At 36.3% G+C, this 72,089-nt stretch overlaps 4 protein-coding genes and 1 long non-coding RNA gene across 6 annotated transcripts in view; 3 read left to right on the top strand and 2 right to left on the bottom strand.

Moving 5' to 3' along the window:
* Positions 1-2,276, top strand: part of LOC113280406 — a 3,078-nt gene extending 802 nt beyond the window's left edge. Inside the window, exons 1-5 of the mRNA XM_026529032.1 lie at positions 1-71; positions 944-1,199; positions 1,254-1,738; positions 1,853-1,909; positions 2,028-2,276. The exon at positions 1-71 is cut by the window's left edge and continues 802 nt beyond it. Coding sequence (XP_026384817.1) covers positions 1-71; positions 944-1,199; positions 1,254-1,738; positions 1,853-1,909; positions 2,028-2,276 — 1,118 coding nt within the window. The remainder of the gene's footprint in view (positions 72-943; positions 1,200-1,253; positions 1,739-1,852; positions 1,910-2,027) is intronic.
* A 10,715-nt stretch (positions 2,277-12,991) lies between these two features.
* On the top strand, positions 12,992-16,922 carry LOC113284077. Of its 2 annotated transcripts, none has more exons than XM_026533480.1 (10): positions 12,992-13,380; positions 13,459-13,514; positions 13,613-13,648; positions 14,731-14,786; positions 14,868-15,121; positions 15,202-15,405; positions 15,490-15,582; positions 15,767-15,874; positions 15,969-16,619; positions 16,725-16,922. In XM_026533480.1, the coding sequence occupies exons 3-9, from the start codon at positions 13,632-13,634 to the stop codon at positions 16,599-16,601; spliced, it is 1,365 nt and encodes a 454-aa protein (XP_026389265.1). In that variant the 5' UTR covers positions 12,992-13,380; positions 13,459-13,514; positions 13,613-13,631; the 3' UTR covers positions 16,602-16,619; positions 16,725-16,922. The 2 variants fall into 2 exon arrangements, with proteins under 2 accessions (XP_026389265.1, XP_026389266.1); XM_026533481.1 differs by having other exon boundaries at positions 14,871-15,121.
* Positions 16,923-33,363: 16,441 nt separating this feature from the next.
* LOC113284076 (pentatricopeptide repeat-containing protein At1g63330-like) lies at positions 33,364-35,975 on the top strand. Its single transcript, XM_026533479.1, has one exon. The coding sequence runs from the start codon at positions 33,706-33,708 to the stop codon at positions 35,131-35,133; it is 1,428 nt and encodes a 475-aa protein (XP_026389264.1). The 5' UTR covers positions 33,364-33,705; the 3' UTR covers positions 35,134-35,975.
* A 500-nt stretch (positions 35,976-36,475) lies between these two features.
* LOC113284079 (chlorophyll a-b binding protein of LHCII type 1-like) lies at positions 36,476-37,527 on the bottom strand. The gene has a single exon (XM_026533482.1). The coding sequence runs from the start codon at positions 37,458-37,460 to the stop codon at positions 36,648-36,650; it is 813 nt and encodes a 270-aa protein (XP_026389267.1). The 5' UTR covers positions 37,461-37,527; the 3' UTR covers positions 36,476-36,647.
* A 20,309-nt stretch (positions 37,528-57,836) lies between these two features.
* LOC113280839 lies at positions 57,837-58,193 on the bottom strand. The gene is made up of 3 exons (XR_003325761.1): positions 58,175-58,193; positions 58,012-58,056; positions 57,837-57,899 (listed from the first exon to the last, which is right to left on the bottom strand). It is a non-coding gene; the product is annotated as an uncharacterized LOC113280839 (long non-coding RNA).
* Positions 58,194-72,089: the final 13,896 nt, after the last annotated feature.

Below are 72,089 nucleotides of genomic sequence, written 5' to 3' on the forward strand. Positions count from 1 at the left end.
CATTCAATTTTAATGTTTTTGAAAACAAGCATCCTATTGTTACACCCAAAATTAGGGCTGCACATGGGCGGGTATGGGCGGGTATAAGCTAAAACCAACCTCGCACCCACAGACTGCGGGTTTTTTTTTTCATAACCAACCCCGCACCCACAAACAGCGGGCGGGTTTTGTTACTCGCCCGCTACGGGTTGGGCGGGTATGGGTTTAAACGGGTTTAAACCCGCTTTATATTCAAGTATTTAGAGTAACTTCTATTCTCCTTGATTAAGTGAGAAAAAAAACCAAAATCCCCAAAATATTCATATCTAGGAAGTTCACAGATGAAGATTAAGTGTTGAATCTGTTGATTTTTCGATTGTTGTCGATTTCTGGTGAAGATTCGAAGTTATTGTTGTCGATTTCTGGTGAAGATTTCTGGTAATTGTCGTTCGTAGGTGAAGAAGAAGAACTGAGGAGGAAGAAGAGGAGAGGCCGAACAGAGAGAAGATTGTAGAAAGTGAATGAGGGTTATCAGTTATCCTATCTACTAGTATTAGGGTTTCATAATGGACGACTAGGATTAGTTTTATCTAATGATATATAATCTGCGGGTTTTTTGGGCGGGTATGGGCGGGTATTAGCTTAAACCAACCTCGCACCCACAGACAGCGGTTTTTTTTTTCATAACCAACCCCGCACCCACAACGGGCGGGTATGGATTAAAAACCCACGGATTTAGCGGGGACGGGTGGGTTTGGGTATCGTGGGCGGGTCTTGTGCAGCCCTACCCAAAATCCAAACCACAGATGGATCTGAAAAGCTTCTAGTCACATTGGTCAGGTTAAAGTCTCAAACAAAATACGTATATCTGATGTGTTACTTATTCCAAAGATCAAGATAATATATCAATTGGGGAACTATGAAATCATGGTTTTACTTCTTCTCCTTTGGCTATGTAATACAGGATCCCAGGACAGAGAAGCTTGTTGGGATAGGTCGTAGAGTCGGTAGACTATATCTCCTTGAAACTCTAATTGTTCCTAAACAATCAAAGAATGAACTTACCGTTGCAGCTTCAAATTCCCTTCCTTCTACTGTGTCTCCATTTATGTCTTGGCACTCTAAGCTAGGACATGTCTCTTTTTCACGTCTTACATATATGATCAATAAAGGATTACTAGGAACAACTCAAGTTGATAAAGAACCTTATAACATTTCATGTAAGTTGGGTAAATAACCTGCATTTCCTTTTAATAATAGTGTTACTCATTCAGTTGAACCTTTTGATCTTATTCATTATGATGTGTGGGGAAAGTCTCTCATTGCCTCTAAGGGAGGGGCTTTGTATTATATTATCTTGATTGATGATTTATCTCGTTTTACATGGATATATCTTTTCAGTTCTAGATCAGAATTCTTGAAAATATACACAGATTTCTCTAGAATGGTCAAAACTCAATTTAGAAAATCCATTAAAACCTTTCCTGCGGATCAAGGAGGTGAGTATATATCAACTCCCTTCAAAGAATTTCTTAAAACAGAAGGTAGTCTACTTCAGTTATCTTATACTGAAACTCCAGAGCAAAAAGGTATAGCAGAAAGAAAACATCGTCACATCATAGAGACAGCTAAAACACAACTTCTTTCAGCTTCAGTTCCCTCTAATTTTTGGGGTGAGTCAATTCTTACTGGTGTTTACACAATAAACCGCATTCCATCTATAGCCATAGGAGGATATCACCTTATGAACGTCTCTATGGTAAGAAACCAAACTATTCTGAGCTTCGTGTTTTTGGTTCCACGTGTTTTGTCCTTCTCACAGAACGAGAACGAAACAAACTTAGTAAAAACAATGATATCTGTGTGTTCCTAGGTTATGGTATTGAACAAAAAGGTTATCGTTGTTACGACCCAGAGAATCGTCGATTACGTATTTCTCGTTTTGGGAAAATATACCCTTTTGGTCTCTTCCTAGTAGCAAGTCTCCTACTCTAGAAAAGTTTACGTATCTAGATCCTTTTGAGGATGTTTCTCTATCTATCTCTCAGCCTAGAAATATTCCATCCAGCACCACAAAAGTTACTCCTCTTGAAAGTTTCGAAACTCCACATGACCACTCTATGGAAAATCCTAACATTGCTTCTCTAGAAAGGGATCTTGTACCTGAGGATGATGCTTTACCTCCACGTGCTCGTCGACCACCATCCAGGTTTGCAGATTATCATTGTTCTTTATCATCCATTTTGTCTATACATGAACCAAAATCATATAGGGAAGCATCTATAAGTCCAGTCTAGCAAACATTTATGGGAGAAGAACTAACAGCTCACAAGAACGCTGGTACATGGGATATGGTTGACTTGCTACCAGGGAAAACTGTTGTTGGAAGTAGATGGGTGTACAAGATCAAAAAAAACTCAACAGGTGAGATAGAACGCCACAAATATCGTTTGGTTTCTCAAGGATATACACAAGAATATGTTATAGACTAGGAAGAAACGTACGCTCCCGTTGCTCGTATGACTATTGTATGTACACTTCTTGCTGTTGCTGCTGCACGAAATTGGAATCTTCATCAAATGGATGTCAAGAACGCCTTTCTTAATGGAGAACTTCAAGAAGAAGTGTATATGATACCACCACCAGGAATGATTCATTCTCCAAATCAAGTATGTAAACTTCGTAAATCTTTGTATGGACTTAAACAAGCACCGCGTGCTTGGTTTGAGAAGTTTTCAAATGCTATCCTTCAGTACGGATTCAATCAGAGAGCATATGACTCAGCAATGTTTACTAGATCAACTAAGAAGGGTATGGTTATTCTCCTTTTATATGTTGATGATATGGTTATCACAAGTGATGATTTAGAAGGAATTACTGCTCTCAAACTTCATCTCAGTTCGTGTTTTGAAATGAAAGAATTAGGTCTCTTAAGGTATTTTCTTGGTATAGAGGTTGATAAATCAGTTGATGGTTATTTCATCTCACAAGTGAAGTATGCCTCCGACATTCTTCAGCGTGCTGGTTTAACAGATAGTAAGACTGCAGATACACCTCTTGAATTAATTGTGAAACTCAATCCTTTCGAAGGAAAAGCTTTAGCAAATCCTACATTATATCGTCACTTGTGGGAAGTCTTAATTATCTAACCATCACAAGACCAGATATCAGTCATGCAGTTCATGTAGTTAGCCAGTTTATGTCAGCTCCAAGGTCCACACATTATGCTACAGTACTTCGGATATTACGTTATATCAAAGGCACCCTGTATCAAGGTATAAAGTTCTCATCTACTTATGATCTCTGTCTTCATGCATATTCAGATTCAGATTGGGCTGGTGACGTTACAGATAGACGCTCAACCATAGGATACTGTGTATTTCTAGGAAATTCCTTGATCTCCTGGCGCAGTAAGAAACAAAGTGTAGTTTCTCGGTCTAGTGCAGAGGCTGAGTATCGCGCTCTTGCTCATACAACTTCTGAAATTGTTTGGTTTAGAAGTGTTTGAGGGTGAAAACGATTTCTGCTGATTTTGGTAATTTCGGGTGTGTGAGTGAGAAACGAGTTTAAACCCTAAACAATATACTGCAAGGAACTACTTTAGATTCGAGAGATCAATCTGTACAAATCCGGCTTAAACCAAGAAACGACCGTTCCAGACTTGCTTCGGTCACAAAGTGAAGGATAAGGGTTGGTTTTGGAGAGGGAAGCGAAGAGAGTGTTGAGACCAGATTAGTTGATTCTGGAAGAGTAATTTTTTCACGACTTGTATCAGAAAGTGGGAAGCTAACAGATGGAAATCTAGCAAATATTTTCTGAGTGTTTTATTCTCCTGACATGAACTTGTTGTTCGGTGGAAATAGGTAATGCCTATTTATACCAGTCGAAGTGAAACGTACTCTGGTATCATTAAGAAATGGAAAACGGGTGAGTAAATGGGAGGAGGTGGTAACCGGTAACGCCTGGAATTGATGTTCCATAAAAGAAAGCATTTCACCGTTACTCCCTGTATTTACTAACCGCCTCATCTTTATGAAACTGTCTTATAACGGGCGTAGTGTACGCCGCACGCTGTAAACCGCCAAACCAATACCCAATGATCATCCCCCAGTTTGTGACATGTGTTAATGTATCGAACGTTTTCATGGAAAACATGTAGCATGTTGTTGTTGTCTGGAAAGTTGAGCTTGGGAGACTTGCCGACTCGGTGGTGACCTTCGACGGTCGAGATTTTGCATCTTAAGAGGAAAGGTATCCGTTGATTATTATAACCCTTCGTTTGGTAGCCAGTGGCATGAAAGCATGATCAGTATGGCTTAAATATGGCCTAGTTTAGGTGCGGCCAAAAGTTAGGGTTTTGGCTTTGTTTAGGCGCGACCAAACTAGGTCCAAAGGTTGCCATGCGTTAGCTGGTAACCTTGGACGGCTAAGATCTGCATCTTAGATGAAAAAGTGGTCGTTGATTGTTGCATGCCTTCGTTTTGGTAGCCAGTGGCATGAAAGCATGATCAGTATGGCTTTAATACACCCTAGTTTAGGCGCGGCCAAAAGTTAGGGTTTTGACTTTGTTTAGGCGCGACCAAACTAGGGCCAAAGGTTTCCATGCGTTAGCTGGTAACCTTGGAAGGCTAAGATCTGCATCTTAGATGAAAAAGTGGCATTTGATTGTTGCAGGTCTTCGTTTTGGTAGCCGCATTGGGAAGTCCGGCATGGTATGGCGCGGCAAGGTGGTTGGCATGCCATTGGCACATGTGGCATGGCATGCCTTGGCGTGGCCAAAACTAGGGTTTTGGGCCAAAGGTTACCATGCGTTGTTTGGCGACCTTGGACGGATAAGATTTACATCTAAGATGGAAGGGTGGTAGTTGATGATCGCACGCCTTCGTTTTGGTAGCCGCATAGGGAGGACAGGCATGGTATAGCGCGTCAAGGTGGTTGTAGGATTAAAAATGTTCACTTTTTTTTCCCTTGTTTACACCTGGCCTGACCTAACTAATACACAAGAGTCTCAATTTTCTTTCTTTCTTCTTTTTCTTTTGCCTTCCTAAAACAAAGTTGCAGAGAGAACCGGAGATAACGAGGATAAATTTTGTGAGTATTTTCGCTTCATATTATTGAAAGTTTGTTAGAGGAAAAGGGGAATTAGGGGTTATTCATAGAAGAAATAGTATGAAATTTTTGGAAAGATTTCTGCATCGCCGTAGGATGAAAATCTGATGAAAACAAGAGTATTTTCACACGAAGCCATTAACCAAACCCCCATTACTTGACGGAGAAAACGAACAAAACCAGTGAAGTTCGAGTTGGTACAACTCTCTCTCGGAACAGAAGAACGGTGAACAGATTACAAGGGGTTCTTTGTTTACCTCAAATTGAGGTATGGATTTTTAATTTTGTGAAAAGTTCCATCATTCTAAATTCATATTGGGTATAAATTCGTAGATTTAGATTTTGGTTTGTTTCTTGTTAGGGAAGAGAGCTATTTTCATCCCCAAAATCCTTTTTTGTTTGTTTGTTAGTGTTTGATTTTTGATGTTTTTGAAATAATTGATCCTTAGGTTATCTTCCCAATCTTTTTTAACTTAAAATTGCATCTACTTGATCTTATTCTTATCCGAGCAGTAAAGAGAAGTCGTCGTTGCTTAATTGGCGACGTCGTTGCCCACCTTCTCCGGTAATATGGTAGCCTCTGCTTCTCTATTAGATTGCCTTGAGAAGTGCGGTGTTGCTTCACTGCAATGAGGACTGCCTGCCTCTTGAGTCCCTACACAAATCTTCTAACATTTTTAGATGGGACTATGATGGAGTCGCCTGCCTCCCATCAGAACTTTTGTTACTTGAATTTTGTTTATTTTATGTGTTTGCAATGTGAGAAGCTTGCAAGAGAGTGTGGTTGGGAAATTGAAAGGAGTCTATATGCAAACCATGTGATTCATGGTGTAATAAATTATTGATAAAATTCAGTTGCTTAAACCAATCATGGTACCCCTGTCATGTTGAGACTCAGTGATTTGAATCAAATGAAACTTCTAATTGCTTTCTCGCATTTGCTTCATGATGACTCAAACTCAATCCACGTCTGTACACCTCATGTACTAGCATCCAAACTAAGCCTATAAATATTCTCACCCTAAGTTTTTGTGGTTTCATCATAAACATTTTACTTTTTAAAAAAAAAAGATTGAAAGGAATATATTATTAAAAGCATCATAAACATATTTATCTTAACGTTGCAAGCTTCAGAGCCATCCCAGATTTCTTATAGTCCTTGTAGTATTGTACAACCGTGCAATCAATTATGTTAAACTTAGATGCATTTGATTCTGAGATTTAAGTAGGTTCAGAATTTACTTCAAGGCCTTGTAGTATTGTACAACTGTGTAAAAAGTATTTCTCCCTTCTTTTAAGTTTCAATGCGCCTTCATTAATAGGAATGTGGTACTGTAAACTCTAAGATTCGAGTAGGTTCAGAATTTACTTTTTTTCTTTTATCTGTATAGTATGTTGATTGCCATCCTCCTTCAAAGAACCTGCAAAAATCATGCGGAATACGACCATCTGGTTTCTCACTTATGGAAAATTTCAATAGTGCATTTGATATTTTATCGTAGCAAAATTGTGAAATTTTTTTAACCAACTTGACGTATCATATGACATAACTATTTCATTTTTCACATTGAATTAATGTTGGGAAATTTTTGGCAGGAGCTAGTTGTTTTGTCATTGTTAAGCTTAGATGGATAAAAGTTGGATGCAGAAGGGTAAGTGCCACCCTGACTATTTCCGTGGCTGCGATGAATTCATAAATTTTGCTTGGTCTCATCGTACTCCTGATTTAGTTGAGAGTATTTTTTTCCCCTGTTTGAGATGCAATAATGTGAACTACTTCGGTAGAGATGTGGTGCGAGAGCACATTCGAGAGAATGGAATAACACATAGTTACACTTGTTGGACAAAACATGGAGAACCTGAAGAGCTAGTTAATAATATTGGGGAAGAAGTCACAAATGTTATAGGTGAGGGTGATATGCATGGGATGTTACAAGCTGCGTTCCCTGGATCAAGGTTTTTCGCCGGGGATGGTGAATTTCCAGATCAAGCCAATACAAATGGATCAAGTCAGCATGATCGTGTTCCAGATGAGCCGCATGTGGAGGCCCAGAAATTTTACAAGTTGCTTAAAGATGCAGAAACACCGTTATTCCCTGGATGTACAACAAGTTCGAAATTATCTTTTCTTGTCTCGATGTTACACCATAAGTGTACTAATGGGTTGAGTAACAAAGCTTTTGATGAGTATTGTACTATATTACGGTCCACAAAAGCTTTTCCAGATAGCAATATCCCTAAGAATTACTATGAAGCAAAAAAACAAATTCGAGATCTTGGTATGGAATGTATTAAAATAGATGCATGCCCAAATCATTGTATGTTATATTGGAAGGATAATCGTGATAAGGAAAGGTGCGACGCCTGTGGTGAATCTAGATGGATATCAGGTACTTGTCAATCTGGAGAAAAAGAAGCAAGTTGAAAACAGAAAGTCAAGAGAAAAGATGTCAGGGTTTTGAGATGGTTTCCGTTAATACCACGGCTTCAAAGGTATTATATGGACCATAAAACCGCAGAGGATATGATATGGCATGATAAAGAGCGTACCAAAGATGGTGTTTTAAGGCATCCGGCAGACTCGCAATGTTGGAAAACCTTGGACAAAAAGCATCGGGTATTTGGTTCAGAACGTCGCAATGTTAGACTCGGGTTGGCAAGTGATGGGTTCAATCCTTTTGGTGTTATGGGTACTGGTCACAGTACATGGCCAGTCTTTGTTACTTCTTATAATTTGTCGCCAGAGAAGTGTATGAAGAAACCCTATTTTATCATGTGTCTGCTTATTCCTGGGCCTAAGGGTCCTGGGAATAATATTGATGTATACTTACATCCACTAATCGGAGAGCTAAAGGAATTGTGGGAAATGGGAATTGAGACGTATGATGCTTATTCCAAGAAGAACTTCCAAATGCGTGCAGCTCTCTTATAGACTATTAATGACTTTCCAGCATATGCCAACCTGTCAGGATGGAGTACTAAAGGCTATCTCGCTTGCCCATGTTGCCACAAGGATACAAGTTCAGTAAGATTTCGAAATGGGAGAAAAAATGTTTATTTAGGGCACCGGAGATTCGTACCTATTGGTCATCGGTTACGAAGCAACCTGAGCTCTTTTAATGGTCGCAGAGAACATGATAGTGCACCAAAACCTTTAAGCGGTGAGGATGTTCTTCGGCAATTCCGTGGTTATCATCAAATCACTTTTGGCAAGGAAGAACATGCTGTGTGTGGGGAGAAAAGAAGGAGGGATGACAATGAGCTGCCTTATAATTGGAAGAAAATAAGCATTTTCTTAGAACTACCTTACTGGAAAGATCTTCTCTTATGGCACAATATTGATGTTATGCATACCGAGAAGAACAACATCGAGAGTTGGATAGGGACACTGTTGAACATAGAAGGTAAGACAAAAGATAACTTGAAAGCTCGGGAAGATTTGAAAGTATTGGGTATACGTGGACCACTTCACCCTGAAGCTTTGGGGAACAACAAATTCTACCTTCCTCCAGCAAAGTATACCTTGTCTTTGGCGGAGAGGAGGAAGATTTGTCAATTCTTGCGTGACATAAAGGTACCCGATAGTTATTCATCGAATATTTCGCGGCACGTTCAGGTACAAGAATGCAAGATTCCCGGGCTAAAGAGTCATGACTGGCATGTTCTCATGCAATAACTTTTTCCTGTTGCGGTACGTGGTATCTTACACGATGACGTTACTAGAGTTTTAGTTGAGTTTTCTGATTTTTATACTCAATTATGCTCCAAGACATTGAGAATCAAAGATTTGGAGGCGCTTAAAAAAAATGTATCTCACTTTGTGCAAAATGGAGATGATATTCCCTCCTTCCTTTTTCGATATTATGACACACTTGCCTGTTCATCTAGCAGAAGAAGCTATAATTGCTGGACCTGTTCATTACCAGTGGATGTATCCAATCGAACGGTTAGTACGTCTTTTAAATAGTGAGTATAATATTATTATAGTGATGTTTTTCTACTGATGTCTGTCTGAATTTTTCCTGTATTTATCAGGTACTTGTACACCTTGAAAAAGTATGTGCGAAATAAAAGTCAACCTGAGGGATCGATTGCACAAGGGTATCTTGCTGATGAATGTCTGACATTTTGCTCCAGATGCTTGAGTGCTGAGATTAATACAAAGTTCAACCAGATAGGGAGAAATAGTGATGGTGATGGTGCGACGACATCTAGTCATGAATCGCCTATCTTTGAAGACGCAGGTCGTTCTTTAGGGAAACCAATTTTCCGAACTTTATCTGACAATGAGTGGGAGGAAGCCCGAATGTATGTGTTGAGTAATTGTGATGAAATTCTTCCGTTCATCGAGTAAGTCTACTTTCTGATGTTGAATAAAAATCATTATGAGTTGGTAGATGATTTAATGTATATATACTTACTAACCGAGTAAGTCTACTTTCTGTATCACCTTTCTGTATCATTTATGCAGTTAATGTATATAAACAAAAAACGAGTAAGTCTACTTTCTGTATAATTTATGCAGGAAACACAAGCAAAAAATTCGTGATAAATATGGAGGGAAAATTCGTGATAATGAGTTGGAGCATTGGCATGCCAAAATGTTCGGTGGTTGGTTCGAAAACCATGTAAGTGTTTGTATCTTATGAACTCAATTTACAGTAGTTGACATACTTGTCTCTTTGACATTATTACACGGCCAAAATACATCAGGATCAGAGCCACTTGCACACTTAAACAGCCTCATGACAGAACGATATATCAAGAACGCCACCTGAGTAAGAATAAAAGTTGTTAATACAGTCATACAAGTATACTACACAAGAATATTACCTTTTTAGCAGGCAATGATACCTATAACTTAAGGTTATCGTAGATAGTAGCATCAACTACTGTGGAACCTACGATACCATGATGAAACTGATAGTTGTCAATACAGTCATACAAGTATAAAAATGATCCATTTCGATTTATATCATGATGAAAAACAATTACATGAAACTTCTAATCTTAGAAGAACTTCTTTATACTTTGTACAGATACTCCACATATTTGCATTTAGCATCCCTATGTCAACTACTATGGAAGCTACTGATCCTGATGTTTGAAAACTATTATTCAATGTTGATTCAGAATCTTTTAAACATACCCATTTTCTTATTATTATTAGGTTTGTGAAATGAAGCGAGATGGTGAAATAGTGAAAAAGGATATTGAAATCCTATCCTATGGGCCTAAAAAATCAGTTAGTTGTTATAAAGGATAAATTGTGAATGGGTTTAGGTTTCACATAATTGATCATGAGAAGAACAGAAACACACAGAACAGTGGTGTTTGTGTTAATGTACAGACTTCAAATAAAGATAGTATTGAATCTATTGATTACTACGGTAGATTAGATGAAGTCGTGGCATTACAGTATCGCGAGGGGAACCAATTTGTTTTATTCAATTGTCATTGGTGGGATATCAACGAGACAAGAAAGAAGCAGCGAGATGCATTTGGGTTTACGTCGTTGAATTTTACAAGAACCATAGCCAAAAATCAACCTTTTATGCTTGCAAAGCAAGCACATCAAGTTTTTTATCTTCGGGACAATAAGGACAAGAATCGCCGAATTGTACTTAAAATGCAGGCAAGGGATCACTATAGTTTGGGGTCACCAGAAGTTGAGCTCATCCAAGAAGATTCATCCCACATAGATAATGTAACCAGTGCAGCTGAAATTGTCCAAGACTTTGAGAGTGAAATTGGATGGGAAGAGGTGATTAGAAGTACAACTGACGGTGATAAAGGCGATCTAAATAATGACAGTGATAGTGATCACAGTGATTATTTTAGTGATTGTGAACGAGATGATCTCGCCTAACATAAAGTCAAAGTTACTACTGAATGTACTGTTTATTTGATGTTTTCCTGTTTTATTTAGCTTGAATTACTTTCAATTCTCACTTCAATTTTATTTGCTCTCATTTTTCTTATGATGAACCTTCGAAAATTGATTAGACAAAATTTGTGATTAATGGTTCGGAACATATTGAATTTCATGAATGCACTTTTAAATTTCTCCAAGAGATCATTCGAAAATAGTTCAAACGAGGTTTATATACTAAGGTCATGGAGTCAATATTAATTGGATGTATTTTATTTTTGCGATAAAGATAAATTAGCTAGTTTCCAAATCCTCGATTAACTTTCAGTTTCCGATCAAGACGATTTGGCTTTCGTTATTTGGATTCACATGTAGAATTATTTTCTACTTCCAAAATCAAATGAATTTGTAGTCCAAATTATCCGAGAGATCATTCGAGAATTGTTCAGACGAGGTCTGTTCACTATGGTTCATGACACACTCAATATTAATTGGATGTATTTTATTTTTGTGATAAAGATAAATTAGCTAGCTTCCAATTCTTCGATTAACTTTCAGTTTCCGATCAAGACGATTTGGCTTTCGTTATTTGGATTCACAGGTAGAATTATTTTCGATTTTCCAAAATCAAATGAATTTGTAGTCCAAATTAATTATCCGAGAGATCATTCGAAAATAGTTCAAACGAGGTTTATACACTAAGGTCATGGAGTCAATATTAATTGGATGTATTTTATTTTTGCGATAAAGATAAATTAGCTAGTTTCCAAATCCTCGATTAACTTTCAGTTTCCGATCAAGACGATTTGGCTTTCGTTATTTGGATTCACAGGTAGAATTATTTTCTATTTTCCAAAATCAAATGAATTTGTAGTCCAAATTATCCTAGAGATCATTCGAGAATTGTTCAGACGAGGTTTGTTCACTATGGTTCATGACACACTCAATATTAATTGGATGTATTTTATTTTTGCGATAAAGATAAATTAGATAACTTCCAATTCTTCGATTAACTTTCAGTTTAGGATAAAGACGATTTAGCTTTCATGGTGACTATGATCCAATTAAATTATGCAAAATTGAACATGGTTGGATTAAATTGTATGATAATCGGTCATAGAGAGTATCATCGAGTAATCCTATGGAAAAGTTATGGATATTTTTATTTAGTTATATAAATGGAAATACATACATAAATTATTCATATCAAGTATAATCACTCATAATGTCTATGATCCAATGAATTCTTATTTAATTATGTAAAGCTAAACACAACTGGATTAACTTATATGTAAAATTGTACACAACTATATTGGGGGCACTGTGATTTTATTTTTTTAGTTATGATGTTAATATCATGGTAAAAAAATTTATTTTTGACATAAAAGTGCTAGCCATCCAAAAGATATAGGTGTATAATTTGTTGCTAGGCTCCGTACAAATCCCATGTAATAATATTTTAATAGCAATTAAAAAATTAAAATATATTAAGAAAAATTAAATAAAATAATAATAACATGGATTTTGTCTTTGTATAAGTCGTATCTTGAATCCCCACTAACACCGATGATCCACTTACTAACAAAAGGTTGATAATTAACTTGTTTATACATGGCTTGACCAAACCAAAGTAGTCAATTTCGCTCGTACCGGCCGAAATATCGGCGGAATTTCGTGTACCGGTGTTAGAGCGAAATGAAAACACAAATATCGCGGCACGATATTTAATTAGACAATAATATCGGCCGATATATACGAAACGATATAGTCTGGTTTTCCAAGTATGCGACAGTTTCAGAATTTTTTGTGAACGTCAGGTCAATTTAGGAATTTCATGTAGCTAGGCTGGTAGCTTACTTGGAGGTGGTTTAGCAAGTCCACGTATTAACACACATGAGCCACGTTAATAACAAAGAATCCTCTAACAAGCCCACGTATTAACAAATGCATAGAAGGGTCCGTCTCACAAAACAGTTTCAGAATTTTTTTCTGTTTTTCTAAAATTTATTTCCTTTCTTTCTTTTGCATTAACACAGAGCAACAGAGAGAACCGGAGATAACGAGGATAAATTTTGTGAGGTATTTTCGCTTCAAATTATTGAAAGTTTGTTAGAGGAAAAGGGGAATTAGGGGTTATTCATAGAAGAAATAGTCTGGAATTTTTGGAAAGATTTCTGCATCGCCGTAGGATGAAAACAAGAGTATATTGAGAAGGAATGAAAGAAGAACATCTAGCGGGAATAATCTCGGTCAAATCTTTTTCCATTTGAACCATAAAATTTTCATTCTAGGCGGGATGAAATCAAAAGAAAGTCCTTTGGGCGTGATTATTCCCGCTTGTTGTTTTTGAGTATCTATAAATTGAACCCTAAAATCACCTTTTCTGGGTGATTATCAGTTCCGAGGTCAAAAACATCAAGGTATATCATTTTTATGCTTATATCAATGGTTAAATAACTTCCAATCGATCATAATAAGTTATTCTTTTTTATTTACAGATTCACACAGTTCTTCGGATTGATTTGAGTTTTTCACTCTCCAGAGACTCATTCAGGTTATTTTTCACCTCCGCTCTGAATTTCAATTCGAATAGGGGTTTTCTTTAATTTTGGTTTTTGATGTTTTGATATTTTTTTTAATTATTTTTTGTAGGGTTCTTTAATTTCTGAAGATGGAATTTGAGGAAGAGTAAGTTTTCAATCCCTACTAACTTTCCCTGTCTTATAAGGTTTATGTGGTTTTGGCAAGATTTTTTTTTTTGTTTGGTTCTCATATTTGATAGGGCCATATTGAGTATTAGGTAAGGATTTTGAGTCTGTTTTGTTTCATTTCTTGTTTGGATTTGATTTTGTTTATGAATTGCCAATTGTGTGTAGATGTGATGTTTAAATCTTGTAAAGATTGTGTCCCATGAAGTGAGTTGGCGTTGTATTTTGGTTCTGCCCAACCAGATTGTCCATCATTGGGTTTATACTGGAACACAAAATTGTTAAAGCCATCAGACCAGTAGGTAGCCTTGAAGGTTATATTCTGTAAGCCCTCCATGTAAGCAGGTGTTACACTATAGTAGGCCACTGCTGGTTTCTTGACAGGGGACTTTTGTATAATACAAATTTATGAGATGTTCTTCCAGTACCATACTATAAGCTCATTGTTACCTAGCTAATTGTTAAACCACAATGACACATATTATGAGGTCACTTATTACCTAGCTAATTGTTAAACCACAATGCCACATGCACCTTAACATCGAGCAAAAGAGGCATAATTGCACTACATGATTTTCATCTTTGCTCCTAAGTCCCAAGGTCTGTAAAATGATACTATAATAGGTGAAAGTCAGTGGAAAACATGCTATATACTAAAGAAAAGTACAAGGAAATGGGGATGCAGTGAGTAAGAGAAGATTATCTACCAATTTATTAGGTTCAGAAATGCATGAATTGTTGAATTTGTTTCTTTGTAATCAAGGACACGTAACAAACCTGAAATGTTTCTTTGAAAAATTTATCTTACAGTTCCTCCTCCATATAAATTTTGGGTTCATATCAGAACTTGGGTTATGCGTAGTTCAGACTAGTTCAGTTGAATTTTAGATGTATTTGCTTCGTTTTAGTGTTGCTGCTCAAAACTCACTCTTTTTTTATATTTACGTATGAGCTCCTTGATTAGATGTGGACATTATAAATTATCATATTCCAACAGTTTTCTCATAGATTCCAATCTGAGAGTTCTTCTGATTATAAAGGAAACCTTGTTGTTTTATGCAGGATGGAATATCAGCAAAATGGGGAGCAAGGAGAGCATTTCAATTCCGAAACTACTGGTGATTTTTTTTTTTGGGTACTGTTATGTTTAGATGTATTTTTAGTTAACCGTGTACAAAATGCTTATGTTACTCTCTAAGGAGTTGTTGTCCAACGAGAGAAAAAGGTGCAAGGTGATACCACTTTTGCATCTTTCATTGGAAAGAAAAAAGAGGAGAAAGAAAGGGAAATGGTCGACTGGGATATGAAGAAAGAGAGACCTTGTGGAAAAAACCAAGCCAAATATTCTAGTGTCATTGGTGTGTTTCTCAAACAATCTCGCCGTTGGAACTGGGAAAACCCTTGGAATTTGCAAGATGACAATGCTAAGGATTGGTTGTGGGCCGAACTTAAGGTGAACATACTCTGCAGTGAACTTAAGGATTGTTTGTGTGACTTATGAACTGAATGGCAATTTTTTTTTATTCATTTCAGGATTTGTTTGTTGTTGATGAATGTCATAAACAAGGTACCCTGTCTATTGCTGGTGGAATATTTAAAGATAAGAAGGGCAAGTGGAAAAGGAAACACTATAAGCTCACAAATACACATGCAATGAATCTGAAAGATAAACCCAATTCGTTAACCGATGGGCAGTGGAAGTCTCTTGTAAAACTTTGGGATAGTGAAGCGCATCAAGTAAGTTTAAACATCTAAAATGTTTGCATTTAAGTTCTGTTAAAACATTTATGTCTAATTAATTTTGACTTGTGTATCCGTAAGACACTATCCAAGAAAAATGCCATTAGTAGAAGCCAACAGAAAACGAAGCACACAATGGGCAGGAAAAACTACTCTCGGTGCGAAGCTGAAATGGTATGTAGATGCATGTATTTTCAAAAATGCTTAAATGGCCTTTCTTTCCTTTACCATGTTTAGCAGTTGTTGGTCATCTGTCTGGCTTAACTGCTACTGAACATTGGGTAGTGCTAAACCAGTTTTTTCTAATCATATAATTCTATTGGATACAATTAATCATTATGTGGCTGAATTTGTTTAGGCTCAAGAGAACGGAGGGAACCCACCAACTGATGGTGACGTGTTCATTAAAACCCATATAAATAAAGTCAGTGGAAAAGCTTTGGACCCATTTTCACAAGGATACATTGTAAGTCTATTGTAATGCTTTCCTAGAAAAGTTCATGAATTTGCTGCTTATAGAAGACCCTTTTGCCTAATTTATTTTTTTCTCTTATACATAGGCCCAATTAAGGGAACAGTCTGGGTTGGATGAGAATGGGTTGGATAAAGATGGTAACCAACATTCAATCAGTAATGAAGTCTATGCATATGTATTACCCACAAAAAGACATAAACGTATAAGAGCTCAAAGATGCCATCTGCAGTACTGGAGTAATGAGGATTTTGAGAGAGAAAAGGAAGAGCGAGAGGAAGAATTTAAGAGGCAAATGAAAGAACGAGATGCAGAATGGGAGAGGCGAATGGAAGCGAAAAATGATCAGTATAACGTGCGTCAGAACCAAATGATGGAGTATGTCAGATTGTGCAGGCCAGACCTATTTACGAGATTGGGACTCTCAGGACCTTCAGATCACCTTTTCAGAACTGGGGAGCATCATCACAGACCTTGGGAGAAACTATCTCTTCCGTACCTTTGGAGCAGCGCCAAAGACCTGGGGAGCAGCCTGGCATACCAGAGGAGCAACTTTTTGGACCTTCGTCGCGTTACAGGTGTGGGGAGCAGCCCAGCAGACACGGGCCGACGCCTTTCTTACCTTTGGAGCAGCGCCAAAGACTTGTGGAGCATCCTGGCAGACCCGAGGAGCTACTTTTTGGACCGGCGGATCCGCTTTACATATCCAGGGACCATCTAAACAGACCTCAAAATAATTGTAAGTGTCTCTTCCTTGATAATAAAGGTATTTGTTGATGTTCTATCAGACATGATGATTCTCTACATTTGTTGATATCTTTTTGCTCTGTTTTGGTTTGTTTAGCAGGTACGCAGGGAACGGGAACAGACGTATGGGATTGGATACATAGGCCGCCTGAGAGTTGATTTAACATGGACTAGGCCAAGTTTGAATTATTAGGTTATTTTCTTTAGTTTTGATTGTGTAATTTCTTTGTTTTCTTATGGTTAAGTGGGATTCTCTATGCCTTTTGACAACTACTTTTATTTAATGGAACTTAAATTCTTCAATTGGATTCACTTTTTGGTATCTTTTTACTTTTTTTTGTTACCCTGCATAATTTAAAACATAATATAAAAATAGCAAGTAAATCAGTAAATAAGTTTTAGCTACATTCAAGTTGTGGCATCAGGGTCTGCCTTGTCGCACTCATAGCCACGACAATGGTGTGGCAAAATATTTTAAAATGTAATTCAAAACAATTTTATATTAAATAGTAATAAATGTTTTTGCCTCACTCTATTGCCTCACTAATTGATGTGGCAAAAATTTTAAAATAAATAATTAAAACTTAAAAGAAAAAAGAAAAATTAAAAAGAAAATACCTATTGCCTCATGTTATTGCCTCACCATTTGGTGTGGCAAGAAATCCAGCTTTTGCCACTGTATCTTAAAGGGGTGGCAACTATTTCTTGCCACCCAAGCTGTTTCCACTGGTGTGGTAAAATATTGGCAAAATATTTTTATGTGGCAAAAAGAAATAGCCACATTAAATATGGGTTGTTGCCACATTTGGGACATGTTGCAATACAGCCCTTTTCTTGTAGTGTTTGCATCTAAGATGGAAGGGTGGTCGTTGATCATCACACGCCTTCGTTTTGGTAGCCGTCTAGGGAAGGCCGACATAGTATGGCGCGGCAAGGTGGTTGGCATGCCATTGGCACATGTGGCATGGTCGGCATGCCTTGGCGCGGTTTAGACGTCGCCAAAACTAGGGTTTTAGCGTTGGGCCAAAGGTTACCTGCGTTGGTTGGTGACCTTGGACGGCTAAGATTTGCATCTAAGATGGAAGGGTGGTCGTTGATAGTCGCACCCTTTCGTTTTGGAAGCCGTGAGGGGAAGGTCGACATGGTATGGTTTAGGCGCGGCAAGGTGGCTGGCACGACATGCCATTGGAACATGTGGCATGGTCGGCATGCCTTGGAGCAGTTTAGGCGTGGCCAAAACTAGGATTTTGGCATTGGGCTAAAGGTTACCATGCGTTGGCTGGCGACCTTGGACGGCTAAGATTTGCATCTCAGATGGAAGGGTGGTCGTTGATTGTTGCAACCCTTCGTTTTGGAAGACAGCGGAATGTAGCGGGGCCAGCATGGCATTGGCATGGAATTGTTGCTGGCATGGTTTTCCATTGGCACGATGGGGCGGCTGGCATGGTTGGCATGCCTTGGCGCGGAGGTGTGGCTGGCACGACATGCCATTGGCACATGTGGTACGACTGGCATGGTTGGCATGCCTTGGCGCGGAGACGTGGCTGGGATGGTTTTCCATTGGCACGGTGGCGTGGCTGACATGGTTGGCATGCTTTGACGCGGAGACGTGGCTGGCATAGTTTGTCATTGGCACGGTGGTGCGGCTGGCATGGTTGACATGCCTTGGCGCGGAGACGTGGCTGACACGGCTTGACATTGGCATGGTGGCGCGGCTGACATGGTTGGCATGGTTTGGCGCGTAGACGTGGCTGAGATGGTTTGCTATTGGCACGGTGGTGCGGCTGGCATGGTTGGCATGCCTTGGCGCGGAAACGTGGATGGCATGGTTTTTCATTGGCACGGTGGTGTAAGAATTTAGGGTTTGGTATACGAAGGTCATGTCGATCAATACTAAGGGTTCTACCGTGGAACATGACACATATATATGTAAAAAAAAAGGTACCCTGGTAATTCTTACGTAGGCATGTTGAATGATTTAATAAATGCGCTAGTGGTCCTAGTGACGTCATATCAGATGTAAGGGTTTACGATTTTAACCCTAAGATAAAAACCACCATCAACAAGAAGGCTCCTTGAAGATATGGGAGTTCACCTATCCGAATCTACTCCATTGTATTGAGACAATAAAACATCTATTCACATTGCTCATAATGATGTGTTCCATGAACGTACGAAACATATTGAGATAGTTTGTTGCTTACAGTGATAGTTTGATGTGTTCACATTGCTTGAAGGGATAACATCTTGCTCTACATGACATGTATATCCTGTCTTGGGATAATATCTTGCTCTACATGGCATGTATATCCTGCATATTTTGTTCTCTTTTTCATGCATATCTTATTTCTTTTTTTATCTTCTGTTTCTTGTATATAAGAACAGATGTATTTTATCTTGTTTACCACGTTGAATACAATTCTATCATTCACAATATACATGTCATGACAATCTCTGTCACTTACTTGTAGTGTCTTCATGTCAAAATGTGTAGTAATAAACTCAAAAATTTCAATATATGATCACTAAATGAGATATTCGTTACATAATACTTCCTCGTAATTAGAACACTCAATATCACTCTTTTACTCAATATTACTCTTTTACTTTTATTCTCTGTAACCTCATGTTTTTTCCACAAAATCATCGTCATGTTCTTATAGGACATCGAGAGGAGGAGGGACTTCAAAATGTATGAGGCGGACCCCTCCTAGACGGCCGATTCGCAGTTGGGGGAGAAAACTTGTATCCCCTTACTCTCAGCAACTTCCTTGAAGTATCGATCTTCATCTTTGTGTATGCTAGCTCATTACCATCTTTAGCTGCTAAAAGGAGAAAGAAAATAACCCAAAATTAAACTACCTATAATCTTACGTACACAAAATAGATAAATTTTTAAACAAGGTGAAAGTAACTAATTAAATTATAAGAACCTGGAGCTGGAGGGATGATCCTTTGCAAGTTAGAACCAATGAGTAGAAACATGATCAAAAAGATTGTTCTTGTGAAAATGAACTTCATTGCTTGCTTAGAAACTAGCTAGAGAGTGTGCTTAGAGAGATGTAATTGGGTCTTTTGTTTCCTTGTGACATGTTATACAAATGATCAGATATCATTTATGTGGTCAGTCATGGTGAGTACACATGACGTGTGAAAGAGACTATCGTAACCATTTTTGTTTTTCCTTATAGAACAGACAAAATCATTAGGGCATCCACTATTGAGCCAAAATTTTATTTAATTTTAAGTGGACATTCATGTTAGTGCACTTTTGCCTTTAGAATTTATTTTTATAAAACTATGAACTGTTACTTTTTTGCTGGTATATATATTCTTCGTTTAACTCTGGTTTGGTATTGCTATGAGTTTAAAAAAAGTGCTTTTCTGTTGTGTTGTGTTGTGTTGTGCGTCGCTGTGCTGTGTTTTAAAATAAAGTAATCATCCGTTTGGTAAACTATAATACGTAAAGTGTTGTGGAACCAACAAACTGTAAATTCTGTTTGGTAAATTATCATGTTGAAATGTTTATTATGTGGCTAATGACGAAAATAGACATGGTTTAAAAATTCTTTTTAAATTACATCTATTAATAATAAAATATTTTTTGTTTTGAATATTATTTAAATAAAGATAAAAAAAATAAAATAATTCTTATTCATATTTTAATCATTTATTTATTTTTAAAATATTAAATGATTAAAAATTAATAAAATTTGATTAGTGAAATAATTTGATTAGTGAAATAATTGTACGTAAATAAATATTTAAGGGTAAATTTTGTGTTTTAATATAATAACAAGGTTAAAATAGAGAATCGATTAATTAAAATTTAGTGGGTCCACATATGCTTTTAATGCTTTTCAAAGCTACTCCTGAATAGCTTTTAAAAATTGGTCAAAAACAGAAGTGCTTTTGGAGAAAAACACTTTAAAAAAAGTTTTTTTTTTTTGATAGGCTAAAGTCGGACCCAGGCCCCTACCCAAATCCAGCCAGCTGGACTAGCCCCACTGCTAGACCCAACCCCGCCAAACTCCTCTATACAACTTGTTGGAAAAACGATTAATAAAAATACTTTTTAAAGATTTTAATTTAGTGTTTCTTTTGTGAATGAAAACTTATTAGTCCCACATAGTGGAGTTTCCACTCTTTAGTTGTTTTTAAGAGACTATATAAGATTTTAGTCCCACATAGGGGAGGAGCTCTTCTTAACTTGAGTTTGTCAATTATATAAACAAATTCACTTCTTTTGTAAAAGTAGGAAAAAAAAAGGGGTTGCTCTATATTCTAGAGGGACCCCTATATGGTAAAGGGGTTGCTCTATATTTTAGAGGGACCCCTAAGGGAAAACATGGGTAAGGGGTTTCTCTATATTTTAGAGAGACCCCCAAGGGGAATAAATTTGTATTGCTTTCTTTAGCATTCATGGTTTTCCTTAATGTTTTTTTCGGAGTTGCCAAGCTCAAGTTGAGCATCTACTACATATGCTAGTAGTATGTGTATTAGGGTGTTTTATCCTGGAGATATCCGTCCTGTGAGAGCTATAGCATCACTCTTGAGTGTAGCCGGGCGCTAATGTCTTAAGGACAGCGTGTTGAACACGCGACTCACTCTGTTTTTCAAAGTTTTGCCCTATTGCTGTTGCGGAGATATGGGGAGCTTGTTCATTTCGTCAAAGCAATCACTTCCACTATAAAGGAGCTAAGTATCAATAACTTTTTGCTTATTTGATTTTTCTTTGTTTTTGATTATTGCACCCAACAATCTTAAGACATTAATTATTTGTAATAATCGAAAATGGTTGGTCTTGTGAATCATGGATGTTAATTGTGGAGTGAAAAACAAAAAACGAATTTTTTGGTCAGTTGTAGAGTTTTGAATATATCTCTCAACATAGAAGGAATTTCAATGACCCCTTTTGACACAACGTAGTAGACATCCTGATAATTACCCGCGTAAAATTTCAGAATATTTTTTTGATATTTTACAAAACAGAAAAACGTTTCTGAAAAATTCTGACAAGCAGAAATTTGTTGTTAAATAAATTAATTTTTGTGGGGTAACCATGAGTTTTTTGAAACGCTGATTCAAACGAAGTTTGTATATCTAGATGTTATCTTCAAAACTCATATTTTACTTTCTGATTTGGAATTGTGATTTGTGAATAAAGGTGTCATCTCCGAGGGACATGGCTAATAGCCGCATGTGGTTGGAAACAAATCTTCCAAAGATGGCAAAGGTGAGAACATCGAACGCAACACTAAGCGTGGTCTTCATAATAAAGGTATGTTTCGTTAACCTGAATCTAACATTACTTTAATTAAGGGTGATTTTTATGTTTGTAAATTCCTAACCATATGGCAGTAAATTGTAGACAACGTAAAAACCTTAATAAGTAGTAAGTTAATGCTAATTTAGTTGAAAAAAACTAGAACGAGTTCAGTGGCATGATGTCGGAAGTTATTTTAATAACCAATGTGAGAGATATTGATGGGTGGACTTTGGAGCCACTAAGCATGTTTGCTGAAACAGAGACCTGTTCACCTCCTATTAGAGGATAGGGGATGTCGAGAAACTCTATATGAGTAACTCATCTGCAACAGAGGTTGCATAAAAGGAAAAGGTCAAGAAGAAGCTCATATCTGTAATATTCTCATATTGAATGAAGTTTTCATGTTCCTAGCATATGCAAGAATCTTGTATCTTTTTATGTTGTAGATGGTAAAAGATTGAAGATCTTAAGTGAATTTAGAAAACTTGTTGTAACTAAGGGCAGTGATGTTTTAGGCGACGGTTATAAGACTTAGGGTCTTTATAAGCTTAAAGGAAAATCTGATAAAATGAACATAGTTGATTCTTGTGCTTTCTTTTGTGTGACTTTGACATGTAAATTATAAGTCAATGCATAAACTGGATAGCATAGGCTACGTACCCAAATTTAATTTGGATATTGAACACAAAAGTTAAATTCGCGTAGAATCAAAATATGATAAAAAACCTTTTAGCAAAATGTTCATAGAAATTCTAAACCCTTAGAATTAATTCACTCGGACCTAGTTGACATGAATCCGGTTCAAACTAGAGGTGATAAGAAATGGTTTATTACTTTTATAGACGATTGTACTAGGTATTATCATATATATTTGCTTAGAGGTAAGGATGATGCCTTAGAACCTTTAAGATGTATAAAATTGAAGTTGAAAACCAAATGAATACTACCATTAAAACCATTAGGTCTGACCGTGGTGGTGAGTATAAAATTCCGAAACGAGATTTCTGTGTAAAACATGGCATAATACACGAAGTTACCCCTCCTTATTCATCTCAGTCGAGTGGTGTAGCTGAACGTAAGAACCGTACCCTTAAGGAGATGATGAAAGCCATATTAATTAGTTCAGGATTACCTTCGAACTTGTGGGGGGAAGCTGTCCTGTCAGCCTGCTATATCCTGAACAGAGTACCTTTTAAAGGATCAGATAAAACTCCATATGAACTTTGGAAAGGTAGACAACCTTATTATGCATACTTCAAAGTGTGGGGGTGTTTGACTAAGGTTTCCATCCCTAAACCTAAAATAGAGGACCCAAAAATATAGCTTCGTCCATAACATTTACCGAACCCCACTCTGCAAAGAAGCTTCATTTAGTGAAATGGACAAAGTCCGTCTGAAGCAGACTTGGGATCATGCTAGTTTACCTCCGGGAAGTAAGAACATAGGATATAAATGAGTCTTTAAGAGGAAACGTAAGATAGATGGAACTGTGGAAAAATTATGAGGCTAGGTTGATATCTAAAGGATATAAACTAAAAGTAGGTGTAAATTTCCTTGATTCTAATTCGCATGTGACAAGAATTACTTCCGTTGAGACGCTAATTGTTATTACTGCTATAAAAAACTTATAGATACATCAGATGGATGTTAATACAAATTTTATAAAGCCATGAATTAGATAAAGAAATTTACATAGACCAACCTGAGGATTTTGTAGTGAAAGGTTTTGAAGACAAAGATTGCAAGTTGAACAAATGTTTGTATTGTTTTCAAATAAGCACGCAAACAGTGACATGATAATTTGATCATGTGATAATGAGTAGTGGATTTAAGGTAATGAATCTGACAAGTATATTTGCAAGTAACTTGTTAAGGATGCCTATGTGATTGTATGCTTGTATATTGATGATATGCTTATACTTGATATAAACGTAGATATAATTAATTCCAGTAAAACATACGCTGAATGATAACGTTGACTTGAAAGACTTAGACCTTATTGATGTAATAATAAGGATGAGGATTAGAAGATAATCTAACATTTATAGTCTTAGTCATTCTCATTGTGTTGAATTTGTGCTTATGAGATACAATCAGTCTGATTGTAAGCATGCCTTACTCCGTACGATTCTTCTTGTAGATTCGAGAAAAATAAGAGTAATGGAATATCTTAACTTGAATACTCAAGATTTATAGGATGTCTGATGAATTTAATGAACTGTAAGAGTCCAGACATTGTCTATATTGTGAGTAAGTTAAGTATATATACTTGTAGTCCAGAACAAGAGCATTGGGATGCGCTTAATAGAGTATTATGGTACCTAAAATATTCTATTACCTTTTGTTTTATTTATGAAAGGTATCTTGTTTTCCTTGAGGGACTTTGTGATGCAAACTGGATAGTTGACTCAAAGAAGTCTAAGTCTACCAGTGGATATGTTTTCATTCTAGCAAGAGGGTTTGTTTCTGGAAGTTTTTCAGACAAACATATATTGCTCAATTCATTATGGAATATGAGATTATTGCGTTAGATAAAGCACGAGAGAGGGACGAGTTCCTAAGATGCTTTTTAGAAGACATTCCTCTTTGGCATAGGCTTGTGCCAGCTATATCTATACATTGTGTTAGCCAAGCTATAATAGTTAAAGCTAAGTAATAACTAATCTCAATCGGCGTTATTTCCATTGATTGGCTAAAGTCCAAGGAGAATTTCGCGCGACCTTTGACTAAAGGTTTTTACAAAGAGATAGTAAAAAATGCATCGAGGGGGTTGGGGCTTAAGCTCATATATTAAACTTACCATGAAGGATACTCAACCTTGCTGACTGGAGATCCCATGATCAAGGTTTCGAATGAGAAACTAATTTTTGGTGGGTAAAGGTAAACACTATCAGAGATTTTCATTCTCTGTCCCTTCCCTATGGTGTAGACGTGATAGTGTGACTGCATGTGGAGGATGACTTTTTAATAAGTCTTAATGAGTTCTATAGTTTCAATTTAAGATTGAAATGGGGTGTAGCAGTAAATACTCTTGATGGAATTCACCTATCTGAATGGGGAAGTGGGTCGCTTCCTATGAGAATATGAGCTGATTCTCTAGAGCATTCTGAGAAACAGGATAAGTCCAGGGCCAAAACAGACACAATGGCACGAGCTTGGCAACAACCTTGGAGATATCATGCGTGGTTATTATCGCGGATTACACCAAACCCTAGCAGTTCAAGACATCGCGTTCACTGTCTAGCAAGTAGTTCCGGTAATCTCTCACTAAGCAAAGGTTCAAAACCTCATGGACACCTCTGCCTATAGTGGTATTTCCTGTTTTTCGTTTTTATCTATTTTTAGTTCATTTTGAGAAAAAGAGTTTTATGTTGTTTTTATGGTCTTGGTAATACTAGTTCTTAGGACCTAAGGGTCACTAAGGGTTCACTAGTTCATGATTTTTCACTTTGGTGAAAGAAACCTTTAGTCTCACTTGTGAGAAACTAAAGATGAAAGCTCTCTATACTATTATGATTTATGCAATCCATAGTATGACCCTGGGATCAACACACTACTGTGTGAAGGAGAGGACGTTGAAATGGCTAGTATGAATTCAACATGCACGATCTGTCTGTCTGTTCAGTCAGTTAGGGTCGTGAGATTGGGTTGTTGATTTACCAAGATCTATCTGTGTTTTTCACGTTTTATTGAGTTTTCATTCATGTGGGGGATTGTTGGAAAATCGATTAATAAAAATACTTTTTAAAGATTTTAGTTTAGTGTTTCTTTTGTGAATGAAAACTTATTAGTCCCACGTAGTGGAGTTTCCACTCTTTAGTTGTCTTTAAGAGACTATATAAGATTTTAGTCCCACATAGGGGAGGAGCTCTTCTTAACTTGAGTTTGTCAATTATATAAACAAATTCACTTCTTTTGTAAAAGTAGGAAAAAAAAAGGGTTGCTCTATATTCTAGAGGGACCCCTATATAGTAAAGGGGTTGCTCTATATTTTAGAGGGACCCCTAAGGGAAAACATGGGTAAGGGGTTTCTCTATATTTTAGAGAGACCCCAAAGGGGATTCTCTATATTTTAGAGAGACCCCCAAGAGAAATAAATTTGTATTGCTTTCTTTAGCATTCACGATTTTCCTTAATGTTTTTTTCGGAGTTGCCAAGCTCAAGTTGAGCATCTACTACATATGCTAGTAGTAGGTGTATTAGGGTATTTTATCCTGGAGATATCCGTCCTGTGAGGGCTATATCATCACTCTTGAGTGTAGCCGGGCGCTAATGTCTTAAGGACAGCGTGTTGAACACGCGACTCACTCTGTTTTTCAAAGTTTTGCCCTGTTGCTATTGCGGAGATATGGGGAGCTTGTTCATTTCGTCAAAGCAATCACTTCCACTATAAAGGAGTTAAGTATCAGTAACTTTTTGCTTATTTGATTTTTCTTTGTTTTTGATTATTGCACCCAACACAACTAATTAAATACAAACATGTACTACGGTGGGGATCAAACCCCTGACTTCCTCCTTATTGGAGTTGATGGGATGCCACTGAGCTATGCTCTTGGACCCTTTCAGAAAAGTTTACCAAACGCAATTTTCCAAAAAAGTTTGTTACAAATTGGTTACAAAGTACTTTTACTTTTGTAGGAAAAAAACAATCCCAAACGGAGCTTTAGTGCTTTACGATCCTTAAAATAATAAGCACAATCTAGAACTTACAATATCACATCGACCCCTCCAAAAACTACATGTTGTATTTTACGAAACAGCAAAATTCATTCCAGGAGTGCTGAGAAAGCACAATAAAAACATGAAGTACAAAAGTTACGATAGTTAAGCGATGGGAATTACATGTCGTCTTTAAATTTTTCCCATCTACACATAAAGTCATCAAAAGTAAACATCCTCAGCTCTTTATACATAGAAGCCCAGGTGTATAGAGTTGCTTTAATGTTAATGAGCAATTCCTCATAAGTGATTGATTCACTCCTAAACACCCTGTTGTTCCTTTCGGTCCAAAGAACAGACCAAATCGCGAATGGTAGTTGATGAAGATCGACGGTTTCAAGCTAAATTTAAGTTTCCAATCAGTCAGCACTTGGATCACTCTATTGGGAGTAGACCATGTTGAATCAAGCAAACCTAAAAAATGCTGCCATAAATCAGTTGCAACCTTGCAACTAATAAGTAGATGGTTTGTTGACTCATCCTCATTGTTGTTGCAAAACCTACATCTGCCATTCTCGAATTCCGTTCCTCTCCTTTCAAAAGCTACATGTTGTAAATTAGTGGTTGCAATTCTTACGGAACAAATGGCCGAGCTATCCATCTTACAAGGACAGATTCGCATATAACAACAAGCAGGGCGACCCAGCGGACGATAATGATTATGGTTCAGTTAAATCGCCATATGGTTTGACAATTTTTGCACATAGAGGTTGCAACATAACTTCTTACGGAACTAGAAATCAAAGTCTCAAATGATATAGACTTATAGACAAAGAAAAAAGGATAGGAAACTAAGCTCAGAGAATTTTCTAGAAACATCAATGTGTTTCAGGGGTTCATAATTTGGAAACTCAAAGAAAAAGGAAAGTGTGATTTAATCTCAAAAAGACTACGGATTCCAGAGTTATGTTCGTGGACACATAAATGGGTATGTATGGCTTCTGAACCGTTCCTAGTATCTCTAAGCATAAGCTTTGGAAACTCCGCAACTTGAAACTCAAATACGTACAAAACTAGTGCAAAATGCAGTCTCGCAAATAATAATCATTGAATTACTGAACAATACTACATTTATAAAATTGGAGAAAATAGTTTTTTATACATTAATGGAACTGCACCGTACACGGCTGCCTACATACCTTGATATTGTTGTTTGTGTAATAATTGGGGAGCAAAGAATACTCATGCATGATCCAGTGGCCCTTCTCACGTTCAACTTGGCTCACCTTTTGCCTGGGAACATTCCAGTCGAAGTTATACGTTCTTTTCGTTCCAATTGGTTTGTTATCAGCATCTAATAGGGCTGTTGGTTTCTGTCCGTTCCACGTTCCTTCTCCAGTTTTTCGTTTCACATTCTTACCACCACTGATTCACTTTGGTTATGGGAGTGAAAAAGTAGCCTTGGTTTCTCTGGATCTCTTGAAACAGGAGGAAGGGATTTGTATAATTGTAGATGTTCTTCTCCAAGATAAACCAACTAACATCCGGGAGAGTGTTTTCAACTTTTCTAACTAGATAATCTTTAATTATTTGTTTGTCGCTTGGCATAAACTTATAACCTGGAGGTAATACTCCTTCATCAAACACCATCTTCGCCTCTATTTTTTCTCTCGCTCTCTACCACTTTTCTTTGTGTAGCTCTATATATCTTTGTATGACAGAATTGCAGAGCTTGTATTTTTATCTATAGGGATTCAAGTAGGTGCTATAGTAGGAATAAGCTTTATAAATTGAACTTGAGCCATAAAGAAAGGCAAATCCGTTCAAGTATAATCCACCACCTACAGCGGTGCACCACCGCTAGTCTAATAACTCTCTACGTGTAGTGTAGTAATCCAACTTAGACTCCAAGAGGTAGAAGCCGCAGAACGGAAGCCTTTGTTTAATCAGATTTCGGGTGATTGACCCAATAAGAAATGAAACCAAGTTAATCTCTAAAAGCTTACCTCTTCAGGAACGGAAACCAAGTTAGTATCCAAAACCAAAGGATTTAGCCACGCTTCTCCGTTCAGAAGCGTGGCAGCAGGTTTCCTAATTTCGATTGGATCTATTATATTAAGGGCTTTCTATATCTTGGAGACCAAGTTTACTACATAAGAGGGCTTATATGCTGTGGGCTTCTTTTGTGAAAGCATCCAGAGGTGGTTTCCGTTATCGTTGTTAGTTAGGTTACGCAAATTGAAACTGAAACTCTTTCAAGAGTTGTGAGACCAGAGAGAGAGCGTACGTGAAGAGCTAACACCAAGATTTTTCAAGGTTTTCTTTAAATATCATCATCGCCAAAGTGGAGTATAGGCACATTGCCAAACCACTATAAATCTATATACAATGGAGCAAAATCAGTATAAAGACAACGACGTCCCTTCATCTTCTCCCAGATTCAGATGGACGATTGAAAACGTTTCCAAATTGAACGAGGAAAGTCGTTTATCTCCTGTTTTCACTATAGGTCCTCATAAATGGTATTTGAATTCAACTTTGTGATCAAACCCCTTTTTTTTTTTTTTGTACTAGTTGTACTGTTTTTAAGTTTGCTTTTGATGAATACTAAAACTTTGTTGCTATCATTGTGTAAGGCGATTGTTGGCTTTTCGCAGAGGGTGCAATGTCAATGGTTACTTATCAGTCTACGTGGTTGCTGTTGACTGCAAGATTTCTCGATGTGCGAAATTCGTTGTGGCCATTGTTGGTCGAACAAACAGAAACACCTTTAAACACGGTATGCATGTAGCGTTTATCTATTTACATACAGACAGACATATCAAATGGATAACTAACTTTAGGTTTTCCAAATATTTTGCCATTGTGTCTGTGTTCATATTTATAGATTCGGACCAATGGACTATTTTTACTGAAGATGAAGATGATTGGGGTTTTGATGAATTCATACAGTTAAAGAAACTCAAAGATCCTTGCAATGGGTATATAGTGAATGACGCTTGTACAATTGAACTTGAATTATGTTTAAGCTCAAATTCTCAAGAGGTTGGTTATATAGCATTCCCAAACCAATAATTATGATCCAAAGTAGACTCAATAATGTTATGAACAAAAAGTTACGTTTTTTGTGATCCAGGAGTTGGCACCCATTGCAGTCATGGAATCCGCTGAGGAGAGAGATCCAGTTGCAAATAGTACCTCAGTAGCTAGTTCTTCAGTGTCTGTGGATAACACTTTAGCTTTTATTTGCGCATTTTGCCAAACCTTTAAAGTATCCGAGGTACGGTAAAGCTTGAATTTTTTTTAAGCATAATGTTTATCTCTACATGGTCAATGGTGAAAAATGTTTTTCTTGCATTCCTTTGAGTGATTCCTTGCAAAAATATATTCTCCGGATTACCAATTGTTTCGTGTTTCTGTTTGGGGACATTCAGAGTTCTGGATCCATGTTGCATATTGCCAATGGGAAAGAAGTAGAAGAGGGTGAGGAATCTGGACCAAATGTGATACATGTTCACCGAAAATGCATGGAGTGGTAAGTTTTTATGTTTTTGTTCAATTTTTCTTGAATTTTTCATCTTATTTTCCACCCTGGTGAATTATTTAATTAACTAATCATATGTGGGGATGTAGGGCACCTAAAGTGTATTATGATGATGAGACTCTACTAAACTTGGAAATGGAGGTGGCCAGAGGTTCTAAGCTCAAATGTAAATGTTGTGGGTTAAAGGGTTCAGCTCTTGGCTGCTTTGTGAGTTCCTGCAAGAATACATATCACTTTCCTTGTGCATTTGGCATTTCAGGTTTCCGGTGGGATACCGTAAGTTACATCTTCATAATGATTAGTGCGCCAATTAAACTCCTCTTCTTTTCTTTCTCTTATGCGCAAAGCTAACTTATTTTATGTGACATCGCCTGGTAACAGGAAAGTTATCTAATGTTATGTCCCAAACATTCTGGTATGAAGTTTCCACATGAGAAAACAAAGAAGCGAAAGAAGCTAACTAAGGAAAATTCTTCAAGTGTTCACAGTCAAGAACCCCCTGCTTTAAGTAAGCTAGTCAAGAGACCGTTTAAGGCCATTGAAGAACCTCCCGCTTCAACAACTCTTCCTTCGAGGCCTTGTCGTGCCATTAATTCAAATATGTCCAGAAATACCGGAGGAAGAGAAAAACCAATTATACATCTTGTAAAACAACTTAAAAGAAAACGACGGCTGGCCGTAGAAGAGGAGGAAGAAAAAGAATCACAAGTTACACGAGAACCTAAAAGAAAAAGAAAGTTGATCATAGAAGAGAACGAAGAAAATGAATCCTGCGATACAAATCAGTTCCTAAGTAATGCACCACCTAATAATGAAGAAGAAGAAGATGAAGAACAGGTTGCACCTGAAGATCCAAATTGTAATGGGTGTGATAAAAGAGTGTATGACGAAGTTCGGAAGTTGTGGTTTGTCAGTAACTCATGCAGGGAGAAATACAACTCTATTTATCTCAAAGATCTCATCATTGAGAAGAAGTTTGAGAAGAAGGCTATCTCTCTTCCCGAGTTCATTAACTTTGTGGAAACTAGAACTTGGGGAGATATCTTTGATGGTTATGGTGAAGCATATCCCGAAGTAACAAAACTCTTCTACGCTAACATGCATGAAAAGAGTAAAGAACAATGCAGCTTCAAAACCATGATTGGAACCCAGTATATCAAGGTTGATCGTGCTGTAATATCCAAAATCACTGGATATCCACTGGATGCTAAGTTTGTGGTTCCAAGGCTCGAGGCGGATAGACCCTCGAGGGATGAAATCTCTGCATGTCTTACACCATCTTCTTCTAAAGTATGGATTTCAAGCAGACTCCCTACCGCAGACCTTCCAAGGTACCTCAAAGTGTTTGGAAAACTATGTGCTGCAAGCCTGTGCCCGTCTATGCAAGACAAGTCTCTCTGGACTAGAGATATGTCTGAGGTAGTTTATTACCTCATGAAAAAAAAGGAAGATATTGATATTTGTGGGTTGATTGTTCGACAGATGATGAACATGGAAACACGGAACAAATATCTTGGCTTTCCTTGTTTGATTTCTAGAATCTGCAGAATGAATCAGATTGGTTTATTTGGCATGTGTAAGGGGAAACCAACTACTATAAGGGATTCTACTGTTAACAAGATGAATGTACCTGATCTTGCCAGACAAGAGGTTAGGGAAATTTCAGCTCCAACTCCTCCTAGTACGAAACCCAAAAGGGTGAGTAACAACATGGAAAATGAACAACAGCCTAAAACAAAAAGGCGGTTGATCATAGAAGAGGACGGAGAAAATGAATCCTGCGATATGAATCAGTTCCTAGATAATCCAACAATTAATAATGAAGAAGAAGACGAGGAAGAAGAAGAAAAAGAAGATGAGGAACAGGTTGCACCTGAAGATCCAAATTGTAGTGGGTATGATAAAAGAGTGTATGACGAAGTTCGAAAGTTGTGGTTTGCAAGTGATTCATGCAGGGAAAAATACAACTCTATTTATCTCAAAGATCTCATCATTGAGAAGAGGTTTGACAAGAAGGCTATCAGTCTTGCTGAGTTTGTTGACTTTGTGGAAACTAGAAATTGGGGAGATATCTTTGATGGCCATGGCGAAGCATATCCAGAGGTAACAAAACTCTTCTATGCTAACATGCATGAAGAGACTAAAGAAAGTTGCAGTTTCAAAACCATGATTGGAACCCAGTATATCAAGGTTGATCGTGCTTTAATATCCAAAATCACTGGATATCCGTTGGATGCTAAGTTTGTGGTTCCAAGGCTGGACGATAGACCCTCAAGGGATGAAATCTCTGTGTTTCTTACGCGATCTTCTCATGTATGGACTTCTAATAAACTCCCTACTAGGAATCTTCCAAGGTACCTCAAAGTGTTTGGAAAATTATGTGCTGCAAGCCTGTGCCCATCTTCGCAACACAATTTCTGGAGTAGAGACATGGCTGAGGTAGTTTACTATGTCATGAAAAAACAGGAAGATATTGATATATGTGGGTTGATTGTCCGACAGATGATTAACATGACAGCAGGGAATAGAAATCTTGGCTTTCCTTGTTTGATTTCTAGAATCTGCATTATGAATCAGGTTAGTTTATTTGGCATGTCTAAGGGGAAACCAACTACTATAAAGGATTCTATTGTTAACAAGATGAATGCAGCTGATCTTGCCAGACAAGAGGTTAGGGTAATTGCTGCTCCAACTCTTGGTCAGAAACCCAAAAGGGTAAGCAACAACATGGAACTGAAGAAGATAGAGAGAAAAATAGATTGCTTACATAAGATTATATCCCTCTCTGCTGCAAATAATCCTGAGCTTGCTAAGAAGATGGAAGAAGTTGTTTCTGAATTTGGAAACTTTGAATCTGAAGAAGATAATGATGCTTAAGATTCATGATATCTGTTTTGTTTTTTTTCATTGCCCAAATACGTTATTACATGTATCTGCAGGGTATTCATATAATTATGCTGTGAACATCTTCTTTGATCCATTTGGTTATAGATTTCTATTTTGTCCAAGGCTGTGTTTAGTTGGAAGGATTTGCAAATGATTGAAACGGTCTAGTCTATTTATTTTTTTGGTTTCCGTAACTTAAATCTGATGTATTCCGAGTGTACTTTTAATTTTGGTGAAATTTTTGGTCACATAGTAATTTTTAGGTCACGGGGCAGATGGTAAATAGTAAAATCCTCCTACCAATGGCTATTGCTGGCCTCGTCTAGGCATGGCATGGCATAAGCCGATAAGCTTCGGGAGCTTGAAAACTAATTAAAACCCAGAACTCAGACAGGCAGATATTCTCTTTCTCTTTTAAAGATTTCATAAAATGAGTTTCAGACAAAGATTAATGGTGCTTAGCACAAGAGTAATCTCAAATTATTACAATCATTCATTTCTTCTCCAGCATCAAAATGAAATCTTTGTGAGAAATTATCATAAAATATCAAAACTTGAGAGTTATGTGAGGGATGAGTGCAAGTCAGGAAGGATTAGGAAACTGGAGGATGGTTTGAATACTTTGATCAATTAATTCTGGAAAGGCCATTTCCATCTAATGCTACATTTTGTCATGTATTGAGTTCACTATCGAAGATTAGATGTTACAAAGATGTCATTATGCTGTCTAAGAAGATGAATTTGCTTGGGGTAAAACCTGATTTGTATACATTGGATGTTTCGATCAATTGTTGCTGTCAATTAGGCCAAATAAATCATGGGTTTTGTTTGTTTGGAGAGATGTTAAAGAGAGGTTATCATCCTAATGTTATCACTTTCACTACACTGATCAAGGGGTTGTGTCTTCAAGAAAAGATTGATTTTTCATGTAAGGTGTTTGATAAAATGACTCAAATGAGTATTCAGCCTAATGTGGTTACATGTACCAGTACTACTCTTATATCTGGACTTTGTAGAATCGGTAAAGTGGGTCCTGCTCTTCAGCTCAAAAACAACATGCTTCAATGGAATTGCGGACCTAATGTTGTTTCATATAGTGTGCTTATAGATACTCTTTGTAAAGGAGGTCTAGTTGATGAAGCTTTGGTTCTCTTCTCCAAAATGCTTAGAGATTCAAATGTTGTACCTGATGTAGCCGTTTACAGTTCTCTGATCAATGGACTTTGCAATTCAGGCCGGTTGAATGAGGCTAAGAGAGTCTTTGAAGAGATGGTTAGTAGAGGAATCTCTGCCAACGTAATTACGTATAATTGTATGATTGATGGTCTTTGCCGGCATGGTCAATGGGAAGAAGCAAGAAGATATTTTGATGAAATGCTGGATCGAGGGATTTCACCCAATACAATAACTTTTAATATATTGATAGATTCACATTGTAAAGATGGGATGACGGAAGATGCTTGGGGATTGTTTGAACTTATGGGAAAATTAAGTATAAACCCTAATCTCTTTACTTATAGCTCAATGATCAACGGTTTATGTTTGACAGGTCGACTGCAAGATGCGGTGAAACTGTTTGACTCGATGGTAGAAAAGGGCCTTGAACCTGATGTTGTCAGTTGCAATATATTAATTGATGGATATTGCAAAAATCGTAAGCTGGATGAAGCTACTCGGCTGTTCAAGAGAATGAAACAAAATGGATTAGATCCCACATTAGTTACTTACAATACTCTTTTAAGGGGGCTATATGGAGATGGAAGAGTTAAGACAGCAGAGAGTTTCTTAAGTGAGATGCAGTCGTTTGGTCATTCTCCGAATGAAATAACATATGGTACAATGTTGGATGGGTACTGCAAGAATGGATACATTGATAAAGCAATACAATTATTTGAATCCATGGAGGATACTGGTGTCTTAGTTGATGTTGAAATGTACACTGTTCTCATTCAAGGTTTGTTCCAGGCCGGCAAGTTGGAAGACGCAAGAAAATTGTTTAATGAAATTTCAGAAAAGGGATTACTGCCTAATGTGGTAACTTATACCATAATGATAAACGGCCTCTTTCGTAGCAAGATGTTACTGGAGGTTGATAAATTAATCATTGAAATGCAAGAGAAGGGTTGTTTACAAAATGCTAGAACATAAGATACCATCATCAAGGGTTTTCTTGTGGGAAATGAAGCTGACAAGGCTTTGCAATATCTTCGCGAAATACGCGAAAGAAAATTCGTACTGAGTGATTCTGTCTCTTCGTTGTTAATCAGCACTCTCTCAACAGATCAGCTAAAAGATCTATAGTTACTTTTGCTGACCTTGTAATGGTGAGGTAACAGCGAAAATCTAAATCTTTATAAAGTATCAACATTTTTGGATGAATATGTGGTTTCTTTGGGATCATATACACATTCAGGTAAATTATCTTTTAAATTTGTTCAAAAATCACTCCGGTGGTATTCCAAGCTGCTGCAGGGATGAGAAATGTAGGTATAGCAGAACTGGGATTTCTTTCAGATGGCAACAGGAGAAGCTTGTTAAGGTACACAAATGGGCTTATTCATTTACTTTTCAGTGTAGTTTTATATATTTCAGCTGAAGCTATTAGTAATATCCCGTGAGTTTGTAATGTGCCCAACTGTAGTCGTTTCACTCAGATTTCTGGGAACTGTTTTATATATTGAATCTCAGTTAGCACTTAACACGTATATTGTATATTGCATCTTTCTTCAATAGGGGTAAAGCAAGATCAAAAATTAGTAATTAAAAGTTTAATGTTTTAGGTCTTGATAGCCCAAAATCTGCTATAGTAGAGTTGCCTACCTGATAAGAAAAAGAATTGTTAATCTGACATATCATAGGGGTAAAGCTCCCATTATCCTTGCCTTCCATGAGGGATAGCCTCGAAATGCTTTTTTCTTTCTAGACACTGCCACCGGATTTCATTTTCTGCTTATGTTTTTGGTTAAGTCTTTAGGATAGATATACTGTTTACTATCATACCTTACACGGTATATAGAGAATCAGATTTTAGTGTTGTTGTTTTCATCGATATGTTTGTTTCTTCATGTATTGGTATGAGAAGATACAATTTGAGTAGTTTGAAATTAGTCAATTACTGTTTAATGTGAGGAAACAGGGCAAAGAGGTAAGGGTTACAGACTTACTGGAGCTAAATCTGAAGCCAGATAAGCTACTTTGATCTGAAGTTCTGCTTGGTATGCCACATAGTAACATTTATGTTTGAAGCGCTTCTAGGATAGTAGTTAGTACAACTCAGTAACAGAAGTATTACAGATCACATGTCCGAAATGGTGAAGTTTACCAGTATTGTGTGGCAGTTAGGGTGGAAATCCTGGCCGCTCTTATGGAAGTTAAAATGTGGATCAAGCATAAAGGAAAGACAAGGTTGGAGCTACTGGCAGTGTTTGGATGTATGCAGCTAAACAGTTGATCAACGTGATATTTGATGCATCAAATAGGAGTCAATCGGTACAAAAAATGAGAGGTGAATATGACAGAGCTATCTCAAAAAAATGGATTCTATTACAGAGGAAACGGATGGATGAATATGTACAGAGGATCTTAATGAAAAAAGTAGGAAACCAACACCATTTTGCCTTTGATGGGAGAGCAAACGTCTTAGTTCACTGTTACAAATATTCTCACTTCCCGGGAGCGAAGTTGGTAGCGTATGACCAAGCATTGTTGTTTACTAGGTCGGAAAGGTGGTCTGCAAGGTTCTCTAGAGGACCTTTGCCTGTCACAATAGCCTGAACGAAGAACCCAAACATGGAGAACATGGCAAGGCGCCCGTTCTTTAGTTCCTTTACCTTTAGCTCGGCAAATGCCTCTGGATCCTCTGCAAGGCCTAATGGATCGAAGCTGCCACCTGGATAAAGTGGATCGACGACCTCACCAAGGGGACCACCAGCAACTCTGTATCCCTCAACGGCTCCCATAAGGATGACCTGTGTGGCCCAAATAGCTAAGATGCTCTGTGCATGAACTAAGCTGGAATTGCCCAAATAGTCTAGTCCTCCTTCACTGAAGATCTGAGATCCAGCTTTGAACCAAACTGCTTCGCCGAATTTGACTCCGTTTCTCGAGAGGAGTTCAGGGAAGACACATCCCAAAGCTCCGAGCATCGCCCACCTTGAATGGATCACCTCAAGTTCGCGGTTCTTGGCAAAGGTCTCTGGATCAGCTGATAGTCCAGCAGTGTCCCAGCCATAGTCACCAGCGAATTCCCCGGTCAGGTAAGAAGGAGACTCACCAGAGAAGGGGCCGAGATACTTGACACGGTCTGGACCGTACCATGGACTTCCTGAAGACACAGCTGGCTTCTTTGCGGATGTCTTCCTCATCGAGATCTTACCATTGCTGCTGGATTTAACATTGGCTGGGAATTCTGTTTGTGAGTTTAGAGATACAGCTTTCCCAGCAAATGATGGAGAAGAGAGAGCCATGGTTGCCATTTGTATTGTTAGAGAGAATGAAAGATTATTGAAGATGGTGTTTTGATGATTTGGTGAGTTGAGACTGATGTAGTTCATGTTCTTTTTATAGGCTCCTGTTGGATTAGATGCGTCTATCCATGAAGATCTTCTGCTATGTTTTCATTGGTCCTGAACCCTGAACCACAAATTCAAGAATCTTTGTTTTTTTTTTTCTCAGCCACGAAATGTATGTTATGGATTTTCCTGGACATAATGAATTAGATAGGGACAGCCAGCAACTGATACAAAGCTGAACATTGTAAAACTGAAGTAGAATTACTAAATGTGTACTAAAAGATGAGAAAAGTGAAAAATTACATCTTCAAACTCATCCTTGCCCAGTACAAGTAGTTCATGAGAGCCGAGAACCCAAGAATGGCAAGTAACCAATAGAACCGGTCGATATAATCCCTGTTAACGTTATTTCCCTCTAACCAACCAATCCCTCCATGTCTAGTAACTACATTGACAACAATAAATGAAATGAAATGAAAGAAGATTCCGAAACAAAAAATATAGCATTCCCAGGAATTCCATCCCTCGTGACACTTCAACATTGAAGAATCAAGAAACCCGGTCACATCAATGATGCCCAGAGCAAAGAACTGGAGTGAAATCCCAACCACATAACAGATATGGGCAGTTGGTTGCCTGCATCAACTGCTCCATGAGATATGAATTGCAGCTACAAAAAACAGCACCTGGTCGTTGCAAGCAAGTTATGCCAGTTGGACACCTCCCGTGTACAAACAACCGATCTTAAACAACAAGTACCGATAGCTGAAATGTTACAGGGATGACAATTAGAAATGCTGGTGGTGTTCATTTGAGGAGGAGTGATGAAGTGGTGGTAGCAGTAGTGGGTGGTGGTGGATATGAAAAACGGTTCTGCTGCTTCCAAAAACTGCTCCACTACTCTTAACTAGAAGTCGCTTTGACTTTTCAGTTTAAAGAAAGAAGAACACAAAAAGTCATTATTTTCACCGAAATCTAGAGTTATAATAAATCTAGAGTTATAATAAGCCTAGCGTTTTTAGGGGCCATTCAAAAGGAACTAGGGGCCAACAATAAAACAAAAAAGATCACCCAATCCTAAATTGTGTTCATCCCTTATCTTCTATATTTCGTAATGATAAAATTACCCTTCGATATTCAGTAGTTTGAGCAGGATTCGGGTGATAAAAAAATTTGAGGGATTTTTTTTTTTTTTTTTTTTTTTTTTTTTGCTTTTTCGAACTTTGGTACAATCATAATCAGTAGTAAAGTGTGTTACTTTAACTTCCGAATGTATATTGGTCCCAAAATGAGATTTTTCCAAAATCCTTTAATTTTCGACTTTGGTACAACCATAATCGGTAGTAAAGTGTGTTACTTTAACTTCCGAATGTATATTTGCCCCAAAATGATATTTTGCCAAAATCCTTAAATTTTCGAACTTTGGTACAACCATAATCGGTAGTAAATTGTGTTACTTTAGCCTCCGAATATATTGATTTTTTGAATCTTAGTACCATAATCGGTAGTAAATTTAACTTCCGAATGTATATTGTCCCCAAAATAAGATTTTGCCAAAATCCTAAAATTTTCGAATTTTGGTACTACCATAATCGGTAGTAAAGTGTGTTACTTTAACCTCCGAATATACTAAATTTTCGAATTTTAGCACTACCATAATCGGTAGTAAATTTAACTTCCGAACGTATATTGGCCCCAAAATGAGATTTTGCCAAAATCCTAAAGTTTTCGAACTTTGGTACTACCATAATCGGTAGTAAAGTGTGTTACTTTAACCTCCGAATATACTCAATTTTCGAATATTAGTACTACCATAATCGGTAGTAAATTTGATTTCCGAATGTATATTGGCCCCAAAATGTGATTTTGCCAAATCTTAAAATTTTCGAATTTTGGTACTACCATAATCGGTAGTAAAGTGTGTTACTTTAACCTCCGAATATATTCAATTTTCGAATATTAATACTACCATAATCGGTAGTAAATTTGACTTCCGAATGTATATTGGCCCCAAAATATGATTTTGCCAAAATCCTAAAATTTTCGAACTTTGGTACTACCATAATCGGTAGTAAAGTGTGTTACTTTAACCTCCGAATATACTAAATTTTCGAATTTTAGTACTACCATAATCGGAAGTGAATTGTGTTAATAAGTGATGCTTATTATCTGCCGATTGTGTTCATGGCCTCAAATTCAAATTTTCAAAACTTAACAAAAGTTTCAAAATTTTCTACTTTCACAATCGGTAGTTAATGGTGTTCATTATCTATCGATTGTGCGTAACTTTTTGTACAGAGAAATTTAATTTTTAGAATCAAGAATAATCGGTAGATATCGATCGAAGAACATCAACCATAATCGGTAGGTAAAGTAGATTATTATCTACCGATTATGTTTCTGCTAGTGTAAATCCAAGAACATCAACCATAATCGGTAGGTAAAATAGATAGTTATCTACCGATTATGTTTCTGCTACTGTAAATCCAAGAAAATTTTCGGATCAAATTTTTGATTTCAAGTAATCAAATCCTAATTTTGAATCACAACTACTATCATCTATTCGTTTTGTTTGTTGAACTCCTTTTTTTTGATGTTCTAAGTTTCAACTTTAAGGTTAATGAATTTTGGGTTTTAATTTTAAACAATCAATCATAACATTTGTTTGATCGATGATCTTTGTTTTCAATCAAAATTAAAATGATGGACAAAAATTTCAATGGGTGGAAAAGAGAAGAAGAAGTGGGATGATATGATTATGAAAATAAAGGATATATGTTTAGATTTAGTATAAAGGTGAAGGACAATATAGACAATTTTTTATTTTTAAGACATCCCTTAACCTCCTTCAATGGATGGGAATAAAAAGGTGGCCCCTAATTCGTTTTGACTGGCCCCTAAAAACGCTAGGATAATAAGCTGGAGGAGAGGAATATATGGAGGAAATAAATAAAAACAACTTTTCACTTTTATTTGGTGTTATGGTAGATCCGAGACTCATTTAACGTTACATGATCCGTTCAAACGTCGATTGTTTTGTGGGCCCAAGACTAAGATGAGATTCTTATTGACGGTTGGATCTATAGAATGAGGTTGGAAGATCTGGTATGGGATGTTTTGAAGTGGCATCTGTTTGGTTTTTTGTCCAGCCTCCAAACTTCCACTCTCACTTTCTTTCTTTTGGCTTTTTTAGGTGCTTTTACCTGAAGTTGAAAACAGGAATCTGATTCTACCTGTCGGGTAAGAAGAGTGAAGTCATGACATTATTTTAACAATGTTTTTCTATTTCTTGATCCTGTCTACTTTGGCATCATGAAAATGTGTTTGAGGCTTTGAGCACATATAAATGCCAGACACATAGGGGATAAAATCTCAAAATCTTTATTTTACAAAATTTTATATCCGTCATACGTATGCTAAGCATTTTGCATATTCTACATACGTTAATTTTGGAGAAAAAATTCTAAAAAAAAAGTAAAAAAATTGAGTCTGGTTGGATTGGTTTGATTTTTTTTCAGAAAATTCGTCATTTGTCCAAATATTTTTAAAACATGGTTCTAAATTAGTATAGTGAAATGGACACCAAAGAAATAGGAAGAATGAAACTGAATTCATCATGGCTTAAACTCAAGAAAGAGGAGGATGAAACTGGATGCATTCCGATGTAAATTAAAAATAAAAAAAAAGTATTTGAAAATGAGTCGGATGAAACTGTTTACATCCAGACTATTTTTACAATCTCGTCCATTTAAACGTATCAAATTTTTACATGTCTTTTTCATCCAGGAATTATCATTATTGGATTAATTGACCATATTTTGTGAAATTATTTTTTTGTATAATCTTATATGCAAAACTTGTCTAAGCAATGTTTAGGCACATCTCTATGAAATCTGAGCCGTATCGTGAAGGTTAAGAAACTCGTCTCGTTCATGGACTGAAACCGGACAGCTGAGATAAAAAAAAATACATCGTACAAGAACAATGTCTGGTACTCTGAGGGGATGAGTAATGAGAATGATGATGTCAATTTGGTGTTGGCCACAACTGATGAGTCATGGGTTTCTCAGTGTGTCTTCTTGGTGGTCATTGAATTACTTTTTGAGGGAGAATGGGAAGGGAGCATGCAAGCAAGAAAAGGCCACTAATGATGTTGTGAACAACTCGAGCATACATGACATGAGTTCTTGAACCCTCCATGCGCAGCCTGCCAGAGTTGCTAGCTGGCCGGGAAACTAACTAAATTATTGAGGAAACGTAATATGGACTTGAAGATGCACAAAGTTCAATTATTGATTGGTAGTTTAGTTATGTTAAACCACTGTAAAGTTCTCAACCCGCATGTTCCATCCATGTCTTATTCCTCGTTAGTCCTACATAATCCACTTGGCATCATTGGTGTTTTCCGGTTGTATTTTTTCTCTACTCTTGTATTTGGGCTTTGAAACCAAAGCTCCCCACATCCGTGGGGTTCTTTATTTTTCCGCCGTGTCGGGAATAGAAGAAAAATGAAATAATTGCTTTCTGTTAAACTGGAAATGAAGATAAAACGATAAAAAAAAATTAACATCGGATAGCGGGTTGTGTGAAAGGACATTGCTAGATTAACTTAAATATAATATGGAAGGATCCGTTTCAATTAATGCCAATTAGTTTTGAGTTGGATGTCCGCGGACTTTAACATGGTATCAGAACCAAATCCCAGATTCAGACCTGTTGTACGCTGGGTGTAGGCCGAATGACTGGCCGAAGTGTACCGATTTAGTCACTTGTACACTTGTTACCGATTGACTGGTCACTCGTATGTAGGTCCACGTGTTAGGCCGAGACTGGCCTTACACGTGAGGGGGCGTGTGAAAGGATAATAGTCCCACATTGTTAGATTCCGTATAATTAACTTAAATATAATACGGAAGAGTCGCTCCACACATTGCCAATCGGTTGTGAGTTGGATGCCTATGACTTTAACAGGTTGACAGTGGTACTTCCTTTTGCCGGAGTGATGGCCGATTACGAGCCGAGTCCATGGTTACAAATCATGTAAGCAAGGAACAATGCTATAGTTGTTGGAAAACGATTAATAAAAAATAATTTTTTTTAAAGTTTTAATAAACAATTATAATTTATTATTTTTTTTTGTGAATGAAACTTATTAGTCCCACATTGTGAAGTTTCCAATTTTTAGTAGTTTTAAAAAACTATATAAACCTTTTAGTCCCACATCGGGGAGTTTTTCTTCTTAAGTTGTATTTGTCAATTATATAAACAAATTCACTAATTTTGTAAAATCTATGGGAAAGGGGTTGCTCTATATTTAGAGGGACCCCTAAGGGAAAAAACATTTTATAGGAAAGTGTTCAAGATTTTCCTTTATGATTTTTTCGGAGTTGCCAAGCTCAAGTTGAGCATCTACTACATATGCTAGTAGTAGGTGTAGTAGGGTGTTTTATCCTGGAGATATCCGTCCTGTGAGGGCTATAGCATCACTCTTGAGTGTAGTCGGGCACTAATGTCTTAAGGGCAACGTGTTGAACACGTGACTCACTATGTTTTTTCCAAAGTTTTGCCTTGTAGCTGTTGCGGAGATATGGGGAGCTCGTCCGTCTCATCAAATCGATCACTTCCATTATAAAGGAGCTAAGTATCAATAATTTTTGCTTATTTGATTTTTCCTTGTTTTTGATTATTGCACACAACAATCTTAAGACATTAAAATTTGTAATAATCGAAAATGGTTGGTTGGTTTGTGAATCATGGATGTTAATTGTGGAGTCAAAAACAAAAACGAATTTTTGGTCAGCTGTAGAGTTTCGAGTTTATCTCTTAACCTATAAGGAATTTCGACGAACCATTTTGACACAACATAGTAGACATCCTGATAGTTACCCACGTAAAATTTCAGAATTTTTGGAGTTGGAAAATTATTTTATTGATATTTTACAAAACAGAGAAAGGTTCCTGAAAAATTCTGACGGGCAGAATTTTGTTGTTAACTAAAGTAGTTTTTATGGGGTAACCATGAATTTTTTGATATGGTGGTTCAAACGAAGTTTATAAATCTAGATATTATCTTCAAAACTCATATTTTATCTGAACGAAGGTTGTGAGATGTGGTGTATTAGGTGATTGGGAAATTACCGTGTCCGTGGTCAGAGTATAAACGAAGTTTGTGACATGAAATTGAAAAGGAACATGGCTACCAGGCGCATGTGGATGAACACAAGTCTTCCAAAGCTGACAAAGGCGAGAACATCAAACACAACTCTAAGCATAGTCTTCATAAGAAAGGTATGTCTCGTAAAACTGAATCCGGCATTACTTTAATTAAGGGTGATTGTTATGTTTGTAAGATTCCTGGTTATACGGCGGTAAAGTGTAGACAACATAAAACCTTAACAAGTAGAAATTTAATGCTAATTTAGTTGAAACAAATTAGAACGAGTTCATTGACATGATGTCAGAAGTTATTTTAATAACCAATGTGAGAGACTGGTGGCTGGACTCTGGAGCCACTAAGTATGTTTGTTGAAACAGAGACCTGTTCACCACTTATCAGAGGATAAGGGATGCCGAGAAACTCTATATGAGTAACTCATCTGCGACAGAGGTTGCATAAAAGGGAAAGGTCGAGCATAAGCTCATATCTGTAATATTCTCACACTGAATGAAGTTTTCATGTTCCGAGCATATGAAAGAATCTTGTATCTTGTTCTCTTGAAGATGGTAAAAGATTGAAGATCTTAATTAAATGTGGAAAACTTGTTATAACTAAGGGCATTGACTTTTTAGGCAACAATTATAGGACTTAGGGTCTATATAAGTTTAAAGGAAAATCTGATGAAGTGAACATAGTTGATTCGTGTGCTTTCTTTTGTGTGTCTTTGAATGTTTTTCATGGTAGACTTGGAACCGTAAAATTATAAGTCAATGCATAAACTGCCTAGCATAGGCTACGTACCCAAATTTATTTTGGATCTTGAACACAAAAGTGAAATGAATATGCTATAAAATCTTTTAGCACAAATGTTCATAGTAATTCTAAGCCCTTAGAATTAATTCAGTTAGGCCTAGTTGACATGAGTTCAACCCAAAACCACTATGGTAAAAGATGGTTTATAACTTTCGTGGATGATTGTACAAGGTACTATCTTGTATACTTTCTTAGGGATACGGATGATTCCTTAGAAGCCTTAAGATGTATAAACTTGAAGTTAAAAACCAATTAGAAGCCTTGAACATAAAAATTGTATCCTTAAGAAGATGATAATTGCCATGTTGATTAGTTCAGGATTACCTGCGGCCTTGTGGGGGGAGGCAGTCCTCTTAACTAGTATATCCTGAATATAGTACCCTTAAGGATCAGATGAAACTCCATATGATTTATGGAAAGGTAGATGACCTTCTTATGAATGTGTCAAAGTGTGGGGGTGTTTGACTAAGATTGTCATTCCTCTTCCTAAAAGAACTAGATAGAAACCAAAAATGTTGATTGTGTCTTCATAGAGGGTATGCTGAGTATACTTCTACACATATATTTTTGGTTGTGTTTCTGATTTTTCATACTTTGGTGTGATTTTTCTGACTTTGTTGTGAATACTATTACATAATCTAGGGATGCTGAGTTCTTTGAACATGTTTATTCTTAAACCTGTACCTCATTAGAGATGTGTTTTTGATCCCCTAGATTTATTTTCAAATAGTCAGAACTTATCTTAAAGGAAGATACAGTTAAGGTTGAGCCTAAGAGAAGTAAAACAATTAGACTTGAGACTTTTTATGAAGCCGACTTCATAACATGCCTAGCTTAGTCTAAGCCCTGGACTTGTAAATAAGCCTTGATATCTACTGAAACCCCATTGTGGTAAGAAGCTTCATTTAGTTAAATGGACTCAGTCTGTCGGAACCTGACTTGGGAGGTTTATAGTTTACCTCCAGAGAGTAAGACCATGAGATGTAAATGAGTCTTTAAGAGGAAACATTAGGTATATGGAACTGTGGAAAAATATTAGGATAAGTTGGTAGCTAAAGGCTATAAACTAAAAGAAGGTGTATATTTCTTTGATTCTTATTCACATGTGACGAGATTTACGTCCGTTGAGATGCTAATTGTTATTGCTGTCATAAACAAATTAAAGATACATCAGATGGATGTTAAGACAGCTTTTCTAAAATCGTGAATTAGATAAAGAAATTTACATAGACCAACCTGAGGACTTTGTAGTGAAAGGTTATGATGACAAATTTTATAAGTTGAACAAAATTTTGTATGGTTTATAAAATAAGCACGTAAACAGTGATATGAAAATTTGATAATGTGATAATGTGTAGTGGATTTAAGTTAATGAATCTGACAAGTATATTTACAAGTAACTTGTTAAGGATGCCTGTGTGATTGTATGCTTGTATGTTGATGATATACTTATACTTGATACAAACATAGATGTGATTAATTCCACTAAAAACATGCGCTGAATGAGAACGTTGACTTGAAAGACTTAAGCCATGTTGAAGTAATCTTAGGGATGAGGATTAGAAAATAATCTAACATATGTAGTCTTAGTCATTCTCATTATGTTGAATTTGTAATTAGGAGATACAATCAGTGTGATTGTAAGCCTGCCAGTACTCCGTACGATTATTCTTGTAGACTCAAAGAAAAAAGGGTAATGAAGTATCTTAACTTGAATACTCAAGAGTTATAGGATGTTTGATGAATTTAGTGAACTGTAAGAGTCCAGACATTGCCTATATTGTGAGTAAGTTAAGTAGATATAATTGTAGTCCATAGCAATAGCATTCAGATGCACTGAGTAGAGTATTACACTAGTAGAACTATGGCCTTTGGTCTCGGTTAAGCCTGTCACGGTGATATAGATCAACGACACTAAATTATGTTTCGGTCCCAGTATTGTGTAAATGTCGTGACTACATTTGGAGTAGGTCAGCAAGTAACTGTTTATGTTTTTATTGGACATGGTATTTGGACCGACGCGTGTCTAAAAAGCTAATATTCGACACGAACAGGAATTGCCTCGTGTCTACAACTTTCATTGGGTTCCATGATCACTAACTCCGGTTTTTTCTTATTTTTTTGGTCGATCACTACTCCTCCACTTCTTTCAGTTCTTCGCACTTTCTTTTCTTCTCAACCTCTCCATTTCTTTACCATCCATAAAACCGCCCAGAAGTAAATCTCTAAGAGATCCCTCATCTATCTAATTCTCAAACTCTTGTAAAAAAATATTTTTGATTGACCAATTTTGATAAGGACTTCTAGTCTTATAAAAAAAATACTCCAATAATTTAGGTCTACAGGTGGTGTAGTGTTCAAATGTTCATGGAGCTCCCTGATGGAATCAGATCTTTGATTATCGTAGCTATCAATAATGCTACAAATGTAAGTAAAATTATGTATTTCCTTATCAGTTATGGGTTCTCAATTTTTTTGTTTTCTTTTTCTTGTTATCGTTTAAGTTTCTATTCTTATCAATTCACCGCCTCGAGTTTTATCTTCATTTTGATTCCTCTTGTAGGTTCAATTAATTGCATAGGGATAAATAATATTATGGGATTTGAGTTGTTCTCAAATCTATTCAATTTTTTTGCAATCTAATAGTTGTCATACAAAGAAAGTTCAGTCAAATTCAATTTGTGAATTGTGAATTTCGTGTATCTGAGACTCTTAAATTGGCAGAAATAGAAGGCTTGTTTAGTTGATCATCTAAGTATCATTTTCTAGAAGGTATGGGTTATGATAATGAGGAAAGTTGGTTCTCTGTTTGATAGAAGTTTATGTGTTTTGTGATCTAGATGTATTAACTTGAATTTATTTAGTTACCTTTGGTTTTCAGTTCACAAGGTAGGAAAGTTGGTCGTTTGGGTGGATTGAGTTGTATCGGAAGTTTTATTCCAGTAATTTCCTTCTTCTTTGTCATTTAATCTTGTTTCTCCGCAATCAGTCTTGATGTATTTTAAGGTAAACCCAAACCAGTTACTAGCATTATACTTAATCTGCGTAATTGAAAGGGTTAGTAATAAATAGATTTGATCTGCTGATTATGCTTAGGCATAGTAATGAAGTATGTCCACATGTAAAGATGATACGCCAAGAGTTTAAGAATCATGTAGCTGTTTATTGATTTTAAGATTAGCATGCAAAATTGTTGTTATTGTAGATATTTCTGATTGTTTTTTTCACTAACTTTATTTCATGTATACTCATTGGATACTCAAATGGTTTATTGGTCGAGTGTTTGTTAATTACAGTGAGACAACTTAGGATGATATAAACACTGTCTCTCAGTAGTTGGCTAGATATGATTTATCATTTTTGGTATTACTATGATACTTCCTTTGTTTGGTGATATTAATTTTCTAATGAGTTTCTTTCGGTTTAAAACATGGAAATATTCTCTCATTTTTCTAGGTATTCACATCTTCACGTATAGGATTTCCTTTTTGGGTCGCTAGTTGTTCGTGCGTTATGGCTACACAATTGACAAAAGAATTGATCATCATATTGAATATACCTTTACTAGAGTTTCAGGTACTAATTATACCTTTTTCTTTTCTTTTCTTTCACCAATAGAAGTTGACTACTAAAACCGGTCTTGTAATAATTTACTCTATCTACTAGTTTTTAGTTTGGGTTTGTATTATGTACTTGTTTAACTGGTGAATTTTTATTTTCACAAGGAGCAACCACCTTCAATCATTTTCTTGAATGACGTTAACAATATTGGATCTGCTTGTATGGAATCTAGAACTGTAATGGTTTTAATGAAGTGCAGAAAACCAAGGTAGCTTGCTTTTTTTTCATACTAAATTGTATTGGAGATTGACTTTCCTACTTTTTTAAGTTTTTCCATACATTTTAGTGTTGCCTGGTGTAAAAATATATGGCTTCGCAGGGGCATAACTCTTGACATACTAATTTTGCAAAGTTTGTTCCCATTAGTCCTGCCTCCTTCCAAGCTTGTGTGTCACCTTTTTCTTTTTTTTTGGATTTCGTCCATTAATTCTACCATGTGCGACTTCTGATGTCATGTTTATCACTTTCAATGATTAATGTCTAGTTTTGTGGTGTTTGTATCCCATTTCACAATGTAATTGAAGTTTCTGTATTAATATGTTATGGGTCGGATGAAATATATACCTTGGCGTTCGTACACGGTAAGAAAATGCCAAGTCAGATGGAGGTGGTGAATGGTGATTAGTGATGACTGATATATGAGTACGAGTGTTGCACAATCTCGGTGGAATAGCATGCAATTAAGGATCGGCGCAGCCATCCAAGACTCATACATGCTTGTTTATTCCTTACACTGGTAAGTTCTTATATGATCTCTTATACGTGCGAACCAGTACGAGATATAAGTTACTTCTTCCTTGGCTTGTTGTTGGAAGCCTGTATCTAATCTAATTGTCGCCATGTCTTTCACTTGTGAGGTCAGAGTAGTTCTATTGCTTGATTTTCATATAAAAAATTTTTGTCACTTAGTGTTTACCAGACATTCTAGTGTTGTTTAATATAAAAATATATGGTTTTGCAGGGCATAACTCTCACCCCAGTAATTTTGCAAAAATTGTTCCCTTTAGTGAACTAAGGATAATAGAAGATTGCGAGCAGTGACTTAGCATTCTCCTGTGTGGAAGAGTACATTTGTTGTTAGCAAAAAGGCAACACATTTCAACAGTATATAAGATCTTACATTGTGACATGAATTTTAAATTTTGCTTTTTTGTCTCTTCTATATATTCTTTTGCATCTATTCGACATCCTAGGTTAAGAGTTTGGACTTGGAGGAGGTGTACACAAGCATCTTCAGTAAACATGACCTGGAGTAGGCAGGCAATGGAAGTGCAGTTGTCCTTCCGGAAATTTGTACGAGGTTTCCCTTCCAACTATTTTATGCGAATGCACTTATATGTATTGATACTTGTCGACGATATTGATTTTACTTGTAAAACTCTATCTGATTTTGTATATCAAGATATTTATGAACCATGTTGATTTTTCGTTATGTTATTTGACTTAATGCAATGATGAAATCTTTTATTTACGTTATTTGTCATACTTCTCACTCATACTTCGTTCTTCGAGTCCCACAGTACTACCTATATAAATTGGTCCCGGTGAAATATGGGAATTTGTGTCCAATGAACAAATTTAGTCACGGTGTAGTACAAAAATTCGAGACAAATGAGCATATTTGTCTCGGTGTACGATAGAAACCCGTGACTAATAAGGTTGAGGTCACGGTGAAATATACCAATTAGCGACGGAAATCACCGTGACCAAACTGTATAGGTTTTGGCCTCACAGGATTTGGTCACGGTTTTTCAAAAATTAAATGTCGTGACCGTACATATTTGGACACGGTAAATTACAGTGACGAAAGGCCATTTTTGTACTAGTGTTATGGTACCTAAAATACTCTATTACCTTTTATTTGATTTATGAAAGGTATCTTGCTGTCCTTGAGGGACTTTGTGATGTAAACTGGATAGTTGACTCAGAGGAGTCTAAGTCTACGAGTGGATATGTTTCACTCTAGCATGAGGGTTTGTTTTTGGAAGATTTACAAACAAACATATATATTGCTCAATTCACTATGGAATCTGAGAGTATTGAGTTAGATAAAAAACGATAGGGCAGCTATATCTATAAATTGTGTTAGCCAAGCTATAATAGCTAAAGCTGAAAATAACTAATCTCAATCGGTGTTATTTCTTGATTGGATAAAGTCCAAGGAGAATATCGCGCAACCTTTGACGAAAGATTTATACCAAGAGATAGTTAGAAATGCATCGAGGGGGAAGGGGATTAAGCTCATAAATTAAACTTGCCATGAAGGATACTCAACCTTGCTGACTGGAGATCCCAAGATCAAGGTTTCGAATGAGACAACTAATTTGTGGTGGGTAAAGGTAAACACTATCAGAGAATTTTATTCTCTATCCCTTCCCTATGGTGTAGACGTGATAGTGTGACTTCATGTGAAGGATGACTTTTAAGAAGTCTTAATGAGTTATATAGTTTCAATTTAAAATTGAAGTGGGGTGTAGCAGTAACGCTCTTTATGGAAACTCACCTATCTGAATGAGGAGGTGGGCCGCTTCCTATAAGAATATGAACTTTGATTCTCTAGAGCATTCTGAGAAACAGGATATGTCCAGGGCCAAATTGGACAAAACGGCACGAGCTTGGCAGCAACCTTGGAGATATCACCCGTGGTTGTTATCGTGAATTACATCAAATGCTAGCAGTTCAAGACATAGTTCACTGTCTCTAGCAAGTAATTCTGGTAATATCTCACTAAGCAAAGGTTCAAGACCTCATGGACACCTCTGCCTAAAATGGTATTTCCTGCGTTTTTTATGTGATTTTCGTTTTGATGGTTTTGGTATTACTGGAACTTAGGACCTAAAGGTCATTAAGGGTTCACTAGTTCATGCTTTTTCACTTTGGTGAAGGATACCTATAGTGTCACCATGTGAGAACTAAAGATGAAATCTCCCAATACTATTATGATTTGTGCAATCCATAGTATGACCCTGGGGTCAACACACTTTTGTGTGAGGGAGAGGACGTAGAAATGACTTGTATGATTTCAACACTTGCACGATCAGTCTGTTTGGATCGTGAGCTTGGGATGTTGATTTACCAAAATCTATCTGTGTTTTCATGTTTTATTGAGTTTTCATTTATGTGGGGGATTGTTGGAAAACGATTAATAAAAAATAATTTTTTTAAAGTTTTAATAAACAATTATAATTTATTATTTTCGTTTGTGAATGAAACTTATTAGTCCCGCATTGTGGAGTTTTCAATTTTTAGTAGTTTTAAGAAACTATATAAACCTTTTAGTCCCACTAAGGTTTGTGAGATGTGGTGTATTAGGTGATTGGGAAATTACCGTGTCCGTGGTCAGAGTATAAACGAAGTTTGTGACATGAAATTGAAAAGGAACATGGCTACCGGGCGCATGTGGATGAACACAAGTCTTCCAAAGATGACAAAGGCGAGAACATCAAACACAACGCTAAGCATAGTCTTCATAAGAAAGGTATGTTTCGTAAAACTGAACCGGCATTACTTTAATTAAGGGTGATTGTTATGTTTGTAAGATTACTGGCCATACGGCAGTAAAGTGTAGACAACATAAAACCTTAATAAGTATAAAGTTAATGCTAATTTAGTTGAAACAAATTAGAACGAGTTCATTGACATGATGTCAGAAGTTATTTTAATAACCAATGTGAGAGACTGGTGGGTGGACTCTGGAGCCACTAAGTATGTTTGTTGAAACAGAGACGTGTTCACCTCTTATCAGAGGATAAGGGATGTCGAGAAACTCTATATGAGTAACTCATCTGCGACAGAGGTTGCATAAAAGGGAAAGGTCGAGCATAAGCTCATATCTGAAATATTCTCACACTGAATGAAGTTTTCATGTTCCGAGCATATGAAAGAATCTTGTATCTTGTTCTCTTGAAGATGGTAAAAGATTGAAGATCTTAATTAAATGTGGAAAACTTGTTATAACTAAGGGCATTGACTTTTTAGGCAACAATTATAGGACTTAGGGTCTATATAAGTTTAAAGGAAAATCTGATGAAGTGAACATAGTTGATTCTTGTGCTTTCTTTTGTGTGTCCTTGAATGTTTTTCATGGTAGACTTGGGACCGTAAAATTATAAGTCAATGCATAAACTGCCTAGCATAGGCTACGTACCCAAATTTAGTTTGGATCTTGAACACAAAAGTGAAATGAATATGCTATAAAATCTTTTAGCAAAAATGTTCATAGTAATTCTAAGCCCTTAGAATTAATTCAGCTAGTCCTAGTTGACATGAGTTCAACCCAAAACCACTATGGTAAAAGATGGTTTATAACTTTCGTGGATGATTGTACAAGGTACTCTCTTGTATACTTTCTTAGGGATACAGATGATTCCTTAGAAGCCTTAAGATGTATAAACTTGAAGTTCAAAACCAATTAGAAGCCTTGAAAATAAAAATTGTATCCTTAAGAAGATGATAATTGCCATGTTGATTAGTTCAGGATTACCTGCGGCCTTGTGGGGGGAGGCAGTCCTCTTAACTAGTATATCCTGAATATAGTACCCTTAAGGATCAGATGAAACTCCATATGATTTATGGAAAGGTAGATGACCTTCTTATGAATGCGTCAAAGTGTGGGGGTGTTTGACTAAGATTGTCATTCCTCTTCCTAAAAGAACTAGATAGAAACCAAAAATGTTGATTGTGTCTTCATAGAGGGTATGCTGAGTATACTTCTACATATAGATTTTTGGTTGTGTGTTCTAATTTTTCATACTTTGGTGTGATTTTTCTGACTTTGTTGTGAATACTATTACATAATCTAGGGATGCTGAGTTCTTTGAACATGTTTATTCTTAAACTTGTACCTCATTAGAGTGTGTTGTTGATCCCCTAGATTTATTTTCAAATAGTCAGAACTTATCTTAAAGGAAGATACAGTTAAGGTTGAGCCTAAGAGAAGTAAAACAACTAGACTTGAGACTTTTTATGAAGCCGACTTCATAACATGCCTAGATTAGTCTAAGCCCGGGACTTGTAAAGAAGCCTTGATATCTACTGAAACCCCATTGTGGTAAGAAGCTTCATTTAGTGAAATGGACTCAGTCTGTCGGAACCTGACTTGGGAGGTTTATAGTTTACCTCCAGAGAGTAAGACCATGATATGTAAATGAGTCTTTAAGAGGAAATATTAGGTATATGGAACTGTGGAAAAATATTAGGATAAGTTGGTAGCTAAAGGCTATAAACTAAAATAAAGTGTATATTTCCTTGATTCTTATTCACATGTGACGAGATTTACTTCCGTTGAGATGCTAATTGTTATTGCTGTCATAAATAAATTAAAGATACATCAAATGGATGTTAAGACAGCTTTTCTAAAATCGTGAATTAGATAAAGAAATTTACATAGACCAACCTGAGGACTTTGTAGTGAAAGGTTATGATGACAAAGTTTGTAAGTTGAACAAAATTTTGTATGGTTTATAAAATAAGCACGTAAACAGTGATATGAAAATTTGATCATGGGATAATGTGAAAGTAAGAACTCCCAACCGTAAAAGAGTGTCTCCGGCTATGTTTTTCTGGCCGAAAGTACATGTTTCGGCTTGGTTTTTCCATCCAAAATCAGTCATTTGATGTTTTTGGTTTTCAGAACCAGTTACGGCTGGGAAAACCCATCCTTAATTGATTTTAAAAACAAAAATAATCAGAAAAATGATTTCGGCTAGGAGTTCTTTATTTCCCCGCCGTAAATAAAAAATACGGCTTGAGACACCATTATTTCCCAATCGTTTTTTCGTTTTACGGTTGGGTCGCTAAATTATCCCAGTCGAAAACCAAGACGGAGTGCAGTTAAGACTGGGAAAACCTAGCCGTAACTGTATCTGAAAACCAAAAAAAAAAAAGTCGAAAAAACTTTCTGTTGGAAAAACCAAGCCGAAACATGGACTCTCGGTTGGGTCGAGAAACTATCTCAGCCGTAATCTTGATTCACGGTTGGGAATCTAAGAACTCCCATCCGTAAATACTTTCAGAAACTGTTTTTTTTTTACCCGAAATTCATCGAATAAGATTTTTTAAACCATTTAAAACAAAAATTAATAGTGGGTTTTCTTAGTTTTTTCTTTCTATGATGATCATCATCTTTATCATGATCTTTGAATGAGAAGGAGAAGGAGAAGAAAATAGTTTTGGGTTTTATTGATGATCATCATCCTCATCATGATGAAATTATACTTATCATATTTTCACAATTTATGAATGAGAAGAGAATGATGGGGAGAAGATAATATATTTAGTATTTTTATTTTTTATGATTTTCATCATGTTGAAATCATGATCATCATGATTGTAAATGAGAAGGAGAAGATTATAGATTTAGGATTATTTTTTTTACGGGTATGGGTATAATGGACATTAGGAATATGATGTGATAAGGGATAACCTCATTTGCTATTTCATAACCCTAAAAAGCCCGAAAAGACCATTGACTTTCAAAGCCCCAATAATAAGATTCATAGAATAAGATGGAGCCTTCCAGTGGGCGAACTCGAGACTTAGTCATCCTTACACCAACTCTACGTGCCTATTTGGATGTACACTGAAAAGTAATTTTTGGGCTTCTAGAAAACGAAAAAAAAAAAAAGTTAGTTTGGCAATGGTATTTTAAAACGACTTCAAAAAGAAAAAGGTTGATTTTTTGTGAAACAAATTATTTTTGATTATGATTTCTTGAATTGACGCTTCTACTTCTGGTATCCAAACGCACAATAAATCCTTTTAGATCTCCTTATAATACTATTGCTATTTAAAATAAGTCCACAAATCCCCGAATTTTGTTACACGATCACTCTTGTTTAGCCTCTTGTTGAAAAGTGATTAGCAGAAAACAAATAACCAACAAGATTATGAATAAAGGACTCATGATTGAGTTTGTCAATTTGAAAACTGAATTCAGTAAAATAAAAACATAATGTGCCATGTAGTAACTTTTCTGCTTGGTACCAAGTAGGCACTTAATTTTGTTTGTTATAGTACTGAATAGTGTCTGTTGTAGGTGTTGACCCCTCTTAACTTCTTTGAAAAATCAACTGATCCCCTAAAATTTCTCAGGAAAATAAACTTTTACCCTATGTTTTACCCCTGTTTTTTTGGGCGCATACAGATGTACCCCGTTTTTTTCACATTTACAAATGTACTCCTGTTTTGACCGTTTTTTTGAAAAAACGGCTAACGGAAAGTTAACCTCCATGTCAACAGTTAAATCTTCCAACTCACTTGCCAACTCGTCTATTCTTCCACGTAAGTTGTGTACACGTGGCTGGTCCCTTAACAATCAACAGTGCTTCAAAGAGAACTGTAATTCCAAACTCAAATTGAACTTGTGTAAGTCTCAGCCTGTGGAGAAGACAATCAATCCTTACTATTTTCAAAATTGTTCACTTAACAATCAATAGTGCTCCAAAGAGAATTGTAATTCCAAACTCAAATTGAACTTGTGTAAGATGCAATAGTTATAGAAACAATAGTATATGAAGTATGCAAGGAATTCAAGAAAAATCTGCAAATGTAACTGCAATAGTAATAAAAGACTATCTATTTCAGTAACTCTACACTGTCTTATCTTAACATAACATTCCAGAAATTGTCTTATCATTCAAATATAAAATAGAGTCATCATAAACACAAACTAACATAAAATAGGTACATCTAAAGCTTCATATACTTCTTTTCTCTCTTCTTTCCTTTTGGGTTTGGAGCTGTAAAGGTTATGTTGTTGCTAACAGATCCAACATGGGTGTTGTGATGACTGAAACTGGGCTGAGAACAAGATTCATCACCTGCCTTTCTCATGACACCTTTGGATTTTGCAGAAGATGTTGCAGCTGGTTGGGAAGATTGAGCAACGCTTGTTTGCGTCTTAGATCTGCTAGCACAAGGTTGAGAATTTGCAGCAGATGCACCTCCAGAATTTGCAGCAGCTTTAGCTTTGTACTTTCTCTTTGGTGGAGCTTCAACTGTTGTCTGCTTTGTGCCATCAACACATGTTCTAGGCTTGAATCCCTTAGGATTTCCTCCAACTGGACCACCAACACAAGTTGATGAGTAGTGACCTTCATTTTTACACCTACTACATCTTCTAGCCTTCTTCTGACCTCTTGGTTCATCATATGACAATATCCTCTTCTTCCTTGGCCGGCCTGGCTTTCTAATGTCTACTGGTGGCTTCATCATTTCTGGTTTTTCTGGCTGCAAAGAAGTAAGAAGAAGAAGAAGATAAGAGTTAGAAAACTTGTGGAGGCTGTTATACTAGTACAATGAAACCCTAAAGGAATCTACTTTATTACCCTGATTTATTGCACAACAAACAATAAAGACAAAACATATAATATTTTAAACAAAAAATATTTAAAATTAAATGTACCTTTATCCAGTCAGCTAGACCCTCTAGTGGATTGAATTCAGGAGCATATGTCTTCTTGTAGTAGTCCCCTGTGTAGTAAGGGCTACAGTACCTACAATATATAACAAAACAAAAAGGGAATAGTAATATGAAATCATACACATTATACCTAAAACAATATCTGTGTTCATCTAAAGGAAAGTGATAGTCAACACCCTCCAAGATTCCCTTTTGCTTGTCTGAGATGAAACAGATACGCACACCATCTTCATCTACCAGAGGCTTCAAATCTCCAAGGAAAATCTTCCAATTTTCTATGGTTTCATTCCTACACACCATTATACCTAGCATAACTAAGCCATTCTGAACATCCAGACCTGATTGCATATAAAAAGTGAATTATAATCCAAAATGACATATAAATTGAATTACAAGAATGTATAAGTGAAGAAAAAGAAGAATTTACCTGTTGCACATAGCATCACACCACCAAACTTTCCATTCAAGTGACAAGCATCCAATCCAATGACCCTTCTACAGCCAGCCTTCCACCCCTTTATTGCAGGAGCAAATGATATGGTTAAAGAAAGGAACGTATTGTCTAGAGTGTCATATGAGAAAGAACAATGGCTTCCTGGGTTTCTCCTCTGCATACAACATAGTAGAATTAATAACTAACAAGAATGACAAAATGAATATTATTTGCAAAAACAACTAACAAGAAAAAATAATGTCAGAGATAAGAGTAACATTACCTTAACCATTTCACAAAAGTTAGGAACTTGTTGGTAACTCTTCTCATAACTCCTATATAGCTTCTCCAACACCATAACCCTTGCCCTCCATGCAGTATGGTATGCAATGGTGACCTTTGTGTCCCTTTTAAATTGTGCTGCTAAGTCATATGGACAAGGTATTTCTGCATCACAACCTGTCTCCCTTCTTTTTTCCATGTACCAATCAGCTACATAAGGAGGAATTGCACTTCTGTTGTACCCATCTCCACGACCTTGGTTGTTGTGTTCTATATTATACCCTCTGAGTGTAAAGGTGTCTCCTTCACCTTTTCGCTTGATGCCATATATAAAGAACTTACATTCCGTCTTCTCACAATTAACACATACTGCTCTTTGTTGCTTATTATCACATTTATTCCATACAAATTCATGTCCATTCATTACACAGAAATGCCTAACATGTTTCTTAAATTCATTTTTATCTACATATTTGGTACCAACTACAAGTTTAGTAGGATTAAATTCCTCACCTATCTCCTCTTGGAACAAGTCTTCCTCTTCTTCTTTCCTAAAGTGCTCTGCATATTCTTTCTCAAACTCTGCTGTGGGACAGGTCTCATTAGCTTGAGGTCCATTAAACTGGTGAGTTGCATTACATTCAGGCCCACCTGGTTTAGCTTGTTCTTGTCCACCTAACAAACAAACAAACAAATCCTACCAGTCAATACCTTCATCTTAACTTGTTTTGAAAATACAATAACTAACAATAATGAACTGAAACAAATTAAACAAGCATATCATTACCTTCATCTTCTCCATCAGAACTCACTATATCCCCATAATGATCCTCTGAAACAACACACAAAACAACCATACAAAATTCATTTTTCAGATACTTGAGATACTATAACAAACACAAAACAAAAACAAAACAAACAATCAAATACCCAAGAAAAGAGAACATTACCTTCATTGTCATTATCAACATCCACCTCACCAAAGTTAGGATCATCAAAATTATCTGCCAAGCCACCATCCGCAGCCTTTTTCAAAAATTCCTCATAGTCCTTTGCATGTTGTTCTTCATTATCATACCCACGGTTGAAGTTTTCTAAATCCTGCTCAGGGTGACACTCATCAGGTTCTTCATTTGGAAGTTGTACAACATACTGATCATCCTCAACAACGCTTGCTGCCTGTGTTGATTCAAACCAAAAGTCATGATTAAATGTTTCAAATTGTTCTTCAGGTATGTTGTCAGCTACACTAGACTGTGTTTTTTGTGTAAATTGAGGAACATATACTTCTTTTTTATCTAAGTCAATGAATAACTTCTTGTTTGCTGCCTGACATTGGTTCTTCTTCTTAGATAGTCTAGGACTTGTTCTTATAGGAATTTGCTTGGTTTTGCTCACTGGTTTCTTTGGTGTTGAATACTTTGTTGGTGTCAAATACTTGTGTGGAATAGCTACCTCTGTTAACCCTTCTGAATACTCATGTGGAATGATAACTTGCATATGCAGTGTAGTCCAATTCTCATGTACTTCTGCATTATCCCAAAACCTCCAAAATTCTTCTTCAGTAAGCAATGAATCTGGTAAACATGGGTCACTATACCATATTAAATCCACTTCCTCATTAGGCTGCAATCTAATTAGGGGCTTGATCTTTTCTTTCAATTGAAGGAGACCCATATCTGTTCTAGCCAACCCTTTGAATTCAAAACTCATCACAGTGTTCACAACCTTCACCTTTATGTCTCTCTTAGCATAATTGTCTTCAACTTCATTTCTACGCCAAATGTACATAAACAGTGTTAGTTCAAATTCAAACATTCATATACAGAAACACATACACATATAATATTCCACAAAAATGAGAGATTCATGTGTTAGAAATTTACATATAGATTCATGTTCAAAAATGAGAGATTCCACAAAAATGAAATAGCAATCACTGGTTGCTTCTATAACATTATAATTTATTCCACAAGCCATATACATAAAGACATTTTCATTTGCAGATTATTCACTGGCAGTTTCTATAACAATTTTTGCACGTTTCATTGGAGTAATAGCAACAGTAATCAAAAAATAAACCCTAAATCCATACATCTACTGTCATACACACAACACCATTTAATCGAAAAAAATACATACAATAACAGTTTTTAAATTAAACAGAACACCCTATAATCAAAAACATGTACAGAAAACCCATAAATCAATAATAGTTTCAAAATCGTAAAAAAAATTACCCTAGAAATAAACCCTAAATCTGTATTTCACTCGATAATCATGAACTCTAACAGAAGACTCAAAATCGAAAAAAAAATTAAAAACCCTAAATAATCATAACAATTTACATAATACCCAAAATTGAAAAACAAATTAACGGAAACCCTACATCACTATCATACACGAATACCCTATTTCATGAAATAGAAGAAAACCCTTTCTTTTCCAAAATCGAAAAAAAAATGAAAACCCTAAATCTCTGTGTACAAGAAAACATTGGTGTTGCTAACCTTTCTTTCCCTAACCTTTCCTTTTCTTTTTCTGGTTTCTTCTTCTCCTTCTTCTTTCCACGCCTTAGATTCACCATCTTTACTGGTCCTTGAAACAGAGAGAAAAGAGAGACACGAGGGAAGAAGATGAGAGAAAAGAGATTAGGTCGACCCTTCCTTCTTCTTTCCCCCTTCTTAGTTTTTTCTTTAATCTCACACCGTCCATTTTCTCATCTCGTTAAGATGTACGGTTAACATTAGCCCACATGTTAAGATTAACGGTCCAAATATCACACACGTGTTGGCGGAGAAAAACATAAATACTACACGTGTTGGCGGAGGTTACAAATACACTAAATTCGAACCCTTGATTTTCAAGGAGATCTCCTTTGCCCAGATGTGTGCCTGAGATCTTTGCACGTGGTACACGTATACGTGGCACTATTTTCTCAGACGATTTAAACACGTGGCGTAAATTTCTCACGATAAATTGACCATTGACGAGAAATTGACTGCCTATATTTGTAAATGTGAAAAAAACGGGGATACATAGTTAAATCGGGTGTAAATATAAGGGTACATCTGTTTATAACCCTTATAAAATCTTATATGTGAAAATCATTATTAAAATACGCATGGTTGCTAACGGGGAATCAGATCCTAGTTAGCAATTCGCCGAACAATTAATCGTGAATTATTGCGAACTGGTACAGGACCGAACTATACGCGCACAATTAAAACTCCGATCCTGGATAATGAGGAAATGATGGTGAAGTGATTTGAACCTTGGACGTCTCACGTGCAAGATACCGCTCCAACCACCTTTCCAAGCATCTGTTTTGTTTAATGCTGGATATTTTTCAAATATAATGCATTAAAACATAGAATTCCTTCACCCCGCATAGGACCACATGTTAAATGTTATTTTTCCTTCCAATAACGTATACATATATGCAAATATTAGTCATTTTAAGATGAATACTTATTATTTATTATGTATATACCGAATTTTGCTTACCGAATTCATATCTCTAAAACGAATTATACACGTACGTATACCGTTCCGAACTATAGCCGAATCACAAACCGTTGACCGATATTTTGATCGAATTTGATTCATACATATCCGAATAATATGTTGGGTGCAATAATCAAAACAAAGAAAAATAAGCAAAAGTTATTGATACTTAGCTCCTTTGTAATGGCAGTGATGGATTTGACGAAACGAGCGAGCTTCCCATATCTCCACAACGGCCACAAGGCAAAACTTTGAAAAAACAGAGTGAATCACGTGTTCAACACGATGCCCTTAAGACATTAGCGCCCGGCTACACTCAAGAGTGATGTTATAGCCCTCACAGGACGGATATCTCCGGGATAAAATATCCTACTACACCTACTACTAGCATATGTAGTAGATGCTCAACCTGAGCTTGACAACTATGAAAAAACCCTTAAGGAAAATCGCGAACGTTAAATAAATCACTATAAAATATTTTCCCTTGAGAGTCTCTCTAAAAAATAGAGAATCCCCTTTCCCATAGATTTTACAAAAGTAGTGAAATTCTTTATATAATGAAATAATACAACTTAAAAAGATGAACTCCCCGATGTGGGACTAAAAAGCTTATATAGTCTCTTAAAACAACTAAAAAGTCGAAACTCCATGGTATGGGACTAATAAGTTTTTTATTCACAAAAGAAAACAATAAATTATATTTTTTATTAAAACTTTAAAAATCATATTTTATTAATCGTTTTCCAACAATCCCCCACAGGAATGAAAACTCAATAAAACACGAAAAACACAAATAGATCTTGGTAAATCAACAACCCAATCTCACGAGCCGAACTAGCTGAAAAGACAAACAGATCGTGCATGTTGAAGTCATACTAGCCATTCCAACGTCATCTCCCTCACACAACAGTTTGTTGACCACAGGGTCATACTATGGATAGCATAAATCATATAGTATAGAGAGATTTCATCTTTACTTCCTCACAAGTGAGACTAAAGGTTCCTTTCACCAAACTGAAAAGGCATGAACTAGTGAACCCTTAGTGACCCTTAGGTCCTAAGTTACAGTAATACCAAAACCATCAAAACGAAAATCACATAAAAAACGCAGGAAACACCATTTTAGGCAGAGGTGTCCATGAGGTCTTGAACCTTTTCTTAGTGAGATATTACTGGGATTACTTGCTAGAGACAATGAAGTATGTATTGAACTGCTATCATTTGATGTAATTCGCGATAACAACCACAGATGATATATCCAAGGTTGCTGCCAAGATCGTGTCGTTTTGTCCAATTTGGCCCTGGACATATCCTGTTTCTCAGAATGCTCTAGAGAATCAAAGCTCATATTCTCATAGGAAGCGGCCCCACTTCCTCATTCAGATATGTGAGTTTCCATAAAGAGTGTTACTGCTACACTCCACTTCAATCTTAAACTGAAACTATAGAACTCATTAAGACTTCTTAAAAGTCATCTTTCACATGCAGTCACACTATCACGTCTACACCATAGGGAAGGGACAGAGAATGAAATTCTCTGATAGTGTTTTCCTTTACCCACCACAAATTAGTTGTCTCATTCGAAACCTTGACCTTGGGATCTCCAGTCAGCAAGGTTGAGTATCCTTCATGGCAAGTTTAATTTATGATCTTAAGCCCCATCCCCCTCGATGCATTTTTAACTATCTCTTTGTACAAGCCTTTCGTCAAAGGTTGTACGATATTCTCCTTGGACTTTATCCAATCAATGGAAATAACGCCAATCGAAATTAGTTATTTTTAGATTTAGCTATTATAGCTTGGCTAACACAATGTATAGATATAGCTGGCACATGCCTATGCCAGAGAGGAATGTCTTCTAAAAAACATCTTAAGCACTCATCCCTCTCTTGTACTTTATCTAACGCAATACTCTCAGATTCCATAATGAATTGAGCAATATATGTCTGTTTGGAAATCATCCAAAAAACAAACCCTCCTTCTAGAGTGAAAAGATATTCACTCGCAGACTTAGACTCCTATGAGTCAAATATCCAGTTCGCATCATAAAGTCCCTCAAGGACATCAAGATACCTTTCATAAATCAAACAAAAGGTCATAGAGTATTTTAGGTACCATAATACTCTACTCAGTGCAAATGAATGCTCTTTCTTTGGACTACAATTATATATACTTAACTTACTCACAACATAGGCAATGTCTGGACTCTTACAATTTATTAAATTCATCAGACATCCTATAATCCTTGAGTATTCAAGTTAAAATACTTCATTACCCTTATTTCTCTTGAGTCTACAAGAAGAATCATACGGAGTAAAAGAAGTCTTACAATCAGACTGATTGTATGTCTTAAGAACAAATTCAACATAATGAGAACGACTAAGACTAAAGGTTAGATTATCTTCTAATCCTTATCCTGAAGATTACATCAATAGGGCCTAAGTTTCTCAAGTCAACGTTCTCATTCAGCGCATGTTTTCAGTGGAATTAATCACATCTATGTTTGTATCAAGCATAAGCATATCATCAACATACAAGCATACAATCACACAGGCATCCTTAACAAGTTACTTGTAAATATACTTGTCAGATTCATTAACTTAAATCCACTACTCATTATCACATGATCAAATTTTCCATGTCACTGTTTACATGCTTATTTGACCCTTACAAATATTTGTTCAACTTACAAACTTTTTCTTCACAACCTTTCACCACAAAGTCCTCAGGTTGGTCTATGTAAATTTATTTATCTGATTCACGGTTTTAGCAAAGCTATATTAACATCCAATGGCAATTAACATCTCAACGGAAGTAATTCTCGTCACAGGTGAATAAGAATCAAGGAAATATAATCCTTCTTTTAGTTTATAGCCTTCAGCTACCAACTTAGCCTAATATTTTTCCACAGTTCCATCTACCAAACGTTTCCTATTAAGAATCATTTACATCTCATGGTCTTACTCCCTAGAGGTAAAGTAGCAATCTCCCAAGTCTGGTTCCGACGGACTGAGTCCATTTCACTAAATGAAGCTTTTTACCAGAATGGGGTTTTAGTAGATGTCAAGGCTTCTTTACATGTTTGGGGCTCAAAATAAGCTAGGCATGTTATGAAGTCAGCTTCATAAGAAGTCTCAGTTCTAATTTGGTTACTTCTCTTAGGCTCAACCTCAACCTCAACTTCATCTTCCTTTAAGATAAGTTCTGACTATTTGAAAATAAATCTAGGGGATCAACAACACATCTTTAATGAGATACAGGTTTAAGAATAAACATGTTCAAAGAACTCAACATCCCTAGATTTCGTAATAATATTCACACCAAAGTCAAAAAAATCACACCAATGTCTGGAAAAAACAGAACACACAACCAAAAATCTATATATAGAAGTATGCTTAGCATACCTTATATGAAGACAAAATCAACATTTTTGGTTTCTATCTAGTTCTTTTAGGAAGAGTAATGACAATTTTAGTCAAACACCTCCACACTTTGACGCATTCATAAGAAGGTCATCTACCTTTCCATAAACATATGGAGTTTTATCTGACCCTTTAAAGGTTACTCTATTCAGGATATAACAAAATTAGAGGACGACCTTCCCCCATAATTTGGCGGTTAATCCTTAATCAACATGGCATAAATCATCTCCTTAATGGTTCTTTTCTTACGTTCAACTATACCATTAGACTATGGTGAATAAGGAGGAGGGATCTCAGGAATAATGTCATTTAACAAGTAAAGTTCTCCTATACTTTCCATCACGTTCAGACCTATCCCCTTTACAGGTAACATATACTTCGCTTTCAATTTCAAGTTTATACTCTTAAGGATTCTAAGGCATCATCCTTACCCCTAAGTAAGTATACAAGATAGTACCCCGTACAATCATCTATGAAAGTTATAAACCGCCTTAGTTTGGGTGGATTTCATGTCAACTAGGTCTAACTGAATTAATTCTAAGGGTTTAGAATTACTCTGTACAATTTTGCTAAAAGGTTTTACAGCATATTTTGATTCTACGAAGATTGAACTTTTGTATTTTCAATATCCGAACTAAATTTGGGTATGCAGCCTGCGCTAGCCAGTTTAAGCATTGACTTATAAGTTGACGGTTCCAAGTCTACCACACAAAACATTCAATCATACAAAGAAAGCACAAGAATCAACTATGTTCACTTCATCAATTTCTCTGTTAAGCTTATATAGACCCAAAGTCATATAATTATTGCTCAAAAAATCACTGTCTAGTTACAACAAGTTTTCCAGATTCAATTAAAATCTTAAATCTTTTACCATCTACAACATAACAAGATACAAGATTCTTGCATATGCTCGGAACATGAAAACTTCATTCAATGTGAGAATATTACAAATATGAGCTTCTGCTCGACCTTTTCCTTTTATGCAACCTCTGTCGCAGATGAGTTACTCATAAAGAGTTTCTCGACATCCCCTATCCTCTAATAGGAGGTGAACGGGTCTCCATTTCAACAAACATTCTTGGTGGCTCCAGAGTCCACCTACTGGTCACTCACATTGGTTATTAAAATAACTTCCGATATCATGCCACTGAACTCGTTCTAGTTTGTTTCAACTAAATTAGCATTAACTTTCTACTTATTAAAGTTTTTATGTTGTCAACAATTTACTTCCGTGTGGCCAGGAATTTTACAAACATAACAATCACCCTTAGTTAAATTAATGTCGGATTCAGTTTTACGAAACATACCTTTCTTATGAAGACTATGCTTAGAATTGTTTGATGTTCTCACCTTTGTCATCTTTGGAAGACTTGTGTTCATCCACGCGCGCCTGTTAGCCATGTCCCTTTTCAATTTCGTGTCACAATCCTCGTTTATACTCTGACCACGAACACAGTAATTTCCCAATCACCTAATACACCACATGTCACAAACCTTAGTTACGAATCCGAAAATAAAATATGAGTTTTGAAGATAAGAACTAGATCTACAAACTTCGTTTGAATCACCATATCAAAAAACTCATGGTTACCCCATAAAAACTACTTTAGCTAACAACAAATTTCTGCTCGTCATAATTTTTCAGAAACGTTTCTCTGTTTTGTAAAATATCAAAAAACTACTTTTACAACTCCAAAAAATCTGAAACTTTATGTGGATAACTATCAAGATGTCTACTACATCATGTCAATAGGGTTCAACGAATTTCCTTTTAGGTTAGGAGATAAACTCGAAACTCTACAGCTGACCAAAAAATCATTTTTTCGTTTTTTTCACTCCACAATTAACATCCATGATTATTACAAATTCTAATGTCTTAAGATTGTTGGTTGCAATAATCAAAACAAAGAAAAATCAAATAAGCAAAAGTTATTGATACTTAGATCCTTTGTAATGGAAGTGATGGATTTGACGAAACGAGCGAGCTTCCCATATCTCCACAACAACAACAAGGCAAAACTTTGAAAAAACAGAGTGAGTCACGTGTTCAACACGCTGCCCTTAAGACATTAGCACCCGGTTACACTCAAGAGTGATGCTATAGCTCTCACAGGACGAATATCTCCAGGATAAAACACCCTACTACACCTACTACTAGCATATGTAGTAGATGCTCAACTTGAGTTTGGCAACTACGAAAAAACCCTTAAGGAAAATCGCGAACGTTAAAGAAATCACTATAAAATATTTTCTCTTGGGGGTCTCTTTAAAAAATAGAGAATCCCCGTTCCCATAGATTTTACAAAAGTAGTGAAATTCTTTATATAATGAAATAATACAACTTAAAAAGATGAACTCCCTGATGTGGGACTAAAAAGCTTATATAGCCTCTTAAAACAACTAAAAAGTGGAAACTCCACGGTGTGAGACTAATAAGTTTTTCATTCACAAAAGAAAACAATAAATCATAATTTTTATTAAAACTTTAATAATCATATTTTATTAATCATTTTCCAACATAATACACGTACGTTTGCCGTTCCGTATGTTTGTCGTACCCCGAATTGCTAACTAGGCACCAGATTACTGGGAGGGTACCAAACCCTGTACAGGTAGAGCTGCACATGGGCCGATACAGTCCGGGTTTCTTGTGAACCTGGTACCTGTACCTGGTGTTGACCGGTTCTCATATCTCATTACATGTACTCGTACCTGTACCGATACTCGTACTTGTACCGGTGATACCGGTCCGGTTCTAGCCAGTACCGGGTTTTTGCCTGAAAATCAAGATCAATTTACACTGAACGCATCAAGATCATATACATACAACTGCTAAGATTAAACAGATAGAAATGTCCTGATCTATTTCAAGGATTGGAGTCATTCATCACTTCCAAGATCCAAATTACAAAATGTAACATCATTAAAACAAATCATTTCTTCCAAATCTTCTAATCTTAAATTGAATCTTCTCATTCTCAAATTGAACCACTAATTCTTCATCAATTCAAACCCAATCTTCATCCCTCTATTATCTTCAATTTCATCAATTTTCCATTAGCTGCAACTTCCTTCAAAACCCCAACTTTCAATTCCAGAAACCCACTTGAAACAACCATCGAAATCATGGTATACCATTCCAACTCAATCTCAAACATTACATAAATTAAACATTCAATTAAATACAATGTAACATAAATTTAACAAATTAATAAAACATGAACCCTAAATTTATTAAAAACAGAACTACATGTTATTTCCAAAATCGATTGAACATGAGTTGTTGTACCCAAAATCAATTATGTGATGGTGGCCATACTTCACAGATCTATGCTATTCGTCAATCCATTAAGATTCGTTGATGGAACAACAAAAGAAAGAGATCAAAGATATTCATGTTAGTTATGATTGTACTCCTCTAGTTTCTGATCCTAGATGATGTGAACATAAGAAGTCTATTTTAATCTTCAATTAGGGCATACGTAATATCTGTTTATGGATTTTAATGGATCTGTTATGCTCGGTCAGTGAAGAAGAAGAAGAAGAAGGAGGAAAAAATGGGTATTTGTTTTCTCTTCGTCCGTGAAAATGAAGAAGGAGAGAATAAGTGAAAGTGTGTGTTAATCTAAAGTGGTCAAATGGGTATTAGAGATATGTTATACCTAGGAGGGAGAGGGACGGTAGGATGTAAGATTCCTAAAAAAATCTAAAGCTATAACTAACCGGGACTTATGGGCCGGGACAGGCCGGGACTCACCCCAGAACCAGTACCAGTACCGGCCTATACCGGTTCTCAATTTTAAGAACCGGTATCTGTCCCGGTTATTCCGGTTCCGATTCGGTATGAGTCCGATTTTTCCGGTTCCGGATCGATACACCGGTTCCAGACCGGGTCTTATGCACCTCTATGTACAGGATAAAGCACTTTCTTGTTTGTTGTGTATCATATTTGGTAGCCTATTAGCAATGTTGAGAATATGTACCCGACTTTGTTACTTTTATTGTGTACATATGTAGAATCATATTAAGATGAAATTGAAGTGGAGTGATGAAGTGAAATGGGTGGTGGTCTTCCTTCTTTCAAAACTGCTACACTACTCTTAACTAGAAGTAACTTTGACTTATCAGTTAAAAGAAGAAAACACAAAAAGTCATTATTTTGCATAAATCTAGAACAATAAGCCGGAGGAGAGGAAATCAATAGAAACAACTTTTCACATTTTGGTGTTATGGTAGATCCAAGATTCGTTTAACGCAAATTTCTTGGCGCCACGTTCAAACGTTGATGGTTTTGCGGGGCCAAAGAGCTTTATACACGGTTGGATCTATAGAATGATCTGGTATGGGGGTGATTTGCGTTGGTATCTGTTTGGTTTTTGTCCAAACTTCTACTTTCACTTTCTTCTTTTGGCTTTTGTTATGTGCTTTTACCTGAAGTTGAAAACAGGAATCAGATTCAACCTGTCGGGTAAGAAGAGTGAAGTAAAAGGCTACTCATGACATTGTTTTAGCAAAATAAAAGTTTTTATTTTTTTGGTTTGATTCTATCTTTGGCATAGATCCTAGTTAAGTAATTCTCCGAATGATTCGCGAACGTATCCGAACTGACCGAATCCGAATATATTTCCGAACTATTTGAACTCCGAACCTAGTTCGCGGATTATATGGATTTCACGAATGATTCGCGAACGTATCCGAACCGACCAAATCCGAATAATATTTCTAAACTAGAACTCTCATATATAACTCTCTGACCAGAGTTCTGTTGATTGGTTTTTGTCTGATTTTGTATATACTTTATATTTAAATACAATTATTCGGTTTAAGTTTTCTATTGGTAGTTGTTTAACCAGTGTTTTATGTGTTGATTTTTGTTTAAAAGTCTGTAAACTCGTTTTATAATTCATTTATGCGATTAAATTGTTTACTTCTTGTTAAATAATCACGCTAAAATGTTTTTTTTTTCATCTTATAAATCATATACAAATAAAATTAGTCTCGTAATAAGGTCATAATACTTATCAATTTATCATATATGTAAGCCGTAATGAATATACGTATGTCGTTCCGAACTACTATCTGAACAACGAACCGTTAACCGGATTTTCGACCGAATCCGACATATCCAAATCCGTATAATTCTCGTACATATGCCGTTCCGAACTACTACCCGTATCCCGAATTGCTAACTAGGGCATAGATTACATCATCGATACATGTTTAAGCAGAAAGGTACAACTGCCGGTCTCAAAGGGCCGATCAACAACGAGTGATGACACAATGCATGGGATCCAAAGGGTTTAAAACTCAAAAGTTTATTTAGGAGCGGAAGGACCTCTGACCTCATCTACAAGGGTCGGCTCTCTCGCTGGGTACTTTCACAAAACAAAAAGTTGTGCAAGATTTGGAGTCATGATCTGATAGCATAAACAGTAGAGCAGTGCTCAATAAGCAAACACATTATCAGGCATCCGATCATCTCCCAAATTTGTTGGATTAAAATCAATTTAGTTTTCAACTTAAATATAGCTGGCAAAACTTATGTTATTATAAGTAGGTCCCTTATCTTATTAAATAAAATCAAAACAATCCTCATCTAAAAACTTCATATTATTAATTGTTAAGATAAGAATATCAAACGTTTCTTAACAGAATACTCATCTTCTCTGTGATAAAAAAAAAAAAAAAAAAACTCTTCTTCTGATATCTTATGTTGTTGGGTTTGTAGCAATGAGTCCTCGACTAAATTTGACAAACGAGTTTGATATTAGTTTATTGGATGATTTTGGTTTTAGTGAATGGAACGCTACAATAGTTTGGAAGAATCAAGTCAACATAAAGGTATAAGTTCAAAGAAACTTCTTAATCTTGTGGTTTCATTTCATTATTCTTTTTCTTCTTTTTATCGGTTTAGTATTTGGGTTATTATGCAGGATTGTAAGAACCAAAACCCTAATTATTTTTAGATCTAGTAGTCATGGATTATGCAGTTACATATTTTTTTGGTTGGTTTAGTAAGACAAATGTATCTGAATTCATATTTGGTTTTGAGAGCTTAAAAAAATATTCTGAATTGTCTTCATGTTGAGTACTTTGTTTATGAACATCCGACTATTGAGAGTTGAATCAGGCAGAAGGAAATTTGACTGGACGACCAGCCAAACGAATTGGTACAGCAGAAGGGAGCTTTCTGCTGGTCGTGCAAATAATGGATTAGAAGCTGTTCCGATCTTAGGTCCAACTAAATTGGAATTAATGACAGAAAATCAGTCTCTAACCTCGCACCAGAAATTAATTCAGGAGTTGGAAGTATTCGTTGCAGTTCTGTTGCCATGACCATAAAAAGAGAAAGAGATAGCTTGCCAAGCGGACCATGCAAGGAAGAGCTTTGGTCCCAATTCGGGTCGAACTTTAACAAAGTTTGAACATGAAGAGTGTACATAAGCACGTTGAACAAAAGTTTTATACATGTCCAGAAATGTTGTTTAGCCACGAATGCTAAGAAACAAAAGGATATAGTACAAAATACATAGAGATTAAAGGGACTTACATTTAGTTACACAAGTCTGCCAGCTGTAACTTACCCAAAAATCTAAAATGATTATATCCAACGGTTTGTGAATCCATCCAACGCCTGATAATGTGTTTGCTTATTGAGCAGTCCCGCTGCGCGGGACATCACTGCTCTAAACAGTATAAAATTCCAGGTAGCCGCGAGTCCGTGATGAAATTAGCAAGACAACCTACTAGTCAATGAAGTTAGTTGTGGAATTCTGTCAACATGGTATATACGGCTAGGCGCATGGCAAACATTTGAAACAAGTAACATAATTGTACTAATCATAATTTAACTTTTACTTGGAAATTGTACTAATTATTATTTAATAATGTATTAATCTATAAGTACTAAGATTAATAATTGATCTTATCTTATATTATTGAGATTATTAGTCCCACATTGTATGGGCAATTAAGATCCCGTGGTTTATAATATTATGGGTCTCTCCACTCATTGCCAATTGCTTTTGAGTTGGATGCCCGTATTCTAATTAGTATCACAGCAGGCTATTTGTGTCGAGTCAGTTGACCGCACCTTTACTCCGCGTCACCCGATTTATTGTTCACATGTTAGACCCTACCAGGTTACATGTGAGGGGGCGTGTTGAGATTATTAGTCCTACATTGTATGAACAATTAAGATCCTGCAGTTTATAATATTCTGGGCCTCTTCACACATTGCCAATTGTTTTTGAGTTGGATGCCCGTATTCTAACGTATACTAATAAAGGCCTTGTGGACTTATAGTGATTGATATATATTATAAACTGCATCTTTCTTTTCTTTTGTTGTGGATAAGAAGAAGAAGTGGAAGCTGGAAAGGACACCTGCAGGTCCTGGAACAATACTGCTGACTTGAGAATGTTAGGTAAATAGCCAGGCTTGATTGGGGTAATATCCAAATTAATTGGAGTATACCAAATGAGACAAAATAAGGTTATTTTGAAGTAAAACACAAAGCCCCTTAACCACATATTTACAAAAATGGCTAATCTATCCTTGATTAATTAACACTAATAAACGTGATTAGGGTAATTAATTTAGTTAGTTAATTAATTGATTAAAATTTGAAATTAGTTTTTATTTTAGATTGAACTCATGAATGTGGGTAGATTTTTTTTTTTTTGAGAATTCTACTTGTAACGAAATTAAATCGTACTACCCAGACGCTTATCAATATGGGATTGTAGAGATGTTGGGTGATTTTATACTGAAAATTATAGAAGGAATCAACATTTTCGGTTCTGAAAGTATGAAAAGTCGGCAAGGTCGACAAAAAAAAACCCTGCCGACTATAAGATTTTTGACATACAGAGAAAGGTGTTACAAATGCATGATTAGTCGGCAGGTTATTAATTTCATAACCTGCCGACTA

Source organism: Papaver somniferum, chromosome 5 (assembly GCF_003573695.1).
Source record: "Papaver somniferum cultivar HN1 chromosome 5, ASM357369v1, whole genome shotgun sequence".
In the NCBI taxonomy this organism is placed as follows: Eukaryota; Viridiplantae; Streptophyta; class Magnoliopsida; order Ranunculales; family Papaveraceae; genus Papaver; species Papaver somniferum.

What these genes read in the sequence shown, in the direction of transcription:
- LOC113284076 (XM_026533479.1), top strand. Translation starts at nt 33,706, where the DNA reads ATGCTGTCTAAGAAGATGAATTTGCTTGGGGTAAAACCTGATTTGTAT.
- LOC113284079 (XM_026533482.1), bottom strand. Translation starts at nt 37,460, where the DNA reads ATGGCAACCATGGCTCTCTCTTCTCCATCATTTGCTGGGAAAGCTGTA.
- LOC113284077 (XM_026533480.1), top strand. An exon ending in TTTCAATTCCGAAACTACTG is followed by an intron (nt 14,787 to 14,867) that starts GTGATTTTTTTT and finishes TTACTCTCTAAG; the next exon opens with GAGTTGTTGTCCAACGAGAG. An exon ending in CATTTTCACAAGGATACATT is followed by an intron (nt 15,875 to 15,968) that starts GTAAGTCTATTG and finishes TCTTATACATAG; the next exon opens with GCCCAATTAAGGGAACAGTC.